The sequence below is a fragment of the Sus scrofa genome, chromosome 1, assembly GCF_054392235.1.
Source record: "Sus scrofa isolate SSC_HxYL_T2T_F1_AM1 chromosome 1, Sscrofa_HxYL_maternal_Yorkshire_Landrace_v2.0, whole genome shotgun sequence".
In the NCBI taxonomy this organism is placed as follows: Eukaryota; Metazoa; Chordata; class Mammalia; order Artiodactyla; family Suidae; genus Sus; species Sus scrofa.
This window is the reverse complement of record NC_139383.1, coordinates 60,262,147-60,334,235: the sequence shown is the minus strand read 5'-3', so window position 1 is coordinate 60,334,235 and position 72,089 is coordinate 60,262,147. Positions and strand designations below refer to the sequence as shown.

At 35.0% G+C, this 72,089-nt stretch overlaps 1 pseudogene; it reads right to left on the bottom strand.

Moving 5' to 3' along the window:
* Positions 1 to 42,789: 42,789 nt before the first annotated feature.
* LOC146406114 (pyrroline-5-carboxylate reductase 3 pseudogene) lies at positions 42,790 to 69,813 on the bottom strand (annotated as a pseudogene).
* Positions 69,814 to 72,089: the final 2,276 nt, after the last annotated feature.

Sequence of the window (72,089 nt, the reverse complement as noted above, 5' to 3'; positions counted from 1 at the left end):
CACTTGTCACCAACTGCCCTTCAGAATTGTAATCGGGAGGGAAGGTTGTAAAACCAACATGACTTTAGATGTCTTAGCCAGAGGATGACTGTGACACACTTTATAATAAAGTGTCATCTTCCAAGATACATAAAAATCAGTTGTATTTACTCTGTACCAAATGTTTTTTTTTTTTTTTCAGAACCAACTAAATGACAGTGTCATGCCTGTACTGCAGCATGCATAATTCAAATCATTTTTCACAAGTATTATTCTAGTCAGTCTGAGGTGGGTGGTCCCTCAGGGAACACTGCTCTCTCTTTGACCTTGGTCATGAATTACCTATCAAAGGTGAGACTTGATATTTTAGCAGAGATTATGCAAAGTTTTCCACAGATATGATCTGGAGAAATCGAAAACATACCTTTGCTTACTAAAAAAGCTTTCTGTAAATTGAATTTGGTATTAATCAAAAGGATCATCAGAGCTCCTAGAGATAAACAAGGGAATGCTGTGCTCTGGGGAATTTTAAATATATATATGAATCATACAGAAAGAATATCAGTGGCCTGTACAACTTGCAGAAAAGAAAATTGGAAAGGAGTATGGCTTACCTTAAAATCATTCTGCTCATTTTCTTGCCCTTCTCATTAGTCACACAAGAGAGTGTAAAATTAAAGTAAGTAATGTTAAATGACCAACAATGTTAAATGATGCAAATAGTATATTTCTAATAGAAAAGTCTACTGCATAAAACAAAGAATTTCATTGGTATTCTTCATGACATATATCAGTTTTTTAAAGTTATATTTGTATTCTTAAGAATTAATAGTACAAATTCCTATTGCTCCTAGGTGTTAAAGTGATAATGACATGTAAACACTTGGTACCAGAAACTCTACCATTAAGGGGTCCCAAGTTAACTGTAATTTTTGACAGATGTTTACCCAGTATGCACTACTGGCTCAAGATGTGTTTCTTAATATAAGAATATGTTAAGAATATGAATTTAAATACTAATTGTAAATCAAAAGAACAGCATTTTATTTTTGAATAAAAATATTATAACATTATATTGAAAATTCCAGGTAATATACAATGAATATAATTTCTCAATACTTTTAAGCCATGACAAGGTCACATGTAAATACAAGATTTAGAAATTATCGTAACTATACATACCTACCTGAAGATTGATAGATGTTTTTGTGCTAATGTTCACCTTAGTACTAGTTTCATTGTTAATGATCTTATTGGCTGGAAAATATCCATATGGGTTAATCAGTACAAGATTTATGCTTCTGTGGTTAACAAATTAGGTTTTGTTAATGTAACAAATGAAGTAGTATTTAAAAGTTCAGGTTTGTGCAGAAGGAGACACCATATGAAAAGTTGCTCAACTCTGTAGGTTATAAATGAAATGTAAATTAAATTAAGGCAGTGCTTTTATTTGTGAGACTTTTAGAATTGTGTGTGTGTATAAATATAGATGTGTGACAATACCAACTTTTGATGACAATTTGGGAAGAGATTATCTTCACAGTGCTGGTGGAAATGTAATTTAGAACAGTGGCTTTACAGAACAATCTGTAAGATTCATAGTTAAAAACCACTATTCACTCTCAACATATAGCAGTTTTAGTGTCAGTACATAACACTATCAATTTTTCCAATCTTGCCCAATTTGGTGAATGAAAAGTGATTTTATAGACTGAATGTTTGTCCCCCTCCCTAAAATTTGTATGTTGAGGGAGTTCCTGTCGTGGCTCAGTGGAAACAAATCTGACTAGCATCCATGAAGACACAGGTTCAATCCCTGGCCTTGCTCAGTGGGTTAAGGATCCAGCGTTGCCCTGAGCTGTGATGCAGGTCTCAGACGCAGCTTGGATCTGATGTTCTGTGGCTGTGGTGTAGGCCAGCAGCTACAGCTGCTATTCAACCCCTAGCCTGGGAACCTCCAGGTGCCATGGGTGTGGCCCTAAAAAGGCCAGAAAAGAAAAAAAAAAATTTATGTTGAAATTTTACCCCTAATATGATGGTATTAAGAGATAGTAAGGACTAGATGAAGTCATAAGGATAGAGCTTTTAAGTGTAAGTGCCTTTCCAAGAGTCATGAGAGAGCATACTTCCTTTTCTCTCTTCTGTCGTGTTATGGAACAAGTCAGCCATTTGCAGCCCAGAAAAGAACTCTCACTAGAACCTAACCAAACTGTTACCATGATCTCAGACTTCTGGCCTCCAGAATTTTAAGGAGTGATGTCTCAATTTTGCTTTATATTTCTTAGTTTTAAATAAATTCATAATCTTTACACATTTGTTGTAAATTCATATTTACTCTTCATTTTCTTTGCCCATTTTTATTCTGAGATTCACTTATAATTTCTTAATGATTTAAAAATTACCTTCTAGAAAACATTTAGAAATATCCTCTTTCAGATATACACATTTTTTTCGCAATCATTTTGTAAACTTGATTACATCATCTGTTTCATTCAGAATCTTTACTTCTAAAGAAAACTTTTATTATAGAAACATTTCAAACATGAGAAAATAATGTAGTGTACTGTGTTGTATTGCACAAATGGCGTAATATATTACTATGTTCCATAAAAACCTATCAACCTATGGCTAAATTTGTTTCATATACTCTCCTGTACAAGCCCTTTCAATATTATTTCAAACAAATTCAAAATATCACATCATTAATCATTGTCCCATAAGTGTATTTGGCTTCGATCTCTAAGTGATGGGGATTTTCCTTTTTTTTCTTTTTAGCCTAACTATAACACCATTATCACCCTTGAAAAAAAGTTAACAATAATTCCCTAACATCATTGATAGTCAGTCAGTGTTCACATTTTCTCAACTCTCATATATGTTTTACATTTGGTTTATTTCAGGATAAAATTTAGGTTCATATGTTAATATTCACTAATATATCTTTCAAAGGTTTCCATTCATCACTTTTTCTATTTTGCATATTTTGTTACATCAAAATAACTATTCCCCGTGTAGAGAATTCTTATAGACTGGATATAGCTGCTTACAACCCTTGGAATTGCTGGCTGTATTTTTCCATCATCTGTATTTTGTTTAAAGGGTAGTTTATCTGAGAGGATTGATCAGATTCAGACTGGATTTATAGATGTGTGCCTCCATCAGGAGACACATAACATTTTCCATTATTATTGTTTATAACTGATATTACTATTTTAACTTAATGTGTATAAATAATTATTATATCTTTCCCAAGACTTGTTATAACAACCAATTCATGTATGGAGTAATTAAAATATCCTATATATTTTCCCACTATGTATAGTTTTGCTCTTTTACATTATTCTGTGATTTTGCCTTTTTATTAACAGCTGTATTAAAGCATACTTTAATATTGGCACAAAATAACATACATAAAGTGTACAATTTTATGTTTTGATCTCTGTACAAGCCTGCGAAACCATGACCACAATCAAAATCATGAACATATCCATCATCCTCAGAAGTTTTTCCAAGCTCCTTTGTGATCTCCTAATTTCCGTTCCATCACTATACACTAACTAGCATCTTCCAAAATTTTACATAAATGGAAGCACAGAGTTTTACATTTAAATATTTACAGTATTTTCTCTGCTTTTGCCTGGTTTCTTCCAGTCAGCATAACTATTTTGAGATTTATCCATTGTCACATGCAGCATCATTTCTTCCTTTTTATATCTGAGAAGTATTGTATGGTGGCACTACTCTATTCAGGTTCAGGTGTTGTTGGGCATTTCAGTTGATTCCAGTTTCAGGCTCTTATAAATAAAGCTGCTTTTAAAATTACGTAAAGTCTTTGTATGAATATATGCTTTTATTTCTCTGTGGTAAATACCTTGCAGTGAAAGAGCTAGATCGGACAGAAGATGAATGCTTAATTTTTTAAGAAATACCAAATTCTTCCAAAGTGATTGTACCATTTTATCAGCAATGTATGAGAGTTTTGGTTCCTCCAGATTCTTGCCAATATTAGTTATGATCCATATTTATCTGATAAATGTGTGTTATAATAGATTTGATTTGCAACTTTTAAAATGTTGAGCATCTTTTCATTTGTGTGTATGTGTAAATGCTTGTATGTTCTCATATAAATAAATACTAGAGGCAACCTCAATTCTGAAAATGAGAATATATATATATATATATATATATATATATATGGTTTCATAAGGTTTCATAAGCCTAAGCAATTTTTTTTCTGAAGTCTTTGGTAATATTTTAAAGAGTATTTCATTTTAAAAATCATTATTATATAAAGTTCTTAGGTAGTATAGATCCCACCAATTTATTTGGGTGATTACTGCATTTTGTTGAGAGAGTTTCTGATATCCAGCCTAATTTTATCTTAATTTCTTTTGCAGAAAATTATGCTACCTCTGCTATCATAAATCACTCTGCTCCCTGCTGAGCACTTAATGCTTCCAATATAGGTAGAAAATTATATCTCTTCGTAGTTTTAGCAAAACTAGTGTGTAACACTTTTTCACTTAACTGGCAAGTCTAGTGCCTTAATCTCTGTCATGTGGAAATCTAGGTTTATGAATTACATACCATCTGCTTCTGTTTTTATGTCTATTTTTAAGTAAAATAATAAATGATATTTGATTCAGTTATAATTTCAAAATTTTTTTATTAAGTAATAAACATATATAAAGATTTCTATTCTATGTGATATTAAATTCACTGATTATATTACCTACTGGCATGAATGTTTTATTTTACCTTACTTTTTGATTCCAGGAGGAAATCAGGATAAATATCCAAATAATTCATTTAAAAAAATTTTTTATTGTTATTTCCCCAATACATTTTTTTTTCTACTGTACAGTATGGTGACCCAGTTACACATACATGTATACATTCTTTTTTCTCACATAATCATGCTCCATCATAGGTGACTAGACATAGTTCCCAGTGCTACACAGCAGGATCTCATTGCTAATCCATTCCAAAGGTAGCAGTTTGCATTTATTAACCCCAAGCTCCCAATCCATCCCACTCCTTCCTCCTCCCCCTTGGCAACCACAAATCTATACTCCAAGTCCATGATTTTCTTTGCATGAAGATTTTAATCTCTGGTTATGACTAATTGCTCTAAATTGTTAACCATAATTACATTACACTGTTGTTTTAATGTCAGCAAGAAAATTTTAAAGGTCTATGATAAAATAGTTGTATTAATTTTCTAATGTTGCTGTAACAAATAACTACAAATCCAGTGGCTCAAAAAAACACAAATATGTTATTTTATAGATTTGTAGGTTATTAATCCAAAACTTACTGGGCTAAAATCTTACTAGGATAAAATCATGTGTTAGCAAAGGTCTTTTCCTTTCTCTTTTCTTCTTTTTGTTTTGTTTTGTCTTTTTCTTTCTTGAAGCTTTAGGAACAGATCTATTTTCTTACCTTTTCTACCTTTTAGAGGCCATCATATCCCTTGATTCACAGTATGCTTCCTTCATCTTCAAAAACAGTTAACATTGACCCACTCTGACCCAGTTGCTCTCATCACATCTTTTTTTTTTTAATTTTTTATTACTCAAATGAATTTATCACTTCTATGGTTATATAATGATCACAACAATCTGATTTCACAGGATTTCCATCCCACAGCCCAGGCACATTCCCCCACCCCCCAAACTGTCTCCTCCGGAGACCATAAGTTTTTCAATGTCTGTGAGTCAGCATCTGTTCTGCAAAGAAGGTCAGTCTGTCCTTGTTTCAGATTCCACATGTCAGTGAAAGCATTTGATGTTGGTGTCTCATTGTATGGCTGACTTCACTTAGCATGATAGTTTCTAAGTCCATCCATGTTGCAAAAAATGCTGGTATTTCGTTCTTTTTAATGGCTGAGTAATATTCCATTGTGTATATGTACCACCTCTTCTTCATCTACTCCTCGGTCGATGGACATTTCGGTTGTTTCCATGTCTTGGCTATTGAAAATAGTGCTGCAATAAACATCGGAGTACATGTGTCTTTGCGAGTCATGGTTTTCTCTGGATAGCTGCCCAGGAGTGGGATTACTGGATCAAATGGTAGTTCTATGTTTAGTTTTCTGAGGAATCTCCATACTGCTTTCCATAGTGGTTGCACTAATTTTCAATCCCACCAACAGTGTACTAGGGTTCCTTTTTCTCCACACCCTCTCCAGCACTTACTGTTTGTAGACTTTTGGATGATGGCCATTCTGGCTGGTGTAAGGTGGTACCTCAGAATGGTTTTGATTTGCATTTCTCTAATAATGAGTGCTGTTGAACATCTTTTCATGTGTTTCTTGGCCATCTGTATGTCTTCTTTGGAGAACTGTCTGTTTAGATCTTCTGCCCGTTTTTTGATAGGCTTGTTTGTTTTTTTGTTATGGAGCTGCAGAAGGTGTTTATAAATTTTGGAGATTAATCCCTTGTCAGTCGATTCACTTGCGAAGATTTTCTCCCATTCTCTGGGTTGTCTTTTTGTGTTGTTTAGGGTTTCCTTTGCTGTGCAGAAACTTTTAAGTTTGAGTAGGTCCCATTTGTTTATTTTTGTTTTTGTTGTTAATACTCTGATAGGTGGATCTGAGAAGATGTTGCTGTCGTTTATGTCAGAGAGTGTTTGGCCTACGTTTTCCTCTAGGAGTTTGATAGTATCTGGTCTTATATCTAGGTCTTTAATCCATTTTGAGTTTCTTTTTGTGTATGGTGTTAGGGAGTGTTCTCATTTCATTCTTTTCCATGCAACAGTCCAGTTTTCCCAACACCACTTATTGAACAAGCTGTCCTTTCTCCATTGTATATTCTTGCCTCCTTTGTCATAGAGTAGTTGGCTGTAGGTGTGTGGGTTTAATTCTGGGCTTTCTATCCTGTTCCACTGATCTACATTTATGTCTTTGTGCCAGTACCATATTGTTTTGATGATTGTTGCTTTGTAGTATAGTCTGAAATCTGGGAGCCTGATTCCTCCAGCTCCATTTTTCTTTTTCAGGATGTCTGGCTATTCTGGGTCTTTTGTGCTTCCAAACAAACTTTAAAATATTTTGTTCGACTTCCGTGAAAAATGTCCTTGGTGATTTGATAGGGATTGCATTGAATCTGTAGATTGCCTTAGGTAGTATCGTCATTTTGATAATATTAACTCTTCCAATCCACGAGCATGGTATATCTTTCCATCTATTTGTGTCATCTTTGTTTTCTTTCATCAGTAGCTTGTAGTTTTCAGAGTACAGGTCTTTTGTTTCTTTAGGTAGGTTTACTCCTAGGTATTTTATTCTTTTGGATGCAATGGTAAACGGGATTGCTTCCCTAATTTCCTTTTCTGCTCTTTCATTGTTAGTATATAGAAATGCCGTCAATGTCTGTATATTGATTTTGTATCCTGCAACTTTGCCAAATTCATGAATGAGCTCTAACAGTTTTCTGGTAGAGTCTTTAGGATTCTCTAGGTATAGTATCATGTCATCTGCAAATAGTGATAGCTTTACTTCTTCCTTTCCAATTTGGATTTCTTTTACTTCTCTGATTGCTGTGGCTAGGACTTCCAGAACTATGTTGAAGAGTAGTGGCGAGAGCGGACGTCCTTGTCTTGTTCCTGATCTCAGCAGGAATTTTTTCAGCTTTTCACCATTGAGAATGATGTTTGCTGTGGGTTTGTCGTATATGGCCTTTATCATGTTGAGGTAGGTTCCTGTTATGCCCACTTTCTGAAGGGTTTTTATCAGAAATGGGTGTTGGATTTTGTCAAAGGCTTTTTCCGTGTCTATTGAGAGGATCCTATGGTTTTTATTCTTCAGTTTGTTAATGTGGTGTATCACACTGATGGATTTGCAGATATTGAAGAACCCTTGCATCCCTGGGATAAATCGCACTTGATCATGATGTACAATCCTTTTAATGTATTGTTGGATTTGGTTGGCTAGTATTTTGTTGAGGATTTTTGCATTGATGTTCATCAGCGAAATTGGCCTATAGTTTTCTTTTTTTGTGGAATCTTTTTCTGGCTTTGGTACCAGGGTGATGGTGGCCTCATAGAATGAGTTTGGGAGTATCCCTTCCTCTGCAATTTTTTGAAATAGTTTCAGAAGGATAGGTGTTAGCTCTTCTCTAAATGTTTGGTAGAATTCACCTGTGAAGCCATCTGGTCCTGGACTTTTGTTTGTTGGAAGTTTTTTAATCACAGTTTCAATTTCATTACTTGTGATGGGTCCATTCATCTTTTCTATTTCATCTTGGTTTAGTCTTGGAAGATTGTACTTTTCTAAGAATTTGTCCATTTCTCCTAGGTTTTCCATTTTATTGGCTATAGTTTCATGCGGTAGTCTCCTATGATCCTTTGTATTTCTGTGATGTTTTTGTAACTTCTCCTTTTTCATTTCTAATTTTATTGATTTGAGTCCTCTCTCTATTTTGCTTGATAAGTCTGGATATGGCTTTATCACTTTTGTTGATCTTTTCAAAGAACCAGCTTTTCATTTCATTCATCTTTTCTATGGTTTTCTTCATTTCTATTTCATTGATTTCTGCTCTGATCTTTGTGATTTCTTTCCTTCTACTAACTTTAGGTCTTGTCTGTTCTTCTCTCTCAAGCTGCTTTAGATGTAAAGTTAGCTTGTTTATTTGAGCTTTTTCTTGTTTCCTGAGGTGGACTTGTATTGCTATAAACTTTCCTCTTAGAATGGCTTTTGCTGCATCCCATAGATTTTGGAGTGTCATATCTGTTTTCATTTGCTGCCAGGTATTTTTTAATTTCCTCTTTAATTTCTTCAGTGATCCATTGGTTGTTTAGTAGCATGTTGATTAGTCTCCACGTGTTTGTGTTTTTTGCAGTTTTTTTCTTGTTGTTAATTTCCAGTCATATAGCATTGTGGTCGGAAAAGATGCTTGATATGATTTCAATTTTCTTAAAGTTACCAAGGTTGGATTTGTAGCCCAGGATGTGATCAATCTTAGAGAATGTTCCATGTGCACTTGAGAAGAATGTGTATTCTGTTGCTTTTGGATGAAATGTCCTATATATATCTATTAAGTCCATCTGGTTTAATGCTTCTTTCAGGGCCTATGTTTCCTTATTGATTTTCTGTCTGGTTGATCTCTCCATTGCTGTAAGTGGCGTGTTAAAGTCCCCCACTATGATTGTGTTATTGTCGATATCTCCTTTTAAGGTTGTTAGCAGTTGCCTTATATATTGTGGTGAACCTGTGTTGGGTGCGTAGATATTTAAAATTGCTATATCTTCTTCTTGGATTGATCCTTTGATCATTATGTAATGTCCTTCTTTGTCCCTTAAAATATTCTTCATTTTAAAGTCTATTTTGTGTGAGATGAGTATTGCTACTCCAGCTTTCTTTTGATCCCCGTTTGCATGAAATATTTTCTTCCATCCTCTCACTTTCAATTTGTATGTGTCCCTAGAAGTGAAGTGGGTCTCTTGAAGACAGCATATATATGGGTCTTGTTTTTGTATCCATTCAGCCAGTCTATGTCTTTTGGTTGGGGCGTTTAGTCCATTAACATTTAAGGTAATTATTGATATGTTCATTCTTATTGCCATTTTAGTAATTACTTTGGATTTATTTTTGCTTCTCTTTTTTCTTTCCTTCTTCTCTTGTTCTTTTCTGCCTAGAGAAGTTCCTTTAGTATTTGTTGTAAGGCTGGTTTAGTGTTGCTGAATTCTCTCAGCTTTTGCTTGTCTGTGAAGGTTTTGATTTCTCCTTCAAATCTGAATGAGAGCCTTGATGGGTAGAGTAATCTTGGTTGGAGGTTTTTTCCTTTCATCACGTGAAGTATATCATGCCACTCCCTTCTGGACTGCAGAGTTTCTGTTGAAAAGTCTGCCGATAACCTTATCGGGATTTCCTTGTATGTTTTTGTTTCTTTTCCCTAGCTGCTTTCAAGATTTTCTCTTTGTCTTTAATTTTGGTCAGTTTGATTAGTATGTGTCTCAGGGTTTTCCTCCTTGGGTTTATTTTATATGGTACTCGTGCTTCCTGGATTTGAGTGAGTGATTCCTTCTACATGTTACAGATGTTTTTGGCTATTATCTCTTGGAATATTTTTTCTGTCTTCTCTCTCTCTTCGCCTTCTGGCACCCCTATAATATGGATGTTGGTGCATTTAACGTTGTCCCAGAGTTCTGTGAGACTCTCTTCATTTGTTTTCAATCTTTTTTCTCTTTTCTGTTCTGTATCCGTAATTTCCACTAATCTGTCCTCCACCTCTCTTATTCATTCTTCTGCCTCCTGTATTCTGCTGTTAGCTGCTTCTAGTGAGTTTTTTATTTCAGTTATTGTATTTTGCATCTCTTCTTGTTTAAGTTTTATATCTTGTATCTCTTTGTCAGTGTTTCCCATAAGTTATCCATCTTTGCCTCCAGTTTATTTCCAATGTCTTGCATCATCTTCAGCATCAACAATCTAAAGTCTTTTTCCTGGAGGCTAAGAATCTCCTCATGGCTTAGCTGTTTTTCTGGGGTTTTTCCTTTCTCCCTCACCTGAGTTATAGTCCTCTGTCTTTTCATTTTTATAGGTTTTTGGTGTGGTGACCTTCTTACAGATAATAGAGTTGTAGCTTCTCTTACTTCTGGTGTCTGCCCCCCTGTGGCTGAAGTCAGTATGGGGGCTTGGTGTAGGCTTCCTGATGGGAGGGGCTGATGCCTGCCCCCTGGTAGGTGGAGCTGATTCTAATCCCTCTGGTTGGGTGGGGCTTAGTCTCTGGATGGTATTAAAGGCAGCTGTGTGCCTGAGGGGTCTTTAGGGAGCCTGTTTACTGAGGGGTGGGGCTGTGATCCCACCTGGGTTGTTGTTTGCCCTGGGGCTTCTCAGCAGCTGGCTGATGGGTGGGGCCAGGTTTTCCCAAAATGGCCACCTCCAGAGAAAGGCAGCTGCTGAATATTCCTGAGAACTTTGCCTTCAGTGTCCTTCCCTCACAACAAGCCACATTCACCCCTGTTTTCCCAGGATGTCCTCCAAGAACTGCAGTCAGGCTTGACCCAGATCCCCTTGGAGCCTTCGCTTTGCCTTGGGACTCAGTGCACGTGAAAGTCTGTGTGCGCCTTTTAAGAATGGGGTCTCTGTTTCCCCCAGTCCCATGGAGCTCCTGTGCACAAGCCCCACTGACCTTCAATGCCAGATGCTCCGGGGTTCTTTCTCCCAGTGCCAGATCCACACACGTGAGGGTTTGATGTGTGGCTCAGAACTCTCACTCATGTGGGTGAGTCTCTGTGAACCAGTTAGTTTCCAGTCTCTGGAGCTTCCCACCCAGGAGGTATGGGGTTGTTTATATCATGAAATTGCCCCTCCTACCTCTTGATGTGGTCTCCTCTTTTTCTTCTGGAGTAAGGTATCTTTTTTAAGGTTTCTGATCCATTTGGGTGAAGAGTGCTCAGTCTTTAGCTGTGAATTTTGTTGTTTTTAGGAGAGAAGTTGAGCTCCAGTCCTTCTATTCCACCATCTTAATCCTGTCTCCTCATCACATCTTTTTCTTTAACTCATCTTCTTCCTTAGTCTTCTGTATCTCAGGATTCAGTGATTATACCGGGCCCATCTGGGTAATCTAGAATAATATCTCTATTTTTAGGTTAGCTGATTAGCAACAGTAATTCCTTTTGCATCCTTAATTCCCCTTTGCCATATAATGTATTCATGATAAACCAAAGATTACAACATGATCATTTTAAAGGGTATTATTTTACCTACCTCAAGAACTAAATAGAAAATTCCATTGAAGAATTTAAGCGAATCATGAAACAGCCTCTCTGTAGCAACTCATGAGAGAGAACTTAACCCCGTGGGAATTTCTGTTATGTTTATTCCCCCCCCTCTTTTTTTTGGTCTTTTGTCTATTTAGGACTGCACCCACAGCATATGGAGGTTCCCAGGGTAAGGGCTGAATTGGAGCTATCACTGCTGGCCTAGCCACAGCCACATCAATGCAGGATCCGAGGCGTGTTTGCTACCTCAACTACAGCTCACGGCAATGCCGGAGCCTTAACCCACTGAACAAGGCCTGGGATCAAACCTGCATCCTCATGGATACTAGTCAGGTTCATTAACCACTGAGCCATGACAGGAACTCCTGTTATGTTTAGTTCCTTTTAAATTTATTATTTCTTTTAGATTTATTCCTTTAGTGCATGAACTCTCTAGCTTATTGGTTTATGATTCAACTATATCAGATCATTTCTAGGTATTAATAACCTTAGTCAAATTAAAATAGATTTCTTGGGATGAAGCTTAACTTCTCAAGTTATTCAAATGTGTGGCCAGGGTTGAGAATTTAAGAACTATATACCAAACAATATGGTGGTGCTTCTCTACTTATTCAGCTTTACCCATTGCATCTAAGGACACAAAATAGCAGACATGTACAAATGAACTGCATTATGATTCCCCAAATGTATGGAGTATAGCTAAAATTCTACTAGGGGCTACTACATCTACCTCTATACATGTTTCACGAAGGTGGAGAATTTTCTTCCAGATTTTGTTGCTGTTTTTTCTTTTTTAAAAAAAAATATTGGAGTATAGTTGACTTTCAATGTTGTATTAGTTTCAGGTGTACAGCAAAGTGAATCAGTTACACATATAAATATATCCATTATTTGTTTTTTTTTGTGTGTGTGTTTGTTTGTTTTTTGTCTTTTTGTCTTTCTAGGGCAGCACCCGTGCCATATGGAGGTTCCCAGGCTAGGGGTCTAATCACAGCTGCAGCTGCCTGTCTACACCACAGCCAGAGCAATGCCAGATCCGAGTCACATCTGTGACCTCCACCGCAGCTCACGGCAACGCTGGATCTTTAACCCACTGAGCAAGGCCAGGGATCAAACCCACAACCTCATGGTTCCTAGTCGGATTCGTTTCTGCTGAGCCACAATGGGAACTCCTATATATCCATTCTTTTTTTTTCCCATATAAATTATTACAAACTATTGAGTAGGTTTTCCTGTGCTATACAATAGATAGTTCATAGAATGATGCCTTCATGTTTTGATAATTTGTGGAGAGAAGAGTAAGCAGAATCACAGTTGAAGCATAAAAATCTGGAATGAAAAGAATTTGTGTTTTGTTTTAATCATTTAATGCCAGTTGGAATGTTAGCTCTACTCATTTACTTTCCTACTCAGGAGTCTTTGCTTCCTCCTTCAGAAAAAAAAAAAAAAATCTTCCAGTATATCTAGTATTTTCTTCTTTGTTTGACAAACAGTAAGGAATTAGACATGCAAATATGGCTCTATTGTAAAGGGAGATCTCTGGAAGCTTTCTGAAATCAAACATTCAGAATAGAGTATATACGGTTCAAGAGCAAAACAGGCAGCCTACAGAACTGCAGCCAAGATAGCTGGCAGTCCAAATTCTCAACTGAATGGAACACAGTGAGAGAAAATCTTGCCTGTGGTAGACAACAGGACAGTTGGCAAATAAAGGCAGACACACCACTATGTGACATGATGGGAAAAGTATGTTCACTTTGAAGACAGAGGTTCTTTCTTTTCTTCTGTTTCAAAATGTCTTATAACATTGAGTATTTTTATCCCCTACACATGAAGAGGACTAGGAATGGAAATTTATTTCTAAAATATCCACATTTTAACAACCTCAAAAATCTAATATTTGTATATTTCTTACAATTTTTTTTTCAGTAATTTAGGTTTGCTTTCTAGCCCGAGGAATGTATTAAGTCACTTATAAAAATGTTTTTTTTTTCTTTTAAACTTTTGTGTAGTTCTGTTAATGCTTGTACCTGTCTTCTATTCATCTTCATTTTGAAATTGTTATTAAGCCTTCTGAGAATAAGTTAGGTTTTAATATGTTTACTTTTCCAACAACTTATTTGCATGTAAAGAATGTAAGAAAGAGTGTCTCCCATGAGGTTTATGACAGCTGTACGCAAGAGCAGAAAGGTAGTTGTTCTTGTACTCACTAACAGAATCAATGGAGATATATATATTTGTTTTGCACATATCTTTTGTTGGTGTTGAGAAACCTAGAGAGATGAGGAAAAATTTGAGAAAGGTAATGTGAACCCAGATACACAGACACAATAGAACAAAACAAAAGCCCAACCAAACCACCAAAGGTTATATACATATTCTTCTCTATAACTATCTGTGTCTATGTTTATATCTTTATCTATGTATGTAGCTATGTATCTATGTAGATAGGTATAAAGACTGATAATTTCCTAGCTGATTATTTCTTGTTCTTTATGGGCAACCATACTCATTTTCAGGTTATACAATAAAAAATTAAAAACGAATGTGCAGTACTTATTATTTATGACCCCTTTCTTGACGTTAGATCCCATCTCATGGTATCTTAGCTTATGTGTTGTGAACTACCTTCATTCTTTCATTTTATATCTGCATTTCCTGACTTTGGCTCTCAGAAAAGAACTAAGTCATCCCATTCTCCTGACCCCTTTTCTTGTTTCAGTGAGAATAGCTCAAGGAGTGAAGTGAGGAAGGCAAGTCTCCATTTCACTTCAACTGTTACTAATTTCACATCCCTAAAATTGGTAGTATTGTGCAAAGAAGATGCAGATTCAGTTAGAATGCCTGCGGCTATGGGTCAGGTAGGGTTATTATATTAATATTAATACAGATTGGGGAAGTAGATAGAAAGCTTGGAGCTGAATGTCAAAGAAAATCTATCTGAGCATAATTCTAATCATCACTTTTTACTCATTGCAAGGAGAACATGGTTTCTTTAGGATTACTGGCATAGTCAGTAATGGAATTCTGAATGTCACATATATCTCCATAATGCTAGCTTTGTGTAATCTCTTTAATGGAGATATGGATGGATGGATAGAGGATATATACATAGATAGATATTAGCTATGGCCAGATCAACTGAAAGTCAGGGCTTTTATAATGCAAGCATAATTTTATATATTTTTTAGATTTTAAAAATGTTAATTGGGTTACAAAAGTTTCTCTATCCTATTCCACATATAATTTTATACTGTCAGTGATAAAAAAATTGTTTAATCTCATTGCTCTCTTCATCAAATATTATGAAACTTTGAAGAAATTCAGATTCATCTGTAGTTTAATTCTCCAATTGTTAGCAGTTTTAAGATTGATTAGAATTCACACAAGATGAATATTCAAGCTTTGGTTATTATGAACAGACATGTTGGGGAAACATCCTTTCCTCTGTCTGATGCATGAGTATCTTCTGTCCCTTTTTCCTGTCCTCAGCGTCTCCTGGAATGCCACAGATACTGAGCACGAGAGGAAATGGGTCTGCCTTCTTAGGCATCCTTGTAACACCCAGGTGCCCTTGCCTAGAGAAGATTCTCTCACTTCCCTCTAATGCCTTGGGTCATGTCACTATCGATAAGGAGAAAAAAGCCTGTAAAACCTCAGAAATACAATGCTTACAGTTTGCTAGGAAAAAAAAAAAAAAAAAAAAAGACCTAACCTCAAGTATTCTACTCTTCTGATCTAATCATCAGCACCTAACCATGTCTACAATTATGCTATTTTAACCTATAGCTTCAGATAGGGATGGATTCTGAGTGAGATAAATACAGAAAAGAAAATGAGAAATAATTTTCTTAAATAATAATGACATACTATCTATATTTGATGAAATTTTCTGAGGTTTTTGTTTCTCAGTTTAAACCTGTCTATAGCCTGTATGTGAAAAATTGACTATAATGCAAAAGTAGTAAATATCTTTCACATGTATGTTTTCTTTAGAACTATATTTTGATATAAATTTTAAGCTACTCTTTTGTTGGATTCTGAAATTTACTAGCATAGAAGATGCCACTTCTAGAACTATTTATGTATGAGTGGCTTGGGAGGAGACATGAAACAAAGTCAGCTTGGTCAATAGGAAAAAATCACTTTTATATCTTCAATAAACTCATTTGTCTAGAAAATGTTCACTGTTTGTGGCCCAACTTGCCAGAAACATTACAGCAATGTCTGAGAATTTGAAATATCATGTTTTCAGATTTAATAAGGAGCCAATGTCATTTCCTTTCCCTAATACTTATGTAAAGTGTTTTTCTCAATTTTGTACTATTTTTGGTTCTCATATTATACATATAATCTTCCAATATGTCTTAGAATGTTCAAAAATGCTTTAAGCCCTAATATTTTTCTTTCATCTTAGTTATTTCTGAATAGTCCTTTTAAATGTTTCTGGGATCATCACCCTTAAGAAAAACAGTGTTATCAATAAGCAACAAGTATACTCTAATAGCATGGGAATACTGTGTCACAAAAATATATATCGAAAAGAAATTTTTATGAATGCTTGGAAGGTACTGTGGTTGAGAAAAGACAGTACTACAAAGAGCTGAAGGCAAATTGCTTAACAATATATGTACTTAAAAGTTGGTTTATTCCAAATTTGGTGAAGTACTGCCCAGATATCCTTACCAGAAAATTTTTTACTAATTCTTGTCATCTGAACTTAAACAAATATTCCATTAATGAATATCACTATTGACAAGCAGAGTATGTATAAACACCAACAATACAACTTACTGAAGGTAGAGAGTAATTTTATCTTTATAGCTGAAGGCTCTTATATTTATATATCACTTTATGAATCATAGTAGCATTCTATGCAGAGCTAGAATTCCAAGCAAAAAGTTTATTCTAATATGATTATTCCAGAGTATTTACTATATTGTGCTTTAGAATTTTTATGATCTGATTTAATACAAAAGGGAATGCAGTTGTTACCTTGTGATTTTCAAGCTTGCAGACAAATTCAAAATTAATATGAATATTTAATTTCTGGGTATTTAAAAAAAATCTCATCAGAAATAGTTAACCAATGATTGCTTATTTAGTTTTTTATTTCTGTGAGGGACATCTTTGAACAGCCCATAGCTTGAGATTTATAAATGTGAATACGTCTCAACATTATTGCTATTTCTCCACAAAATATATTTTAATGGTAAATTTATGCTGCAGAATGTCAACAGCCTCATCATATGCTTTTGATAACACTTAAAGTGAAAGAAAGACGCCCTATTTGTTTTGGTCAAGGAAAAATGCATTAATTCATGTCATATGAATTTATAGGACATTCAACATGCCAGGCGACATGCTAAGAGCTATGGTGATGATTTATTTCACCCCCAAACTTGAAATCAAATAGAGATCTTAAGATTTATATGTAAATAATTATAAAGCAGAGTAATATATTAAAAATGATGTATTCCTTGTACTGAAATAAGTTCAGAAGCAGCCGAAAGAAAACAATCTGTGTAGCCTTCAGATGGGGGAGGTACTTTGGCTGGACTTTGAAAGATGGGTGGAATTTACACTCAGAGTATCATGTAGGGGAGTGTAGTGTTTAAGAAATTAAAAACCAAAAAACAAAAATGACTGTAAACAAAGACATGCGGTTAAAAAAGCAAAAGCCATGCATGTCTGAGGTTGGCATTTAGCTTGTTTAGAGTGGGAAGTTGTCAGAAAAAAAATAGGTTAAAAATTAGAATAGCCATGTTCATCCTTGAATGTCAAATATAGCAACCATACTCTTCTTCTCTGTTGTTTTGTTTTGTTTTGACTGCACCTTCAGCATATGGAATTTCCCAGGTCAGTGAACGAATCTGAGCCACTGTGACCTATTATGCAGCTGTGGCAATGCCAAATCCTTAACCCACTGGGCAGGGGATCGATCCAGCAGCCAGAGATGCTGCAGAGACAATGCCAGATTCTTAACCCACTCCACCACAGTGGGAACTCTGAGCTCCACCCTTCCTGAAAGCCATAGTGAGTCACAAAAGATTTTGAGGGGGGGATTAAAATAATCAACGATGCTTTAGGACAGTCAAATGGGTGGCATTGTGTAGTATTAATCAGATGAAATGGAGCCTTTAGTCAGAGACCAGTCAGAGTGATACTGTAATAGCCTAGATATTAAGGATTAACAGACAAAGATAAGATAGAAGTAAGAAAGAACAGAATAAGGAATTCCCATGGTGGCCCAGCAGAAACAAATTTGACTAGGATCCATGAGGATGCAGGTTCTATCCCTGGCCTCGCTCAGTGGGTTAAGGATCTGGCGTTGCTGTGAGCTGTGGTGTAGGTTGCAGACGTGGCTCAGATCTGGCGTGGCTGTGGCTGTGGTGTAGGCCAGCTGCAATTCAACCCCTAGCCTGGGAATCTTCATATGCTGAGGAACCTCCATATTGCCCCCATAAGTGCAGCTGCCACTCTTTTTTTGTGTTTTGTCTGAAGAAGGGGTTGGGAAAGGGCATATAGATGATTCATAAATCTGTAATCTAGTAGCATAATTAAATTAGAAAGCACTTTATACTTCATTGAGTTAGAATCTCTGATTTTCCCTTTCAATTAACTAAAAAGGAAGAAATTGAATGGCATCCCAGGGTTGCACAACTTATGCTAAAGGTAGATTTGAACACAATTTTATTTTTTAGCACAATGTTTTGATTCTGATTTTAGGGTTCATTCCATTACACTAAAACATCTCCCAATGGCAAGAGTAGGTTAAAAGCAAAATGATTCAGATGGAACTATGGAGACAGGTGGAAATATTGAACCAGAACGTAGAAGACATCAGGGATGAAAATAAAGATTTTGTGATGACTCGTAGCAGGTGAAACTGACAATGTAAAGATTAATGTCAACTCTAATAGAATAAGCATGGCTGTATATGAATAATAGCTAATGTTTATGGAACAACTTATATGTGTCAGTTCCTATCTTAGAACATTTATGTGCATTATCTCTCTACTCAGGACACTGCAAGTTATCAGCATACCCATTCTAAGGAAAAACAAATGTAGATTTTGGATCAGTAAAGAGCCTGGGCTCTGAATTTGACTGGAATTGTAATCAGACTTGTGAAGATATTTTTACTTATAATGTAATATATGAATACATTTTTGAAAATGTTAAGTAATAAAGAGGTATATTGAGAAAAAAAATTTACCCTCACTTACATATAAAACATATGCAAATATATAGACACATATATAACCTCCTCTTCTTCTCAATATATATCCTAGAGGCAATAACATTTGCGACTTTGGTATGTATTTTTTCTGGGCTTTAACATGCATTTACATGATGGAAAGGAAGGAATCACACCCGTAGATTGTTTTGATATGAGCAGGATCAGAGTGTGTGATAGGGAGGCAATATTTCTGTTGAAATGTATTATGTTTAAAATCCCTCTTAGAAATCTGTGTTGAAATTTCAGTAAAGTTTTTGGATATACACTTCTGGCTTTCAGGGTAGAGATGGAGGACCAGTGATATTTATATTATTAACATTTGGATGATATATAAAGTCATGGACTCAGATGAGATTAATCAGGGAAAGAATGTAGAGACAGACAAGAGTTGGGTACATGCAAAGCTCCAGTGAATTCTAATATTGAAAGATCAAGCGGTCAAGTAGAACCTACCAAAAAGGACTGAGAGGGACTACCACTCAGAAAATAGGGCAATCAGGAGATGCTGGTTAACAGAAACCAAGGAAAAAAAAGTGTTCCAAAAGAAGACAGTATTGAGCTGTTTTTGAAAGCTCTTGAGACACTGACAGAAGAGGAGACTGAGAATTAGAGACTTGATTTGGCAACAGTCAATAGTGGCCTTGGACAAATTATTTAAGCTGTGTCTCATTGTTTTAATATAGCACAGAAGTAATTACATTCTATGTTATGGATACAATACACTGTTGACATCTTTGTACCTCACAGGGTTCCCATGGGTTAATTCGTGTGAAGCACTTAAAATAGTCCCTGGCACCCAGCACTTACTAAGTGTTGGTGAAGAGAAGGGGCAGGGAGAGGCCAGGAGTTGTGACAATGGATATCTCATTAGGAAAGAGGAATAAAGGTCCTCCAACATTCCCAGCTTTGTCTTCTTTATCAACTTGGACTTCACCCCTAAGCTGAGGACAATGACAGGAATGAGTCCTCCTCTTGAAAAGGAGAAAATCAACAAAGTGTGGGGAGAGCCTTTCTCCCACCTTCACAAAGTGTTTGCAAAATACCCACTATTTATTGTTTAATAATATTGAGGCCATATAGATTCGAGCCTTAGAAGCTCTGCTGTGGATCAAAATATAGTGTTAATTAAATTATTCAAAGCTGAAAATCCATTCCCTATTATATGTCTCATCATAAATTGTATCCAGTCGTGTTATCTGATAGAGCCTCTCGGAGATACTAAAATGAAATTAAATGACAACATTAAGATACTCCAAATGCATAAAGACTCTTCAATAATAAAATGCTAACAAAGTAGATTGCTTCAAATTCAGATGTAATGTCCTCAAATTAATTCCAGGAAGAAAATAAAGTTCAGAAATTAAATTATTTCAAGTTAAAATCCAAAAACATTAAAATCAAAGGAATGGAAGTCTAAAATCATATACTCTTATTCTTATGAGTTAAAGTTCAAAGAAATTAGAGTGAAAAATTCTTTACCTCCATTTCTTATTCTTCTATTTTTAATCAAAGTGACTTGGGGTTCCTGGGTTGTTATTCTTTACAGATATGTTCAGGATTCTTCCAGGGCTCTTGGATTTGAGTTGATTCAGTATCAAGTCATCAGTGAATGTGGTACATCCAAGACCACAGGAAAGGAAAGTAAGTGATATAGTTTGATGTCATGAACTTTGAAAATTTGCAGTTTTTGAAGAAAGCTGCTGAAAAATGATTTGAAAGAAGCAAAAGACAGCTACTTTCTACTGCAGGTCCTGAGAGTCTCTGCTTGGGAAGTGAGGAGTAAAATATTACTCTAGGAGACTTCAGGGGAAATAGTTTCATTGGAAAACAGCCAGGTTTATGCCATGGCAACACTGTAAAATAAACAGAGAAGAGTTTAAGGATTAACTGTAAACTTCAAAGAGCTCAGGACAATAATTTTGGAGATGAAGTGTGGAAGATGGGAAAAAAAGGTTCAGGGACAGGTGAAAACAGGTGACTGGGGAAGCAGAATGGAGGCAAAATGGGATTAGATAGAGCATGATTTTGAGGAAGATCAATAATTACTTAAACTCTAAGCTTCATCCGCTTTGGTGAACATAGGTCTTATTTTCCCAGGACACTCTCATTTTACGCTTATTTTCAACGTTTCTCATGCTTTTTTAGCATCTGTCTAGAACTTTTCATTTTTTAATTTATTAATAGTTTTATACAAGTATATCAAAATTGGTATGGTATTTAGATTTTCAGTTTCTGCTATGGCCACTTCTATTAGTATGAGAAATACATTTGCAAATAGTAGAGCGCTTCCTTTAATACATGATTAAATCTTAAGGAAAATCATCATTAACCTATTTCTCTCCAATAATTTCCGAATATAGTTTCTCTAACATTTCCCTTCAAGGACGATATTGCAATGTGTTCACTGATAAAATAAGTGACCCTTGAACACAAGTGGCTTAAAAAGGTCAACTCTAATGTCAGTTGAAGATGGGAGAAGCATTAGACACTGTTATCCCTGCCAGACACTTGCTATACTGACCAACAGTGCTTTGACCTACTGCCTTGCTGGAGAGGTGCATGAAGCCTGCAGGCAGGTCAGATGTCAAACAATCACTGGTTGAAGGTATGTGTGAAATAGAGGCTAAGCAGATTCCTGTCAAGTGCATATTGCTATCACTGTGTACATAATACTCAGAATACAAAAGTTTTACAAAATAGCAGCAACACTACTTTGAAAGTTAAAAGTTAGTAGTTATTTTAGGGGCATGCCCAAAATGATAATCAACAATGTTCAGCTGCAGAAAGTGTGATATATCTCACTCTGTGAACCATGACTTTTCATTCAGATCAAATTACTTCATCCAAAGTAATTTTGTCCATTTTCAATTCCAAGCTTGCTTGTAAAAAGTGAGACAATCACTACGAATGTGTTTTCTTTAGCAGCAGAAGAAATTCAGTTAAATATACCAGCAATTTTGTGACATCAAATGTTCCAAACAGAGAAAGCAGTTACATTAATTCTGATAATTTGATTTTTAAACTCAAGTCAGAGAATTATAGTGAAGTTGAAAGTGAATGTTGAAATATTTTTTCTAATATTCCTTTCTATGAAATGACATTATGGGGGAAACCATTTTATTGTTATATATATATTTTTCCAATTTAGTAATTAAAATTCTTTGTATGGAAACATCTAGAAAGACCACAGGCACATTTTCATTTAAGAATATTTTTGCCTTTCATCTGTATGTAAGAAGAAAAAATGGTAAAGAAAACATACAGAGGTTGCTCAATTCCCCCATCTCATTTGCAGCTTGAAATTAAATACTAAACGCAGATGAAGATTAAATACCTTGAGTGGAGGGTCAGGTTCTCTACGAGGCTTCTCTTTATGGTCAAGGATCTCCTTTCCTAATAACTGCCTTTTCTTTTTACTCATGTCAGAGTTTTCTTTAGGTGTGGGAAATGTGAGACAACATTAAACATATTTATTATGGGTACAGAGGGCATGAACCTGTCTAGAAGGAAGAGGTTGAGAAGGGTCCTCACCAATGTACATTCCTATTATTGCAATGTACTATATTATCCTCACTATTAAAATATTTTTTCGGTCTCAAATCAAGAATATATCTGTAAAGAACAGATACTTTATTCAGATTGGATAAAATTTTATGTCAAAATATATGGCATAAAATATGCCATTTATACTTACCATAAATTGATACAGAATATCATGTTATTCTAAATTAATTGATAGATGTAAGTTATCTGCATTTTCAGTATCAAATCCTGACTTGCTCATCCCTGTGCAGTATAGATAAATTGGTCCAGAACTATAAGTCCATCAAATTGGTTGAGTTTCATTTGTCTCCTTGGCAGCTACATGACTAGACACTGAAAACAATGATTTCCTCTACAGTGATATTCTTCTTCCCAATTCCTTACTACTGTGTTCAGCAAAACTCACTTTGCAAGACAATTGTAACTTAGTTGAACTTAAAAGAGTTCCTGATAGCATGGTAGAATCCATTTATACTATTGTCAATGAGAATAAATGTGTAAGCCTTGGGATTTACAGAATGTGCATGAACAACAAAATGAGTTTTAATATCATCCAGAGGAAGCCTTTTTAGTGTCCTAAATCTAAGGAGCATATTGAATATTTTGTACAAAAAAATCAATTGTATTCAATATGTCACCTTAATTATGTTCATGCTTAGGTGTTTAGAGTTCAGGGAACTAGTCCAAAACAAAGTATAGCAGCAGATTTCAAACAATTATGTTACACTTATTGAGCGATCAGCTAGTGTGAGGTATAAAAGAACATAACCAAATTAGACACAGCCTGGAAAACACAAGGTAATACTCTTGGGGAAAACTAATCTAAAGGAAAGAGCTCAACTGGGGCTTGAAGCTGGGAGATACATAATGATATAGATGAGGCAGTGAAAATAATAGCAAATTTGATACAAACGTGATACATGGTGACAATAAAGGCAGTGCAATTTGGAGCTACAAAAGGCAGACATATCCTACCAAGATTTAAAGATAATAGCTTTCTGGACACAGCATCCGGAGTGTTGACCTGCATTAAGTCTCAGCCTACAACTGGAGATAAATAGCTAATAAGTGCGTGGCTCCAAAAAGGTGGAACAATACTTACTTAGGGCTTGATCTAGCAACCGGCAGAGTGGCTGTTATGATGGGCTTTAATTAGATGGCACAAAATAAATATGTGATTTTTTTGGCTTTCAAACGTGCGATTGTCCTTCATTAACTCTATTTTACTTATTTATGGTCGGATCTGATCATAGCCCTCACTGATAACCTTTGAACTATTTTTAAAACCCAGATATTTATTTCTTCTGTATGCCTAAGAGAGAATTGAATACTTCTATGTAGTAAGTTAAACACTCTTTAGCAAGTTAAATTTTGCTGGATATTTCGCTTATTTATATATTTTTTAAATCTAGGATTCTAACTTCAGGTGAATTTATAGTAAGGACCTAATTTAACAATAGCAAAAATTATATCTGGAAGATGTTTGTTGCAGTATTATCTGAAATTGCAAAGTAAATTGGAAACGATTTGAATAACAAACAATATAAAGAAAAGCTTAGTAAATTTTATGGTATGACAGATGACAACAGATTGAAAATCTTAAGGTATACATTCATTTAAAGTGGAAAAAATAAATTATACTAAAGTGTTGTGTGTATTTGTAAATGCCTACTTTATATTTTTTATATTAATAGATTGCTTTTTTGAAATATACCTTTTTATTCCATTATACAAGTAAAATACGCATATTTTAGAATTGGAAAATATAAAAATATATGAAAAATAATACATGAAATCAATTCCTTACTCAGAGGAAACAATGTGTACCTTCATATATAATAAATATGTTCTCATATAAAGTATAATTTTAATCATTTTGCGTACTGCTTTGTAACCAGCTTATTATGTAATATTTTAATTTTAAGATTTTACAAGTCAGAAAATGCTGTGTGTGAATGCATGCATTTAAATGGCTTTGAGCACTTCATAAAATTTCATATCATTATATATATTTAATCCCTAAATACTTTGTTAACAATGTCTAGATATATAAATATTGCTGTGTGAAATAATCTTTCACATAAGGTTATTTTCATATCTCTGATTAGTTCTATAGGAGAAAGTCCTGGAAACTGTGTTATTTGATAAAAGGGTGTTCATTTTTGAAGCTTATTCTAGATATTATCCAATTGTTTCCAGGAAATCCACAGCAATTTCTATTCCATTGAGTGAATTATAAAATATTCCCTGCCTCCTTGCTGATTATAGATATTGTCCTTAAAAAAAAAAGATCAATTTGGTAGCTAGAAAAATGTCTCCCATTGAAAGATTTTCCTTTTTTAAAATTTAAATGTCAAATCATACATTTATAACTCCATGGGTTTTATAAAGTGAATACACCTGTATAACGACTATAAAGATCAAGAATTACAACATTACTAGCATCCCAATGTCCCTTCCTGCCATTTCCTGGTCACTCTCCTGAAAAATAATAGCTATTTTGACTTCTAACTCCATTAGTTTCTATTGCTGTTGAACCTAAAGTCATATGAAATGAAATAATACAGTGTATTTTCTTTTGTGTTTGGCTTCTTTCATGCAACATAATATTTATGAAATACTTTCATGTTGTTACGGGTAGCCTCAGAGAAATGCGTTGCATGAAAAAAAATGCAATTTATTTATCTACTATTAATGAGCATTTGTGTTGTTTCTAGACTTTGTCTATAAAGAATTGTGGTGCTGTGAATATTCTCATATATATGTCATTTGGTAAACATAGGTATACATTTCTGCTAGGATATATTTTTAGAGTAGAATTGCTGGGTGATTCTGTATTCAGATAAACTAAGTAATGTCTAATGGTTTTCCAAAGTTCTACATGAAGTGTATAAGAATTCCACATACTCTGTATCCTTGTCAGCACTTAGTATTTTCTGTTGCTTTCATTATAGACACTCTGGTGTGTGTGTGTGTGTGTGTGTGTGTGTGTGTGTGTGTGTTGGTGTGTGTGTGTGTGAGAGTGATATGGTATCTCATTGTGGTTTTAACTTGGATATTCTATAACTAAGGAAGGTGAGCTGCTTTTCAGTATATGTGTTGGACATTTGGATATTCTTTTGTGTGAAGCATCTGTTCAAACACATTTCTCTACTGGATTGAATGCCTTCTTAAACTGATTTACTTTTTTTTTTTGCATACTCTTGAAGTGAATCTTGTGTCTGTTATATCCCTTGCAAATTTCTGTCCCTTTTTATGGCTTCCTTTTACATTCATTTTTTTTTGTCCTTCTTAAGAAATATTAACTTCTACTACATGAAGATATTCTTTGTTTTCTTCAAAAAACCTTGATTGTTATTTTGTCCACATTAGATGTAATGAATATGTGATTTATTTTTGTGAAATGTGTCAGGCAACTTAAGGTTTATTTATTTTTTATTTATAGGAGGATATGGTGGTGATTAAACTTTTAAAGTTGATCCAGCATCATTTGTAGAAAGTTTCATCCTTTTCCTGTTGCATCACAGCTTCACATGATAAAAAAAACAAACAAAAGAGACCCAGATGATTGTTTATGTGAACCTTTACCTTTTTATCTCTTTTAATTTTTTATTTTTAAATATGATTTTTTTCCATCATAGATGGTTTACAGTGTTCTGTCAATTTTCTACTGTACAGCAATGTGACACAGTCACACATACATATATACATTCTGTTTCTCACATTATCATGCTCCTTCATAAGTGACTAGAAATAGTTCCCAGTGCCAAACAGAAAAATCTCATTGCTTCCCCATTACATAATTTGCATCTATTAACCCCAAATTCCCAGTCCATCCCACTCCCTCCTCCTCCCCTCCTCCTCCCCATTGGCAAGCACAAGTCTATTCTCCAAGTCTAAGATTTCTTTTCTATGGAAAGGTTCATTTAGATTAGATTCCTGATATAAGATTCCAGATATAAATGATATCATATGGTATTTGTCTTTCTCTTTCTGACTTACTTCACTCAGTATGAGAGTCTCTAGTTCCATCCATGTTGCTGCAAATTGCATTATTCTGTTCTTTTTTATGGCTGAGTAGTATTCCATTATGTATATAGATCATATCTTCTTAATCCATTCGCCTGTCAATGGACATTTAGGTTGCTTCCATGTCTTGGCTATTGTGAATAGTGCCATGATGAACATATGGGTGCATATGTCTTTTTCAAGGAAAGTTTTGTCCAGATATATGCCCAAGAGTGGGATTGCTGGGTCATACAGTAGTTCTATATTTAGTTTTCTAAGGTACCACCATACTGTTTTCCATAGTGGTTGTACCAGCTTACATTCCCACCAACAGTGTGGGAGGGTTCCCTTTTCTCCATACCTGCCCCGGCATTTGTTATTTGTGGACTTATTAATGATGGCCATTCTGACTGGTGTGAAGTGGTATCTCATGGTAGTTTTGATTTGCATTTCTCTAATAATCAGGGATGTTGAGCATTTTTTCATGTGCTTGTTGGCCATCTGTATATCTTCTTTGGAGAACAGTCTATTCAAGTCTTTTTCAAGTCTATTCAATTGGGTTGTTGGCTTTTTTGCTGTTGAATTGTATAAGTTATTTGTATATTTTAGAGATTAGGCCCTTGTCAGTTGCATCATTTGACACTATTTTCTCCCATTCTGTCAGTTGTATTTTTGTTTACTTTATGGTTTCCTTTGCTGTGCAAAAGATTGTCAGTTTGATTAGGTCCCATAGGTTTATTTTTGCTCTTATTTCTGTTGCTTAGGGAGACTGACCTGAGAAAACATTTGTAAGGTTGATGTCAGAGAATGTTTTGCTTATGTTATCTTCCAGGAGTTTGATGGTGTCTTGTCTTATATTTAAGTCTTTAAGCCATTTTGAGTTTATTTTTGTGCATTGCATGAGAATGTGTTCCAGTGTCATTGATTTATATGTGGCTGTCTGGTCTCCCCAGCACCATTGCCTTAAAAGATTTTCTTCTTCTCATTTTATATTCTTGCCTCCTTTGTTGAAGATTAATTTACCATAGGTGTTTGGGTTTATTTCTGGGTTCTCTATTCTGTTCCATTGGTCTGTATGTCTGTTTTGATATCAGTGCCACACTGTCTTGATGACTATGGCTTTGCAATTTTGCCTGAAGTCTGGGAGAGTTATACCTCCTACTTAATTGTTCCTCAGGGTTGCTTTGGCAGTTCTGGGTCTTTTGTGGTTCCATATAAATTTTTGGATTGTTCTAGTTCAGTGAAAATGTCATGAGTAATTAGATGGGGATGCATTGACTCTGTAGATTGCTTTGGGTAGTTTGGCAATTTTTACAATATTAATTTTTCCAACCCAGGACCTTTATCTCTTTTATTAGCCTATTTTTCTCTCCTTGCACTAGTATTACACTATAGTAGTGAATATATCCTGAAGGTTAGTCTTAATAACTGGGAGCAGAAATTTTCAAGTTTTGTTCTTTTTCTTTAAAATTATCTTAGTAATTATTGCCTCAATTCCATATGAGTTTTAGAATCAACTTGTTAATTTATGGTTTTCATTGTCTTATGTTGAGAAGTCAGTTGTTACTTCTATAGTTGCTAATTTGTATTTAATATATTTCCTCAAGTGCCTCCCCACCGCCTGAAGACCTTCATTTTGATTTTGGTTTTCAACAGTTTTGAAATAACTAACTTATTTTTTAAAGATTTTCATTTATTCAAGTACTAGAAGACAAGTATTTTATAACTTCTGTGATCATTTGTATACCCTTTATGTAAATTGTCTCTTGGGACATTGAATTTATTTTATATATAGGAATATTTTATAGTAATTAAAATTTATCATAGGAGTTCCCACTGTGGCTCAGCAGGTTAAAAACCCAACATAGTGTCTGTGGGGATGCAGTTTCATTCCCTGGCCTTGCTCAGGGGTTAAGGATCCAGCATCACTGCAAGCTGCAGTGTAGGATAGATATGGTTCAGATCTGGCTTTGCTGTGGCTGTGGGTTAGGCTTGCAGCTGTGGCTCTGATTTGACCCCTAGCCTGGGACCTTCCATATACTGTAGGTGTATCTATAAAAAGAAAAAAACATATTATGGATAAAACAGTTTATTGGAAGTTTTCCATTTGTGTTTTATTTGTGCTTAAGCTTTGCCTAAGAAAAAATATTTACTTGTAAAATAATTTATGCTTCATATAAAACTACTCAACTGTATGGGAAAATGTAAAGGAAAGAACCAAAAAATCCACAAACCCACCATCCAGAGGTAATTACCATTAACATTATATGAACATTATTCCACGCATCCCTTTGTATATAAAAACTGAGAGAACAAAATATAGAAAGAAGTCCTGGGGCTGGATAGTGTTCTCTATTAGTTCTTATTGCAAAAGAAAACCATGGATTCCACATTCATGACTGAGCATCTGTGTAGGGCTTTTGAATTTTCAAATTAATTTCAGAGCTGCCATTCCTTTTAAAATTTACCATGATATTCAGAGTGTGTGGGGCACTCATTATTGTCACAAAAACAGAAATGATGAAACTGAGACATGGAGGAGTTGGTGGCTGGCCTATGCATGCAGCATGGCAGGGACTGATCTGGGATAAGTCAAGTGTTTTATTTTTGAGTCATATTCCTACATGGAATATGTCCTTAGCATGTGAAGAGCAGCAGAATATGCCACCCTACATTGTTTTAACTTACTTATTATTTTGAGCTGCAGGCAGTTGAAAAACAGCAAATACAGGGAGAGGATTTTTCTGAACTCCCCGTATTTGCCTAAAGGCTGATTCTCCAAGTGGAACTGAGTTATCGTAATTCCTCTCCTGGGGAGTTTTTTCAACAGAGTCTGATCACAGGAGAGGAAACAGAAGTTGAAACCGTACCCAGACCAACTTTGTCACAAACTATCCTACCTCCGTCTATTCTGAGGACCTATTTATCTTTCCTTAAAATCATGAACTCTCTCCTAAAAGGCCTCCCCAACTGCTTTTCCTATTAAGCAAGTATTTAATCCTAAATTCTAAACCACCTCAAGAAGTTACTCATTTTCCCCTATCTCCCATATATACATAAGAAATGTATGTTAATAAACTTCTGTTTGTATTTCTCTTGTTCATCTGTCTTTTATTATGGTGGTCTCAGCTAAGAAGTCAGAAGAGTGGAGGGAACATGATTTTTCTCCTGTATATTGCCTAGCCTACCCGGTTCACTAATTGAGGTATCAGCATTCAAGCTCCTGGTGATTACTTTTGCAAAGTTAAAATAAAAATTAGACATCTGCATATTTAATCATTTCACTTGTATATATATTTTGTTTCATTTATTAGGCTTAGAGGGGGAGAACAAGGGAGAAAATGACATTGAAAAGATCTTTGTAATTATTTTCCATATATAGTTTTCTGACCCTGGAAAATCATTCCTGCATGTGGAATAAAAGTGACATGTTTCAAGTAACAGTCATTGTCATGTGATAGGGCTGAAGTAATCTTATTTTGTGGTCTATTGGTATAATTTACCTGTATGTCAGTGTTGTTTTAAAAAACTTCTCTGTTTTCCGAACAATAACTACAATTTTAGGAAGGATTATATTAAAGAAAAAATTTTCATATTTAAAGCATCTTATAATACGATAATATGAAAGGTAATATAAAAACTTTCTCCTATAAAATATTTCTCTTCCATGGTGCTTATATGTCTCATTATTTATTCATATATACATAAGATGCTTTCGTACTTACCTATATAATGAACACTTTTATTTATCTACCTTTTCCAATCCTAAAATCATCTAAGACATGTTGATGCCCATCAGAGGTCATAGAAGGTTGTTTTCTCCTCACATCATGCTTCAAAAAACAAAAGGAGAGCACATTCTCGACACACACATATCTCCTTAATATCCATGTGTGAGAAGGGAAGTGTACATTGTAAAAGGAAAGAGTAGTTTCTAGCTGCTGACATTAACAAAAGTGAGTTTTCTTTATTCCAAAGGAGTCACAATGCATTTCATCAAATGTCACTGATTTCAGAAATATTTTTGCTATTTCTTTTTAAATCTGGAGATTTCCTAGTGGATATGAGAATTTTTAAGTGCCCAAAGAAATAATGAGTATAATAGAAAATTAAGCTAAAACTTGAAAACATAAGGAACTGAAATCATTCTGATTCATGTCTATATTAAGAAACTCTGGGATTATTTTTGTTGAGTTTTGGCTTTTACCCCTTCATACTTATTTAAGAAACTCTTGAGTGTAAAGCATCTGTAAATATAAATTGGGATGTTCCAGTGTTGTTTCTTGACACACATTTTAAATCAGTGTGCCATGCATTAAAACACAAGGAAAATATGGACTTTTCTTCCCTGAGGTAAGCAGATGGTGCCAGAAACATGAACAGTATTTCAGAAATAAATTGTTGTTGAAAGTATCAAATTTTATATTGTAAAATATACAATTTTGAATTTAAGCGATTTCAGCTGTAGCGCTTTACATTTTCTTCTTACATTAATTAAAGTTTTTGTCAAATTCCTTTATGGTAAAATGAAGCCTTTTTAAGAGATTACGTTCCTATTAAAATTGACAGCTTTATAGGTTGGAGCAACCCTGAAATTTAGGAGACAAAAAGATAACCCTTTAAAATAGTCCTTCTCCTTTATAAAAATAATCTTCCTCTTTAGTGACTGCCCGAGAGCTTGCAGCAGAACAGAAATAATATTGCTGGTTGAGTGCTAGTTGAACATAAATAATATTCATTTGAGTGTATCCCTGAAGGAAAAACACAATTCTGAGTAGAATTATCAGGAACACATTTGAGATCTAGTGGAACAGAGCAGTGGCTATTGGGAAGTTAATAATAATAATAATACATTTCCTCCACCCCTCCACCCATAATGCAAAACAAAATGTGCAAATATGGAGATATAGCAAGGCAATACAGGATGAGCTTCATCCAACCAAGATATAGTTGAGGTGACTTGAGAGAAAGAGCTAAATGTTTATTTGAGAATCTAAGACTAAAATAAATGTGGGTATAAGGATGGAAGAGTGACATATCATCTGTTAATCTAACAGAAATATTGCAAGTAAAATAGAAAGAGAAGAATAGGAAAATATAGAAAGCATTATCTATATTTAATCATCTCGAGATCAAAGATGGGAATGAAAAGAAGTAGTTTAAAGTTGAGAAAACAAGTAGAAGACAAAGTAAGGAAAAGAGGTCTACAAGCACTGTGTAATGACATTATATGAAGGTGAAATCAAAATATTAACTTTAAAACCAGAAGAAATTCAAAGAAGACTAAAGGTATTTATCAAAAAAAAAAAAAAAGCCCATAGTGAGAGAACTAAAGTAACTAAAGTAAATATTATATGAAAGAATGAATAAAAACTTGAGACCAAGTATATGTATCATATTAAATAAATATAACTAGCGTAACACACCTACTAAGAGAATTTCATGTTGGGTCAAAAAGCAACACCTAGCTGTTTGCTTTATACCATAAATACATCTAAGAGTGAATTCAAATCCTAAAAATGAGGAGATAAGTCAAGGCCACCTAACAATGAAATGAAATGAAAGCAGGGCTGTTGATCTTCATATTTGACATGGCAGAATTCAGCACTGAGAGCAAAGAATAAATCAGACAAAAGATTATTTTTAATGTGGAAAAAAGCTTCATTTCAAAATGAAGATGTAAGACTCATGCATCTATGCATCAAATAACATAGTGGCCACCTTAATAATAATGAAATCACATGAAAAACAAGGAAAAATGGAAACAAACTAAACAAGAACTTTGAAATACCTTTTTCAGTTTAAGGGAAAACAAATGTATAAAATTAATGAGGCACCAGAAGATCTAAACAGACAGTTCTCCAAAGAAGACATACAGATGGCCAAGAAACACATGAAAAGATGTTCAACAGCACTCATTATTAGAGAAATGCAAATCAAAACCATTCTGAGGTACCACCTTACACCAGCCAGAATGGCCATCATCCAAAAGTCTACAAACAATAAATGCTGGAGAGGGTGTGGAGAAAAAGGGATACTAGTATACTGTTGGTGGGATTGAAAATTAGTGCAACCACTATGGAAAACAGCATGGAGATTCCTCAGAAAACTAAACATAGAACTACCATTTGATCCAGTAATCCCACTCCTGGGAAGCTATCCAGAGAAAACCATGACTCGCAAAGACACATGTACTCCGATGTTTATTGCAGCACTATTTGCAATAGCCAAGACATGGAAACAACCTAAATGTCCATCAACAGAGGAGTGGATCAAGAAGAGGTGGTACATATACACAATGGAATATTACTCAGCCATTGAAAGGAACAAAATAATGGCATTTTTTGCAACATGGATGGACCTAGAAATTATCATGCTAAGTGAAGTCAGCCGTACAATGAGACACCAACATCAAATGCTTTCACTGACATGTGGAATCTGAAAAAAGCACACAATGAAGTTTTTTGCAGAACAGACACTGACTCACAGACTTTGAAAAACTTATGGTTTCCAAAGGAGACAATTTGGGAGGGGGTGGGATGCGCTGGGGTTGTGGGATGGAAATCCTATAAAATTGGATTGTGATGATCATTGTACAATTATAAATGTAATAAAGTCATTGAGTAATAAAAAAATTAGAAAAAAATGAAAGTAATGAGGCATATAGAAGACCTAAATACTGAATAAGAAAGTTTTATATAACATACACACAAACACACACACACACACACACACACACACACACACACACATATATACACACACACACTACTATTGGGGAACAGCAAGTTGTGTTTGTGTCTGTATTTTTTTTGTGTGTGTGTATGTATATATACTTCTTTTCAAGTGCTCATGATATATTTGTGAAAATCAGTCCCATTTAATGTTCTATGTACCTATGTCTATGTTATGGCAAAAAGAATACTTCAGTTATGTCTATGACATAGAAATACAAACAACACTCTGATGGCAATACAATTAAAGCTAGACATTAATAACAGTAAATAAAAAAGATACTTTCATCTGACAATTAAAAAATAATGTCTATTAAACATTGCTTGGGTCAAGGGAAATACAATCCAAACTTACAGAGTTTCTAGAAAATAATTTTCATGCCTCATTTATATAATTCATAGGCCAGCTAGAGCAATGCTCATAAGAAAATGTATGTTTAAGTAATTATATTAATAAAGATAAAAGGCAGAATTAAACAGATTGAACATATAATTCAAAAAGTTAGGAAAAAACAGTAAGCAGGAGTCAGGATTTAAAATCTATGATCAAAGAGATTGAAAATGTAGAAACAACAAATTACAGAAATTAAAAAGCTGTTTTTATATACACACTACTATATATAAAATAGATAACTAATAAGGATCTTCTCTGTAGAACAGAGAAATCTACTCAATATTCTGTAATAACCTATATGGAAAAGAATGGGTATATGTATATGTATAACTAATCAATTTTCTGTACACCTGAAGTCACCTATACTCCAATAAAATTTTTAAAAAGGTGAATTTTTGAAAAAATAAACAGAATAAGAGAAACCACTAATCAATAAGAAATAAGAGAAAAAATACAAAAAAAATGAGAAATGAGATAATGACATTTGAAATAGAGCAACTGAAAAATATCACAAAAGTCTACTTTTTAGTTTTATGAAAATAAATTTAAAATTTCAAAGGAAATGAATGACACCAAGATGGTGATGAAAGGGGAGGATAGATTGGAACTGGGTAAAGAACACAGATACGAGAGTTCTCTGAGTAACTTTTATATACTCTCTGCTTTTAACCTAGAGGAATGTTTCATGTGAGAAAACATGAAAGTCTTAGCATCTATCATGATAAACAATTATAACTGACTCTAAATCACTGAATAATTAAGGTTCTGCTAGTCTTTGGGAGAGATTCCAAAAAGAGAATTGGGAGAGAGATAACAACAAAACACCTAAGCTGGAAGCCAGATACTCATTCCTTGACTTTTTAATTAGGTGAGCTGTTATTTTCAATTTTTGTGTTGAACAAATTTGAATTTTCTTTTTTTAAATGCAGCTTAGAGTTTAGCCTGATATGAGGGTTTACCTTGATAAACACAGAATTGTATCTACATCTGTTATCTGCATTACAGGTTTACACACAGAAAAAAATGGTTTATCATGATAATACATTATCATGGTAAACTAAATGTTTGAAATAGGGATATTGAATTTATCCTACACATGTGTATAAAGACATATACAAACAGTTCTGGGACATTGTACCTTTGCTCCCAATTTTTCACAAGTACTATGCAGTTCCATGCAATATCAACCTATGCCTGCTCTGATATTCCATAGTTGACATATAAAACCAGCTAATAGTGACATTTTCAGACATGTGGTCAATACCAGTAGATTTTTAGAAGATAGATTTCCCCAAAGTATACCTTGTGATTTTCATGTCATATCAAAAACTAACTCTAGATCCAATTGCTATTTCTATAGATGCGCCCCAACAGCTAACACCAAGTAGTTAGTCCAGGGATCCTGCTAGGGAAATAGATTTTGAAGATTCAGCAATTAAAGTTGTAAAGTATGTGGTTGTCTGATCAGGGAGGAACCAGCTGTGTGCCTCAGAGCAGTTAACACTAATCGCTCGGGGTAGAGGTAAGAACAAAAACACCTGTGATGGAAATGCTCAGAAACTTGCCACTTGCAACAGTAAACTTACTCTTCAAGATAGAGTTAAATAGTGAGTAGTAAACAAAATTTCCCTTTGTTTCCTTCTTATGTCTTAAATCAATTAATTTATTTAGGCAATGGAACTGTTTTTGCTCCATTTACCTCTCAATGAACACTTTGCATGCAATACTCCAGGCAATTCCAGCCCTGAATTCCTCTTGAGAGTATGATTCAGGATGAGAAATGCTGCACTGTCAGCATGTTCAGTAATATAGAAAAATAAATACCAGAATCATACAGAATCATTGGATCAATATACAATATGACCTAGAATTGCAGGAGATTCCAAACTTTAATATGAAGCTGCTTTTCATAAATACAAAATAAAATAATGAGTACAACTCAAAGTTACCATTGATAGCTGCCCCTCCTCCTCAATTACAAGGTAGTGAAGTCATTAGGGGCATTATGTAGTGGACATTGTACCCATTATAGGAAGGGCAATTGACAGAGAAAAGGAAGGAAGGAAAGACAGAAGGGAGAAAGAAAGGGAGGGAGGGAGGGAGGAAAGAAGGGAGGAAGGAAGAAAGGAAGGAAGAGAGGAAGAAAGAAGGAGGGTAGATGGGCCAGCAAGACAAAGGAAGAAAAGGATGGAAAGAAAATAATTTTGAAGTTCTTGAATTATTCTCCCTCCCTTCCTTCCTCTTCCCCCCTTCTTTTTGATCCTTTCTTTCTTTCTTTCTTTCTTTCTTTCTTTCTTTCTTTCTTTCTCTTTCTCTCTCTCTCTCTCTCTCTTTCTTTCTTTCGCTCTGGTTTATTTTGCTAAAGTTCATTTCTTCAACTTTGGAGTTTATTCTTTCTTTAGTTTAAGAATAAGTGAAGTGGTTGAACAAGCTCATTTTAGAAAAACATTTAGAAGAAGGTTATTTTAATTTTAAAATTAAATAAATCATTTAGAAAATAAAAGGTCAAATTAGAAAATGTTCTTTTGTGGCAATAAAACTTTACTGGGTTGTTTTGTTTCTATAATACAGGATTTGCATAGTATCATCTGCTGAAAGTTTTAGAGTAAAATGATCACTTATGGAATTTAGGACCATAGTGAAAATTCCCTATCAAATGATTTTTATTATTCACATGTGGCTGAAGTACATTTATAATTCCCAGAAATCATAATCCCAGAAATTTCTGAATAGCCAAGTAATATTCAAAGATAAGTACTCTATGCTTTTTGGAAATAGTTTTTTAAAATTTGTGATTCTGTGACTATCAAAAGTCAGCAATGCCAGCAAGACTTCCTTTTTCAAAAGAACAAGATTCCCTGGGTTATTCTTAAAGATTAAATGGTATAAATGTGAACATATAGCTACAAAAATCATCCAGTTTTATTTCTCATGTAACTGCAACTAGTTTGAAGATAAGACATAAATTAGTGACATACAGCTCCTTTGCAATTGACTGGTTGAAAGATGATAGTTGTATTTGTGATTTAATCTATAAAGAATATGGTAGGTTGCATTTTGCAAAGACCTAAAAGATTATTTACTATTCAGATAACACCCTCAGTAATGCATTTTTGCAAAGTTTCCCAGTAAATTGATAAATTGTTCATGTCAGATTTACAACGTTGTTAATGTCAAGTATTTGAGTATTTGATGTAGAATTCTCTACCGTCTTTTGACTGTCTAAGAGAATTCTATTCTAAACTATTACACTCCAAATAAGTGACATTCTCTGGCATGGTAAAGAGCAACAGAATATTAATCTGATTAAACATTTATAAGCACACGACTGTTTTCTTACTCCATAGAGTCGTTTTCCGTGAGCAACCAAGCTGTAACAACTACTTTGTGCAGAAAAATTCTATGATGTTCCTAATAGAGTATATTCCTACACTTGAAAATGTCATTATTACCCATCCATCAACCCCAGTGAAGTTATGAAACTTCATTTCACTAGAGGCCCTGACATTACATTGCTCACTGTTTGTTCTGCTTGTCAGCACTTTATGTCACTAATGGACAGGCAGTCAAATCCAAAATCTCAATTTTTTCTTAATGGAGATTTTTTTTCCCATTCAATCATCTGTTCATGTGGTTCATAATATGCCTGAGGGTACACAGCCAAATCTAGGTAATAAGGTCGGTTGAGCTTGACCGAAGAATGGTATTGGCTGATGCACCTAAATTCTGTGCCCTGATAGTGCATTGTTGTTATACTTATGCTGTGCAGTTAATAGAAAAAGTTAGAAATTTTATAATGTATTTTAATTTCTGTTAATTTACAATAAGCAGTTATAAAAGTGAAATTATGAATTCATTTCGTGTAAGAAATTTGGGTACAATTGAAGGAGAGGCATTTTATGATTGCAAGTAAATGGATATCTAGAAGGATAGATATCTAAAACTCTTGCTATAATGACAAGTGATACATAATAAAAATCTTAAGCAATTTTTTTTTTTTTTTTTGGCTTTTGTCTTTTTGTTGTTGTTGTTGTTGTTGCTATTTCTTGGGCCGCTCCCGCGGCATATGGAGGTTCCCAGGCTAGGGGTTGAATCGGAGCTGTAGCCGCCGGCCTACGCCAGAGCCACAGCAACGCGGGATCCCAGCCGCGTCTGCAACCTACACCACAGCTCACGGCAACGCCATCGTTAACCCACTGGGCAAGGGCAGGGACCGAACCCGCAACCTCATCGTTCCTAGTAGGATTCGTGAACCACTGCGCCACGACGGGAACTCCTTAAGCAATTTTTTTAATCTTGTACTATTTCATGGCAGAATAACATTTGTGTTATAATTTAAGAAATCAAGAGTAAGTATGATGCATGCATGTAGTACATACATACACACACATTCTCATGAGATGACCCTGCAGAGTATCTGACTGTTATTTTGATTTTGCACAACTAAAATTCCATGTCCTTTCAAATTTTCATTTAAGACTAAGTCTCAAGTGTTTTCTTCTGCATTCTCAGTTAAGAGATAAAGTATGTGATTTGAATTTGAAAGGCATAGCAGGAAATCGGTATTAAAATGATGCATTAACCATCAGTAGCAAGGAGGGTTAGCTCTGGGGGCTGAGGATTATGGTTAATTAATTTTTACTTTATGCTTTTGTGTATTCCAAGTTGTCTGCTATGGACATGTATTACTTGTAAAATTATAAAGAAAACAATAAATGTCATGAAAAAGAAAATAAAATGATGTATTTATTAACTCACTGTGACGTAAATAGTTTACAGTTTCAAATAACTACATTTTAAGGGGAAATATTCAGTTTCTACAGGACATGGTAAGATATGGATAAGATACCTCATAATAATCAAGGATAATTTAACTTCAGATTGTATTTTAATATTTACAGTTTCATATGGAGCTAAATGAAAGACAAATAGAAGAAACGTTTCTGTGTGTGTAAAACTATAGCTTGGCATTATAGCCTTGTCTTATCCAGCATGTTCAGCCTCTGTCTGGATAGAGTCATCCAATGACTTTTTAAGAAACATGAATCTAGATTACCTCCTTTTTAAGGCATCTTTTCTTTTTGCATGTGCTTTTTTGGAAAGAAGAAAATGATGATGAGGGTGGGGATAGTGGAGATGGTGGTGGCAGGTGGTAATGATAATGTTATTGACCACTTTACGTATCTGAGTTCTAAGTATATTAATTCACTTAATCCTTGCCTGAACTTTATGAAATAGGATGTATTACTATTCACCGTGTTTATAAATGAAGATATTAAAGTGTATAGAAATTAACTTATTTTCCTTTTAAAGAATCACAATGGGAAGAATCTTCCCTAAACATACTTTAAGCATATCTTATGCACCTTAGCCATTTCTGCTTCCTTCATTTACCTACATCATCAATCTGAACCTTTCTCTTTTCTTTTCAAGGTCCTCCATAGTTTGGCTTCATCCTGTATATTCAAATTTTTCTGACACAACTTTCTAGCATGTACCCTCTGCAGACAGTATCTTTTCATTTTGCTTGTTTACTAATTAATTAAATGCATGGGATATATAATTATTTAGTTTCATGACACATGCACACATACACATGTACACAAAATGGAAAAAAATGCTGTGATGTTAGAGAAAGCCTATTTGGAAAAATAATGTGAGGTGTGTTTTTCGGGATTCACTGGGGGAGATGAGCTCTCTTCTTACTGTACACACAGTCCTTTCACACAATGTGAACCTGGCCTCCTCTGCCATAGACTCCACACATATGCACAGGCATTTACACTAATACTCATATAGGATGGCTTGGTTAGTAGAAGTTCCAAAGTGAGCCAGTGTTTAAAACAAGGAGTGCTCATCTATAAAAGCCCGTGCCTTGAACTGCACCAGGAGGACCTAGCTGAAGGAGATATTTCAGTATAAGACACTGCATCAGACCCTCTCTTTCATGGTAAGTTTTCTTGGGGAGTGGAGGAGAATTCTTGTTATGATTTGCCATCTCCCCTTAGAAATATTCTCAAGTATTGAAGCTCAAAGGGAAGTGGTCTTGACCATACTCAGAGGTACCCAAGATAAATGTGTGCAAAAAGATATGGAGTAAAAGGGACCTGTCTTCTTTTATCCACTTTACATAGTTGATCTTATGCTTTTTCCAAGGCAAGGAGCAACTTGATATGTCCTTTTCTCAAAAATATACCTGTTCACATTGTTTTAAATCTACAGAACTGGAAAAAGACAATAAAGAAGATATTTCTGGAATAAATTCTTCTTTAATGTAATTTAAATGTAATATTTCTATTGCAACAAAGAGAAAAATTTCAAATTTTAAGCGTCTAGAAAGGTGGAGAAATAGATTTATAGGTAATTGATAGAGATTGAATATCATTAAATGGCTAGATTGGAAAAACAAGTTATATTTCATTTTGGGACACTCACCTCTGTTTACCTGGTTCAAGAGACCCACCTGACAGTGACTACACGAAGAAGAGGCAGTGGTGTTTGTAAATATCCCATTGTTTATCATACTCAGAGTGATGACTTTATAGAAACTTAAAATATGAAATTAAAACATTTAATGTAAAAAATAAGGGAGAAAAAGAAATGAGGTTAGCTTACACAATCTGGTGAATTTGGGAGAATGAAAGGAAATGGGAGGGGGTCTCCTTTAGAGAGTTTTCTTTCTTTTTTTTTTTTTTTTTTTTTCTCTTTTTAACCATTTCTTAGGCCGCTCCCGGGGCACATGGAGGTTCCCAGGCTAGGGGTCTAATCGGAGCTGTAGCCGCCGGCCTACGCCAAAGTCACAGCAACGCGGGATCCGAGCCACGTCTGCAACCTACACCACAGCTCACGGCAACGCCGGATCGTTAACCCACTGGGCAAAGCCAGGGATCGAACCCGCAACCTCATGGTTCCTAGTCGGATTCGTGAACCACTGCGCCACGACGGGAACTCCTAGAGAGTTTTCTTGGGGATGCTGTTGGTGTTATAGCAAAACTCTCTGACTTTGCCGTTTCTCAAAATGTTTCCTTTTTGTTATCAAATTCTGTAGTGTTGTCTCTGGATTAAATCTGTATATCCCAGCTGAAGGAGATGTTTTAGCACAAGATACTATTTATATATATTTAAATCACATAGCGCCCTAGTATTCAAGCCAGAGTGTTTCACAGTGGCCACGCTGAGGTGTTTCAGCAAAAGGATCACTCTATTACCTATGCTTAATCTTAAATCTCACCATGGGAAGGAATGATTTAACCAGGGATTAAGCCAAAGAAAAAGTTGTTGACAAACGGAAAGAAAGTGAGTGCCTATACCAATAAAGGATATAAATACCATTTTTTTTCCAAGGCATCTTGCAAGAACAGACTACCACTCTTAGCTCATCTTCCCTAATTTTTTTGCATGAGTGATGGGCAATGCTGGGAGAAATGACTAGAAATATTATTCTACTTAAAATGAGAACTGAGTCGAAGCTAATTTTCAAGCTTCCCCTGAAAACTCTGCTTGGGTCATCTGGTGAAAAAATAGGACACAGCACCTTCTAATGACTCAACTAAATAACAACTCTCATTTGATTCATGGTTCATGGGCTAAATTTACCACTCTGATTCTTTTGCAGGAAATCAGAGAGAGAGATAGTATTTCTGAATCAGATGGGCCAGAAATTGTATGATAATTAAGGGCCTTGCACTGTGTGACTGAACTAGACTGACAATCTGTTAAGGCAGTTGGCTGCATGTAAGGAGTGACATTTTTGCAATTTACCTTCATATGCTGGTATTTAGTCACTTTTTTTTTCTTAATTCATCAAAAATGAGTGTGGTTGGAGCTTAAAAATAAAAGCGTAAAATGAGGATATTGATAATGAGAGTGATATAGGGGTGTGTGGTGAGTTGAATACTGACCCTCAGAAACATGTCCTCATGTCCTAACTCCTGGAACCTACAAATATTAACTTATTTGGACAAAGGTCTTAGAGGAGATGTAATTAAGGGTCTGGAAATGTGATAAACCACCATATGGAAAGGCCCTAGATCCAACGACAAATGTCTGTGTAAGAGACATACAGAGAAAAAGCCATGTAAGGATGGAGGCAGGCTGCAGTGGTGCAGCCATAAGCCATGGGATGCCTAGAGACCCTAGAAGTAGAAAGAGCTGGAGAGGATTTTCCCCTAGGGTCTTCAGAAGGAAAGAGACCCCCATAATACCTTGATTTCAGACATCTGGCATTAAGAATGATGAGACAATAAACTACTGTTTTAAGGCATCCAGTTTGTGGTCATTTGTTACACCAGCCCTAGGAAACTAATACAGGGTGATAAGATGGCGCCAGATTCTCATTTCTGACGCTCCAAAAGGGTTTATAGGGGGAAGCTTCAAGGCATATGTGTGTACATATACAATTAACCATCTGATGACTGTGCTGACTGTGAAACACAATATTGTTTAAATGCATGAACTCTATCCAAAATCCGTTCACAGTGACTGAGGGCTGTTTAACATCTAGCCAAGTGCACATGCAGACAGACTGGTATTTTTGCACCTTTATTTTAAAGTGTGTCTCGTTTTAGGTTTATACCGAGAATCTTTTATTTTTAAGAAACTTTGTGGGATGTCTTTATTTCCAGGTGTAGAAATGGACTCACGCTGGCCCTAATAACAGGTGGAAGCCATGTGAGATGGTTGATTCAAGCCTCACAGCTGGTGGGTGGAAGGAAGGAGCTCCAGCACTAGAGCCTACAGGGGGTGGAGAGGTCCCCATGAGCCTTGGGCTGCAGGCAGCATGCCCTTCCCCCAAAGGCCTCACGTCCTTGCTTAGGACCCCAGGTTGCTGGCTTTCCTGGCCTACTGGTTCCTTCATATACATGCTAAAGAACCAAATCCTGCAATCAGAAACCAGGCCATGGGAACCTCCAGGACTCCTGACCCAGAGACGAGTCATCAGGACCAGCTCCACCTGCCACTTTCCAGGAGCTTAGGGTCTGAGGAAGGAGCCAGCACCCAGCTGTGTTTTCTGCTGGCCGGAAACAGCCTTCCACCCATCCTCCCAGACCTCAAGAAGCTCCTTCACCAGTCAGCAGGCTGGCAAAAACCCGAGTACTATGGAAGGGGTCAGGGAAGGAGAAGAGGAGGGGCAGCACTTGGGGCTGTGGCTTGCGCCCTGCGCCTGCGCTCTACTGCCTGCTGATCTCCCTGGCCCAGCAGGTGGCAGCCTCCAGGCCGCAACCCGTACCCCACCCTGCTCCTGCGCTTGGAGCCAGTAAATGGTGGTTTCCCACGGCTTGCGGACGCCGGTCCCCAGCTGAGCTGGGTGCCTCACCTTCCAGAGACTCATCTTGGCTCTTTCCAGCAGGGCCTGGGCAGCAATGCTGTGGCACCTTCAGTCCAGGCCTCCAAGAAGGTGCACGGGAAGGCCATGCTGCAGCTGCCCCTGAGGCTGGTATAGACCTCAACCTGGGCCTCGGGCTCCTCCTCCCTCCTGTCCGCAGGCCTTCAGCAGGGTCCTCGTGAGCCCGCCCGGTGCCGTCACCATGGCCCCTCATGGACCACGCGGGGCAGGTTGGGCGAGACATGTGGCACTGGCGCGTTGGGTCGGTGACAGCAGCTCTTCCAGGGTGCTCACCGACACCCCGGCAACCATGGACACCGAGATATGTTCCGGTGGAGCCACCTCTGCCAGGATGGCCAGCAGGATGTGGGGCTTGGTGGTAAAGACCGGCAGCACCCCCGGGTTGGAGCGGGTGGTCTGGCAGCATGGAGCCGGGAAGTGGCAAAAGTTCCCGTCAGTTGGCTCGTGGGCCCCACGTGCAGAACTGCTGCTTCTACTTGCTCGGACGCGCCCCGCGAGTGCAGCACCTCCGCCCCCGCCCACCACCCCAACACTCCGTGGGCCACACCTGGAGTGTCCGATCTGAAAGGTAAGTTCTAGTCAATTATCTTCTCAAATTTCATCTCTTCTGTATTCTTTCCTACATCTTCACTTTCTATATCCCCTCTCAGAAGGATCTGAAACTGAATATTTGATTTTTATGTCATGTATTTGTTTATTCGCAGTGTCTTTCCCAAACCTCTAATAGATTTATATTCATGACTGTTCTCATTTCGTGTGCCTTCCTTAACATCTGTGATATTCGTAATGATTATTTTAATGTCTTTTGATGATTTTCTAGTAACCTTTTAGTGATGGTCAGTTTTTCCTTTTTGTAGGTTTTGAGATCTATGTAATTTTGTTTCTGTAAATATTTTTGATGGTGTGTTTATCTTCCATGAAATGATTCCCTGAGATTTTCCTGGGTAACTTTTGCTTTCTGGCTTATACTTCTAATCTTGGCTTGCAATTATGGTTTTTCTTTTTCATTGTTTTAGGCATGCCTCTTAATTTCCTATGTAGTGTTTTTGACATTGTTATGCATTTATTAGTTTTGATATATATTTGCTACTACTTCTACAGCTCCTATGGGAAGGCAGAAATTGTATTATGTATTCAGTCCATTATCTTGAAATTTTTATCTTTTTATTTTTATTTTTTTGCTTCTTAGGATTGCACCTGTGGCATATGGAGGTTCCTTGACTAGGAGGCTAATCTGAGCTACAGCTGCCGGGCTACACCACAGCCACAGCAACGCAGGTGAGTGGTATCTGAGACCTACACCACAGCTCTCAGCACCCCGGGATCCCTAACCCAATGGAGCCAAGTATGGAATCCACATCCTCATGGATTCTAGTCAGGCTCCTTACTACTGAGCCACAACGGAAACTTCTGCCTGTTTTCAATAAAATTAATAAATATGTTTATTTTTTGCTTTATTATAATACTTAGAAATTACTTAAGTTTATTACTATCCAATTTCTAGTTAGTCAAATATGTTTTAATGTATTTAACTAAAAATAAATGCTTTGATGATTTTGCTCGTACAGTTTACTAAACCCCAAGGTTTGATCACATTTTGGCTTATAGTGTCTTCCAATATTTATATGGGGGCTCTGGATCAGAGAGGCCAGGGAGACTGCCATCTCCTGTTTTAGGATCTGCCCATTGCCAATGTGAATAAATACAAACTAGGAAGGTGATACCATCAGAAAATGAATTAAAAAACAAATTATGTAAAAAGTAGAAAGAATGCCTTTGTACATATGATGTAATTGTGAATCACAGTTGTGTTTTTATTTATACTAATAGCAATCTCATTTCTTGGCTATGAGATGAAGAATGCCAAATATGACCATTGTAAATGACTCAGAGGTTCATGAGAGAATATTTATGCAGACTTATACACTACTCTAGAATTACCATCCTTTTCCTAAAACATTCATTATCCTGCAGAGACATTGGAACTAGGCTGAGCTTATAAATTACACTGGCGTAAAGGGAAAATGGGCTCTGAGAAATAGTGTAGCATTACTCTAAGAATCTCAGCTAGAAAACCTTCAGAGGATGGAATCACAAATAGGACATGAATGTTTTTTATTCTGATAGTCTGTAGCTTCCTGATAAGTAAAAGGCTTTGCTTCTGATAAATCTGAGCAGTATCCTATAAAAATAAAAATAGGCACACCAAAAAGTTTATGGCCGGAATAAAGTGGTCCTGCCAAATTAATGGTGGAAAAAAGAAGGTGGCGTACAGTAAGGGAGGCAAAGTAGATGGGCCTTTGTTTTCTCTCAGTTCCTTCCCTCAGTGGTCACTGCTGAAAGCCCCAGTCAAAAAAAAAGTTAAGAAAAAATCACCACTTGCTCAGTAAACAAACAAGGAAGTAAGCCAACTGGTGCTGAATAGGACAGATCGGATGCATTGCTCACACTGAAACAAAATTGGCGGAGCCAGGAATGTGGGTGTTATTTTTACAGTTGCAAGGGCACAACTGTTTAGTAATTTCATTCTCACTTCATCTACTGGATGACACTTCGCCTTTTTTTCTTGTTTAATAGAATGTTTTGGGGAAAAAAATGGATGATTTCTGTTCTAGTGAAGGCTGCCCACGTTGAGTGTTGGCTGCATAGTAGAAAGATCTCAAAAGGCTTTGCACATCCCAGATGTGCTTTTCACTTGCTGCAGAAACTGGGATAACCAGTTGGATCTTTCTAAGGCTCAATTTGCCTATTTAGAAAACCAGGCAATAGAAATACTTAGCCTATGATGTGAGGATTATGAACTGAGCTTGGTTCCATTCCTGGGATGTGCCTTAAACCTCTCCTAGTTTACATGTAGTAAACATTGCATGCTTAACTTTTCTAATAAGTGTATTTGAACATCCTGTTGTTACTTAACGCTAGTCTCTGTGCCTGATGCACAATGCTAAATTGTACTAAAGCTTCAGAGTTTGGAGCAGAAAAAAGGTATATTGCAAGGCCTTGCAAGGAGATGGGTGGTTTGTGCCTTAAAAAGCTGGAAATCTGCCATAAAAGCCAGAACTCTTCCAAGGCTTTCAGCAAAGCCCTTTTACAAGCTAGGTGAGGGAGGGGCGTGGTTAGTTGTTGCAAACTTTTTTGGTGTTGAATTCTTTGTTCTTGCAGCTGTCCACATAGGTTAGAGTGTGGTCAGGTTTATGATGTTCCCCTCAACCTCCAAGGCAAATGTTACTAGTTTAGGTCATGTCACAGTCAGATCACAGTGTTTCTGTATATCTCAAGCTATAGGTAACATTCTTTTACAAAAGGTACAGAGCTGGCATGACTAAGCACAGGGAGAAGAGCACAAAGGTTAAAATAAGATTAAAGTAAAAGAAAGAGATCTAATATGGAGTCAGATTTGTTCTGCCCTATTACCCTATGACCTGCTTTCAAGACAAGTAACTTAGTATTCATTTTCATGGTATGAATTTAATACTCTGCTTATTTCCCTATTCATCCCTATTCCAAAAATAGACTCATTTGAGTACTTTTAAATGGACTTTTTCCTGTTTGATCAATTAGCTGTAATGCTCTGCTGTGTTCAGAATTGAGACATTATGCTGCCTTTGATATAGGAGACCTTTTAAAGATTTTTAAAGACTTTGAAAAATAAATATTTAAGGAAGTAAGCATTGTTTGGAGTTGAAACCCCAAGTTCTGACTCTTATTAGAGCCCCACAATTAGATTTTTTTTCCCTATCATTATCTTAAATGAAAACACCTATTTCAGCAAAATGAATTTTGGTCAATATTCAAACTAGTGTGTTTGGTAAACTTTAGTCTTAATATGTTGTGACCTATAAAATTAATGACATAATTCACTAAAAATAAACCTTACATTTAATTTTGCTTTTACTTTTCACAAAACCATGCTATTTCTTCTTAATATTTTGTGTTTTTCTTAGTTACTACAAATTTGTTTGATGATAGTTTCATATTACTACTAAGTATTGGGATTAAATTGACCATTTTATAGTTAATAAGTTCACCCCTGCTTTTCTCTATCCTGATGAATATCGTTAACTTGTCATCTTCTTTTTATCCAGATATATCTTTAGTTCACCAAAAGAGAGAGCAAATAGCTCTTAAGGATATTGCCCACTTTTTTCTTACAGAGAGATATAAACAAAGAGGATGTCAAATTTTTCAGTTATGTTTGGTATTTTTTCAGGTATATAGAAACAATTTAACATGCACATTTAATGTATCATTTAATTATAAAAGTATGTGCAATTATTAGGGTGATTTCTTTGCTCTAATAGAAATACAATTTTTAAATGAATTCACTTAAAAGGTTTAAATAGCTTCAGTTAAAATTTTGGTATAAAGTTTTACTGAAGTTTAATGCTCTTTTATTAGAGAAAAGAACAAACTATATTTTATACGTTACTCAATTAAACCAATGAAGTATTTCCATTGTTCATCTATTTAAATTGAAAAACTATCAAGTATGAATAATTATTCCATTTTTCTCCTCTATCAGCCTTTTAGGTATCATTTTTATTCTTCTTTTAATGGTTACCCTAGAGATTACAATATGCATCCTTGACTTATTACAGTCTACCTTAAATTAGTTCTTTAACTACTTTCACAAAATGCAAGCACCTTAGAAGAACTTAAGGATGCTTTATCCTTTCCCATTTTGCTTCATATGTAATATAAACCCCTCGAGACATTATTATTATTGTTTTAAACATCAATATGCATTTATTTTACCTGCATCATTACCCTTCTTTGTGCTTTTAATTCTTTTCAGTGACTCTTAGCTTCTATTTCGTGTCATTTTTCTTCAACTTGAAGAACCAGCTCTGATATTTATTTTAAGTCTGCTGGTAATAAATTATGCAAATTGTGGTTCTGAACGTGTCTTTATATTTCCTTAATTTTGAAGGATATTTACTAGGTATAGACTTTTAGGTGAGAAGAAGGGCCTTTTTATTCTTTAAACATTTTCAATATGCCGTTTCTTGTATTTTGGTTGAAAGTCAAGGTCATTTTATTCCAGTTCCTTTGAAGATAAAGTTACTGTGTTCTTTTTGTGGTTGTTGTTAATCACTGGCTTGTCTTCATTTCATCATCTCATTTGTTTTTCCCAGAAGTTTAATATGAATTGGCAAGATACAGTTATCTTTGCATATTTCATGCCTAGAGTTAACAGAGTTTCTTAAACCAGTGAGTTGATGCATCTTATTAATGTAGGGAAACTTGTAGTTACTGTCTTTTCAATTATTGATTCTTCCCATTCTTGCCTCCTCTTTCCATGAGACTGTAATTTCACTGTGTTTCATGTGTTTCTTTTGTCAGTACCATTCTCTTTTCTCTTTGTGTATATTTTTGGCTTGTTTCCTTTTCAATGATATTTCTTTTACTGTGTTGAGTTAAACACATCCAATTAATTATTAATTTCAGACATTTCATTTTTTAATTTCTAGAATGTATATTTGCTTCTTTTTTTATAGAATTAAAGTTTACCATTGGTATTTTTATCTTTTCATCTACTTGATGTTTTCTTATTTACTTTCTCACAGATGATTTAAGCCTCTGTCAATTCCAATATTTATTTCTACTGTCTCTTTTATTTCATTTTAGTCATTCTATGTCATTTTATTTCATTTAGTTATGTATTTCTGATATTTAGCATGTCTCTCAAATTTCTGTTGGGTGTTGGACATTGTGGATAAAGTCTAAAGGGGTTTTTGATGAAGGTTAATTTTTGTTTTGGCTGGCAGGAGAATACTGATCTAATGTCTTGATCTTGTTAAGGCTTGGTGTTAGGCTTTGTTAGAGCTGATCTATTTCAGTTTTTTCCTTACTCCTAAGAGATGCCCCTTATTCTGGACTCTGTTTCATAGTGCTCTGGACTCTGTTTCATAGTGTGTAACCTTTATTCCAAACTCTTATACCTTTAAGACTGCAGCTGAAGTCTGGGGGTGTTTACCAAAGTCATTCTACCTTGTTTAAGTTCAAATTCCAGAATGTTTGCTCAACATGAAAAAAAAAAAAAATCAGTGCTTAAATCACTGCTCAGCTCACTAATCTCACAGATGTTTTTTATTAGGTTCCTGGAATAATGCCCCATGAGGACAGTTTCTAATCTCACTAATGACTTGGGGAACATTTTATGCAGATTTGTGGTCTACTTCTCTATTGCTCTCTTTTTTAGGGGTACATTGCCTATTAAGCCCCAGACACTTTGCCAGACTTGAACACTGTGTTGTTTCTACTGAGACTGATGCTTTTACCTGGGCTTTGCTTTATTGATCTAATTTGAAAAATGCTCTCAGAAAAAAGCTGTGGGGTATATAGGAATTCCTGTTGTGTCTCAGTGGTAGTGAGCCTGACTAGTATCCATGAGATCATGGGTTTGGTCCCTGTCCTCTCTGAGTGTTTAAGGATCTGGCATTACTGTGAGCTGTGGTGTAGGTCACAGGTGTGGCTTGGATCTGGTGTTGCTGTGCCTGTGGTGTGCAGCTGCAGCTCTGATTGGACCCCTAGCGTGGGAACTTCCATATGCTGTGGGTGTGGCCCTAAAAAGACAAAATAAAGAAAAATAAATATTAAAAAAATGCTGTGGGGAATGTAGAGCTCAAACATGTGCTTCTGTTCTCAAAAAAAGTGTAACTTCTCTGCTTTTTCTTGAATAGTACTGCAGGGGTGTTAGTCTAATTCAAGCCATGTTCTAATAGTAAATGGAACAAAAAGTTACTCAAGTGTGGATAATTGATACACTAATAATTATTTTCAATACGTTTTATACCTTTTCCTATTTATTTTGATTTTATGTTCAGAAACAGTTTGCTCTTGTAGAGCTTGTGAGATATACTTTTTCTTTTTTCTCACAAACTTTAGTATGTAGAGCAATTTATGCTTCATTTCAGGTTTTAAAGGTAATGTATTTAAATTTGCTTAGGCTTATAGACTAATATAAAGTTGATGGAATCATGGCAAAAATGAGCTTCCAATTGTTAATTGCTTCTAATTGTTAATCCTCTTGAATTGGAACAAAAAAAGTACAGTTCTGCCTTAGAATTCCTAAAAAAAAAAAAAATACTAATAATGCTTACCATAATTAAGAGTCTCCACCTAGGCCATGAAAAACACCTGATGATGAATAAATTCACCATTGAGATGGATTGTTTTTCCCTCATGATTTGTAAATAACATTGTACATTGTATATGCTTTACAAAATTATTTGTACAATATTTGTTTATTGAAGAGATTTTAAGTACACAGAGAGCACCCACACTCAGGATTGTAGGTGGTGTTTTGTTTTATCTCACATGTATTTTATGTGTTATTGGAATTGTTAGCATAGTGAGTGTTGTTGGTCATTGAAATGCTAGCTGATTTTTAATAAAGAGACATTTTGGCTCATAAACCTAAAAGTCTTTGCACAAATGCTCCCTTCACATTCTCCTATCTCATACTTTTATCCAAATAATAAAGCAATGGTGTGAAATAGAAAAATGACTTAAATTATAATCCAATTACATGTATAATATGTATAATTACCTATAAAGTATGTCTATATGTTTTTCTTTCTATTTATATAGGTGTGTGTATACTCACATATATGTGGATACAAACATATACAAATATTTATACCTCCATCAATATATAACTTCAATATGACCTTGTTCACTTGTTTGGAAATTCAAAATGTATTTCTACTTTCTGGCTACATTTATCCTTCTATATCAATTAATATTTGTGTAAGTTCCAATATCCCCGTTTTTGGCATATTTCTTCTCTTCTACATGGAACCAATACTTCGGGGAAAATACCAAGTAGTCAGCATGTTATTTAGAGTAGTTAATCCTACAGTCCTGGTTACTACCCCTTACTATTTTAGTCAGAACTAAAGTGAGACATCTCAAGCCTGAATAATATTCACACCAGTACCTGTGGTTAGTTGCTCTAAACAGATCCACTGTGTGGGTGTGCTACTAAGGCTGGAGTGAGTTCATTAACTTTCTTTTTTATTTTGATATCCGTAATTGTTATTCTTAGGATGCAAAATAGAACCAGGGGAAAGTATATGCAGACACATGTATTAATAAATTTAATAAAGGAAGATGTCACCTGTTATATACATATAACTCATACTTTTTATCTAAGTGGCAAACTATATGTGATACATATATAATGGTTGGCTTCTTTATTCTTTCACAAGAAAATCAAACGACATAAAAAGAATTTTACAGCCCAACCAATGTGGATTTATCCCAGATATGCAAGGTGGGTTCAACATTCAAAAACATATATACACATACACACACACACACAAACACACGCACACGCACATGCACACAGATTTATATTTAAGAAAAATTACAAAACTTTGATGAATGAAATCAAAGAACTAAATAAAAGCATTGGTAGTTTATGCTCACAGATAGGATGACAATATTACCAAGATACCTTTTTTCCTAACATGATCTACAGATTTAATATGATTACAATAAAAATCCCAGAAAATTGTTTTGTGGATATTGACAAACCAATTCTAAAGTTCATATGGAGAGGCAGAAGACCCCAAAATAGCCAACAGACTACTGAAGGACAAGAACAAAGTTAGAAGACTGATACTATCTGATTTCAAGCTTATTGTAAAGCAACAATAATCAAGAATTTACAGATATATAGAGGAAACAAAATAGAGCCCAGAAATGGACCCACATAATACAGTCAAATAATGTTTGAAAGAATTGTAAATTTAACACAGTAAAGATAATCTTTTCAACAAATGATGCTGAAACTACTAGACACACACACGCAAATGAATCTAGAAACACATTGAACCCTTTGCAAAATAACTCAGATGGATCATACATCTACTTAAATATCAGAAGGTACCATAACAGAGAACCCAGGTGACATTATGGTGATATTTTAGATATAATACCAAAAGCATGATCCATAAAAGAATTGGTAACTTGGACTTAATTAAAATTAAAAACTTCTGCTCTTGGAGTTCCTGTTGTGGCTCAGCAAGTTAAGAACCCGACTAGTATCCATGAGGATGCGGATTCTGTTCCTGGCCTCATTTAGTGGGTTAAGGATCTGGCCTTGCCACAGGCTGTGGGTAAGTCGCAGATGTGGCTCGGATATGGTGTTGCTGTGGCTGTGGCTGTGGCTGGCAGCTGCAGCAGCTTCGATTCAACCCACAGCCTGGGAACTTCCATGTGCCGGAGGTGTAGCCATAAAAAAACAAAAACCAAAAAAACAACCCCCCCCCAAAAAAAACCAAACCTCTGCTCTGTAAAAGGACAATGTCAAAAAAAAATAAAAATAAATAAATAAATGAGGCATGCCACAGACTGGAAGAAAATATTTTAAAAAGACACATCTGATAAAGGACTCTTATTCAAAATATACAAAGAATCTTAAAACTGATTAAGAGAACAACCCAATTAATAAGTGGGCCAAAGATCTTAGCATACCTGTATATAGATGGCATTTGAGCATGTGGAAATATGTTTCATATCATATGTCATCAGTAAATTGCAAATTAAAACAAGGGGATACCACTACTCACCTATTAAAATTGTCAAAATCAGCACACTGACCACACTAGATGTTGGCAAGCATGTAGAGCAACAGGAATTCTGTTTCATTGCTGATAGGAATGCAAAATGGCACAGCCACTTTGGAAGACAATTTGGCAGTTTCTTACAAATCTAAGCATATTCTTAACATATGATCCAGTAATCATACTCATTGGAATTTACCCAAAGGAGTTGAAAACATTTCTACATAAAAACCTGCACACAGATATTTATAGCAGCTTTATTCATAATTGCCAATAGCTGGAAGCATCCAAGATGTCCTCCAAGTAGGTGAATGAAAAAATAAACTTTGGTACAATCAGATAATGTAATATTATTCAGTGCTAAAAATAAATGAGCCATGAAAAGACTTGGAGGAAACTTAAATGCATATTACAAGTGAAAGAAGCCAATCTAAAAGGACTACATACTGTGTGGTTCCAGCAAATTGAGATTATAGAAAAGGCAAAACTGTGGAGACCAAAAAAGACTAGTGGTTAACAGGGGTTAGGGAGAAGGGAAGGTTGGGTAGGCAGAACACAAAGGATATTTAGGGCAGTAAAGTAATCTGTATGTTACAATGTTAGGTACATGTCATTACACGTTTCTTAAAACTCAGAATGTGCAACACCAAGAGTGAATCTTAATATCACCTATGAACTTTGGGTGATAATTATGTGTCAGTGTAGATGTATTGTAACAAAGGTACCCCCATAGTGTGAGATGTTAATAGTGAGAAGGTTGGTTGTATATGGGGACTGAGGGTTTATACAAAATCTGTACTTTCTGTTCAAATACTCTGAAAAATAAAATTAATTTTTAAAAAATATTCTTTATATTTAAAATGGTATGGAGTTTAACAGAATTATACTTTGTAATCAAATTCTAGAGCCTGTCACTTAAAAAATAACGAAAAACCCCACAAAAGCAACATTAAACAAATCAATAAAGGAATCATTTTTAAATAAAGGAAAATGCTACCATTTTACTCCTCCGTCTTATAAGAAAATTTAAATACAGAAAATAAATCATGCGATGAACTTTCTTAATGGATACATCATGTATTACCTTTATATAGATGCCCTATGGAATAACTGAACATGGGAAAATTATTTTTGTCTTTTAAATGCTGGTGATTTTGTAGTAAATAAAACTGAGGCTTTTTAAAGTCTTAATACAGTTGGCCTTCCTTATCCATGTGTTCAACCAACTAAGGATCAAAAAGTTTAAAAAAGATCCAGAAATTTCCAGAGATCAAAACTTGTATTTGCTGTACACCAGCAAATATTTACATTTTACTTCAACATTGCATTTACATTGATTGCGTACTACAGGTAATCTAGAGGTGATTTAAAGTATGTGGGAGGTTTTGCACAGATTATAGGTAAATACTGTGTCATTTCTGGGAGAGATTTGGGCATCCATGGCTTTAGGTATGTGCTGGGGTGGGGGTGTTAGAATATATCCCTCGTGGATGCCATACTAAAAAATATGAGTCTAGTTTTGTTTGTAATCTTAGTAGAAGATCAAAAAAGAGATTATGATTGATCTAACCCTCAGCTTTTAGATTTGAATTTATATTTTTTACTCAAAATATGGGAATTTTTTAATCCATCTATATTAAAGTGACTATGCAAAAATGAGTAAAAATTGATCAATAAATATTTTGGCCCCAAGTCATGCCTGAAAAAAATCTGAGTTTCTTAAGGATTGTAAGACTCATAAATGATATCTATTATTTGGAACATTTTAAGTTCAATCTGATGCTAAAATATGGTGAAAATGAAATAATTTTGCCACATTTAAATTCAATTAAAATTTACTCAATATTCATTAAAACTTTGCTCATTTAAAATTTACCTCAAAATTTATATTCATGAGCACTTAGTAATTTGTTTTTGAGGCATTTGTGTAGACCTGCTCGGTATAATACTTACTCGTTTTCATGAATAGACCAAAAACTGTGGGCATGCTAAACTTAAATTTTTTTAAATGAATATTGCTTTTCTCATGAAAATAATGAAAACCAGATATATTTAGTGATATAACTGGTAGTTAAATGTAAAATACAAGAAAACAAAAGAAAAATCCTGATGCTTAATTTGTTTTAAGCATAATTACTTTTGTTCAAACAAATGATGAACAAAAGCAGAGGAATTGATGCATTGCCAAATTCTGCTTTTCCCCAAGATGAAAATAATTTTTTACAAAAAGAAATTACATATTCCAGGCTGCTCAACTCTAGCTGTGATAATATCAGTTACCCATATGGAGTATGCTGAAAGAAATGTGTTTTCTCTTTGTTGTTGTTGTTTCTAATTTGAAAGATAAAAGTTCACTCATAACATAGGAAGGCATATGTCTCTTTGGAAAAGCCCTGGCTATGACTTTTCAATGCCAAAACAATTGAACGAAAATGAATGATATAGTCAATTAACTAGTAGCTTCATCTGTTTGAACTCAAACTACCTATCTAATTGGTTGACTCAACTCATTGCTTTTATTTCTGCTGTATGAATAAAGCTTTTGGAAAAAAAAATAACTGGATGCCATAATGAAGATATTTCAACAACCCCCGGCATAACTAAATTAAAAAAAGAAGGCATATTGGTTTTCTTATATAGCTAGCCAAACTCCCCAGAAGTCACGGTTTTTTTAAACTATGCATAAGTTTCTCTAAGATGGAGACTTAGTGAACTCATTCCAAATTCTTTCATGATGTATTAACCATCAAAAACTTAGACACAGAAGCTAAGAGAGAAAACACAAATGGGAATCTGGAGGTGAAATACAAAGTTCTCATTAAACTTTATACTAATATTTAGGTTTCTTAGTATGGTTGAAGGGCAGTCGTTACTTGTAGGATATGAGAGGTGACAATTGATGAATTAGTGTGTGAGCCATGTACACATGTCAAGGTCCTCTCAAATTGAAAAATTTTAAAGTGGCTTTAAAGCATAAAATTAGAAAAAAAAAGAGTAGTTTTTCATTGATGAGATTACTTATAAGAAGCTACAGAAAATGTATTTGTAGAGTTTTAAACAATACCAAGATTCAGCAAACTGGGAATCTTCCCTTGAGAGAATATGAGTAAACTGTAAGGTAATGTTAACAGTGACTCTCTGGAACCAGACTACCCGGGTTCAAATCCTTGTTCTGTTATTTTCTGAATGTGAAACTTTGGGAAACTCTTATTATCTCTGTGAGCTTCCTCAGTCTAGCTATGAAGAGAGTTATAATAGAAATACCTAACATATAGGATTTGTGAGAAGCTTAAATAAGATATTGACACAGTGATACTAATACAATGCCAGGCAAATGGAAAGCACTTAGAAAATATCATTTAAGAATTGCTGTATTACACTGAGGCTATATTCCAGTAATTTCCAGTATATCTCAGTGCAGTCTTTGACCATTGATGTCTGAATCACATTCTGTTTTATGATGTTTTGTGGTGAGCAGAATTTTTTGCATTCCAAATATAAATTCAGATGAATCTTAAGTACAGTAAATGGCATTGCATTTTTGTTTTTTCATTCCTTTATTTGAGTGCTTATTGAATGACTGCTATGAGCCCCTTATTTATTAATGATAAATTGCAAAGTAAGTAATAGTTCACCAAGAAGATCACTCAGAAAACAGAAACACTCAAAATTCAACTGTACATTGGAAACTCTGAAACCATGTTCACACACACATATATACACACAAACACACACTCTTTAATAATGGAAATCATGGCACATAGAAGGTTTTCATCACATATAATAACTATTTTACATAATTTTAAATAAAGGCTATATAGGCCAATAAAGATGTACTTTAATTAAAGACCTATTACTATGAATAATATTTAAAGAATCCCCAAATTATGAAAGTTCATATATGAACTATATGTACAATTTGGTTTACAGTGAAGTTATAGGTAAATAATTGTGTACTAGGTGAATAGACTAAGGCATTTGAAGGACTTTTGTCTATATTGATAACTGAACTTATATAAAATTTGTCTTTATTACCTTCTCACTAGTCTGGGAGATTTCATTATCCCCAAATTACTCAGTCTCTCAGTTAAAAGCATTCTGTACACTTTGATACCACCATGTTTTATGCAGTGAAATGTGCCATTATCTCAATTATTTAAAGTATGTGTGTGATTTTGGTACTTAGCAAATTTTTCTATTTTCACGTGCAGTGGCCCTTCTAGTAGGAACTATATAATTTCCAACCCGTTGACTTTGGACTTAGATGTCTACCTTGCTTTGGCCAGTGAAATGTGAATGTTGTGTGCTAAGCAAAAGCTTTAAGAGTCATTGCCTGACTCCTTTGTTACTCATTTTCTTCTAGTACATGAAGAAGTCCCACACAGTGTGTGCTACTTCATCCTGTGTCCCAGAATGAAGAAGCACAAAGGAGAAGAGCAGAACTGTAATTCACATGTAATACGAATTTTGCAAGCCATTGGCATTTTGATATTACCACAGCATAGACAAGAAAAAGGTGACCAATACACAAACATTATATGACAATGTTCATTTTGTAGCACCTTTGCCAATGGACATTAATATATCAAAAACAAAAAAATTTGCTTGGCTTATTATCTTTCCGCTGATAAACCTCTAGTTTTATTTCCAATTTAGCTTTTTAACTCACTCTGAGATTCTGTTATTTTTAATTTGGATGTAGTTTATGGAATTTCATTTTTATTGATATATTTGGATTTTTATGCATCAGGCTGCTTTTCTTTGTTTTTCTTTTATCATTTATTATGTGGCATTAGTTCTCAGTCTTTCCTTCTTTTATTTTATTTTTCTAGTGCTTTGGGGAAGTATACATCCTTACTTATTTCATTCAACTATTGTCTTCCTTAGTAAAGTTTGAAAAGCAATCATACTTACATCTGTATTTTTAAAAGTATCAACCTCAAAACATAAACACTATCTGCTTATTTTCTTCTAGCAAATCAAGAATATAGTTGTGCTTTGGGTTAGAACAGATTTTCTGAATTTCAAATGTTTGTAGCCCAAATCTGGAAAAGTATACTCTGAATAATTCCCATTATATTAGTATATTAATTCAGTAAATGTAATTAATTGTGGCAAATGACATTCTGTTTTTATCTATATTTAAATAATAAACTACCTTCAATTGCACATTAAATTATTTCAATCCTTATTATTGATCCTCTGTACTGTGATTCACCTGCCTTTAATTCCAACTAAAAAACACTTTTGCTTCAGGAAACCTCTCTGGTTAAAGTCTACTTTTTTCAGCTCTTGTATGTCTACAATTATCTTTCTTTGCATTTCTACAAAAGTGACAATTAATGTTTTTATATCATTCTTGGATGGCAAAACTTTTTCATTTTTTAATGAAAGAAAGTCAGTCTCATTTTGTACATTTCTGAATGACTTGATTACAACATTTCCCTCTGGTGTGTCTAAGTTCCTATCTCATTTAATTTCATTTGATTACATACAGTGAAGAATATACATCTGATCACTCAATTTTCTTTCATTTCAGGAGAGATTCCTCCTGTAACATTCTTGATGATCATTTCTGTTCTGTTTGTTCTTGTTAAGTGTAGCAATTATACTAATGTTGATTGATCTCTGTACTTTTTCCTCTACATCTTTGATTTTTTTCCAGCTTTTTTCCCATCTCTTACATCCTGGCACATTCTCCCAGCTCTTCTCATCATGTATCTAAATTTATGCATGCCAGTTCTGATTTAAGAATCCCTAATGCAGTTGACAATGCAGTTATTGAGCTTTTTTGTTTTTATGTCTTATACTTCTATTTTATGTCTTATACTCCTATAAGACTACTTTTATGTCTTATACTTCATTTTTCTTGCCTACTTCTCCTTTAGCTCCAGTTTTCTCTAAGTTTGGTTGGTTGGTTTCCATAGCTTGGCTATTGTGAGTAGTGCTGCAGTGAACCTGGGAGTGCAGATACTGCTTCGAGATCCTAATTTCAGTTATTACAGGTACATACCCAGAAGTGGGATTGCTGGATCATATGGTAGTTCTGTTTTTAATTGTTGGAGAAAATTCTTTGCTATTTTCCATAGTAGCTGTACCAATTTATGTTCCTGCTAATGGTGTAAAAAGACTCTCTTTTCTCTACATCCTCTGCCACACTTATTTTTTGAATTTTTGATGATAACCATTCTAACCAGTGTGAGGTGATTTCTCATTGCGGTTTTGATTTGTATTCCCCTCTTTAATGTTGAGCCTCTTTTATATAATACTTTTTTTGGCTATGTGATGTTGAGCCTCTTTTATATAATAAGTTGAGCCCTTTTATATAATACTTTTTTTGCTATGTGATGTCTTCTTTAGAGAAATGTCTGTTTAAGACTTTTGCCCAATTTTTAGATTGGGTTGTTTGTTCTGCCTATTGAGTTGAAGGAGTTCCTTATTAGTTTTGGAAATTAGCCTAATTTCAGACATATGTTTTGCAACTACTTCCTCCCATTTTATAGGTTGCCTTTTCATTATGTTGATATTTTCTCTTCCTGTGCAAAAGCTTTTTAGTTTGAGTCACTCTTGTCTACTTTTGCTTTTATTGTCTATACTTTGGGTGTCATAGCCATGAAATCATTGTCAACACCAATGTCATGAAATGTTCCCTTATGTTTTCTTGTAGGAGTTTTACAGTTTCAGGGTTTACATTTGTGTCTTTAATCCACTTTGAGTTGTTTTTTCAGTTTGATCTAAGGTAAGGGTTCAGATTTAATTTTTGCATGTGGATATCCAGGTTTGCCAGGACCATAGTGCCTGTAATTAACGATATGGAGTTGTGTACTTCAAAGTGTGTTAAGAGGGTAAATTTCATAGTAAGTGTTCTCATCACACAGATACAATAAGAGACACAGGAAACTCTGGGACGTGTTAGATAATGTCTGTTACCTTGATTGTGATAATGGTATCACAGGTGTTTTCATATGTCCAAACTCATCCAACTCTACACAAGAAATATGCGTAGTTGTTTGTATATAAGTTATTACCTCAGTAAAGTTGTTGAATAAAAAGTTTGACATCCAAAGTCAGACTTTATTTTGAAATCTTGGCTTTATCACCTCCAGTTATGTTAATACTGGACTTCTTGCTTAATTGCGATTATTTGCTCATATGTAAAATAAGTAAAGCACTAATCATTAAATTAGGTATCATAGTCCATGTGTTGGAACAAAGCCCCAGCAGATAGTAGGTGCAATATAATGTTAACTCTTGTGATGCTAATGCTGACACTGATGATAAGGATGTTCTTTCGGACCCGCCTCCGCTTTGCTTATATTCCTGCATTCTGACTCTCAGTGGCCTTACATTGCTGGTGGATTTTCTGATGTTGACTTTTTTTTTTTTTTTTTCCCTATTAACTCATTCTTTAACATTGAAAATCTAGCTCCCAATCTGGAGTAACCTCCAAACCCACTTCATGAGAAAGCTAGAGTGGCATAATAGAAAGCAAACAGAACAGAACTTGATCCCACTAAACTGACTAAAAAATCCATAGGAAGTGAGGGCCAGAAGAAGATAGATAGGAAATATTCTACTTGCAGCAATGTTACTACTATAGAATGCAAAAGACCACTGAAAAATACAGGGCGTACAAGTCTGAGCATTCAAATGTCAGAATTACTACCCTAAACAAATAGGTAGCAGGTATAGCTATTGATAGCAACATTGATTTTGAAGATTCCATTAGACTCTTACAGTTAGATTGATGGTTCTCAGAGTAGGTGGAACACGTGAACTTTTATCATATTTAATTAGTGCATTCTCTGTATATGAGATAAAGTCCTCCACAAAATGTTCTTTGTCCTAAACCTAAGGTTTCAACTTTGAATCTATTTTCTATTTCCCAAACTATTTTCATCTGTCTTGTTGAATTACCATTATAGTTCCTCTTGCATTAAGACTGGTTTTTGATGCCTGCATGATCCCCGGTTCTTAAAAAGATTAGAGTCTTTATATCTTCCTGGAGCTGCTTTAATCAGAACCCAAACTTCATGTAGATTTTGGTATATGATTCCTTTTCACTCATGACCAGAACCCAAGGGCAGAACCATTCTGTCTCCTGAACAAAGCATCATCAGGGAGATCATAGTGGAGGGCAGAGGATATACTTCACTCCTCTAGACTGGAAATGTGAACATTTTAAATCAAGTTTATTTCTGCTCAGATTGTTATCTATCTCCAAATGTCTAAAGGGTTATTATATACAATAATCATCAAAGAGAACAAATATTAGATAATGGGAAAAATTACTTGGAGGTTTAATATAGAGGTTACTTTTATTTCATATGATTTATACATTTCCAAAAAAAAAAGTATCTTGATTCTGGAAGTATCACAGCAGTGATAGTATGATTATCTGTCAAAAAAAGAGTTTTAGCAAAGATCCTGAGCTGATTGGGCAGATTATCCAGATCAGTGGTCATCAAACTGTACTTTGGGGACTTCAGAGTTCTGCCTCGGGATGAGGCCAAGCATACATCTTCCTTTTAAACCAGAGCTGCTACACTGTGCATTTGTTTCATGTTTTGGGGTTCCATATATGATGCTATTTGGAAAGAGAGTTCTGCTGGTATAGTAAACTTTTAACTCATTCAGCTCAATGACTTTTAAATGCTCTTTCATCCCAGCAATTCTATGATATGATTTTGAGTGTCTGTGATTCAATGCACAATGTGAAAATATAAAGTTACAAAACAATTAAAGAGGTAGGTTTATTCTTCTCCATTTATTATTTATTAGCTCCTTATTTCAATGGTATAATATAATACAAATAGTTAACAGAGTTTTGAGGTAATGTGGCAAATGTACTACCTATACCCATATATATATATATATAACATTGTTAATCTGTCTTCTGACATATATATGTCAGAAGATAAATTAAGAAGATTAGTAAGAAGTTACCAAATCCAGAGTACAAAATTATTCCCTAAATATATATTTATATACAGTATATCTTGTAGGCACTCAGTATATTACTTAAGATATCTTTTATGAATATTTATATCCATTATGATTCAATTTTAAAATAATGCACTAGTTTTCAAAGGAACCATCATCATATTTGTGGTAAATACATTTTCCTTATAATCTGAAATGCTTGTAAATGATGCATTATACATTATGTAACAGCAAGATTTGGTCTCTCTTTACAAAGTTTGAAGTAATAAAAACTAGATTTTTTTTTTCCTGGTATACTTGAGGAATAGACATTTCCATATGAAAAGCCATGATTGTGAATTTCAATATGAGTAAAATTCCCAGTTCCATAAGATGGAAACATCCAATTACTTAAGTATATTTGTCATAAGGAAAAAATAAAACAAGAATTTAACTCAGTATTTATTGAGTGCAGATGATATAGAGGAAGTATGGATGCTGGTTTCCATTTTCTTATTTTCTGCTGAAAACCCAAAACATTCTCAGTGCATTTCAGCTTCTGTGTATTACAGAATTTATAACATTCTGTTACTGTAGATATCTATGAGAATCCTGGAGAAATAAAGAGCCTGCATTTTTGCATCATGGTCTTTCACTAACATTGTCTCATCAGAGTTGGTATTGTTTTTGAATATTTAGAAGGACTGGAGATTTGATTAAGGAAGTAGCCATATGTCCATAAACTAAAATTCTATCCTGTGTCTACATATGATTAAACTATTGCTGTAGCAATGAGAGACTAGGTCCAAAGAAGGAATCTCAATATCCTATTTCAATGTAATTTCTGAAGACTTGATGTTGAAATTCCCACACTGTTATATAAGTTTAAAGTGGATTTTCTTTCACTAGAGTTCCATAACTTTCAGTAAATATAGTTGTGTACTAGTATTAATTAGTACTTTACATACATGTTTTCTGTTTTATTTTTTTAAATTCCTATTTATATAAAACCTTTGGAAATTTTGGGTCCAGCCATATGGCATACTAAATATAAGACCAAAAAGAATATCTGCTTGATAACCATTTAGTTTGTTGCAGGTTATTTATTTATTTATTTGTCTCTTTAGAGCTGCACCCATAGCTTATGGAGGTCCAGGCTAGGGGTTGAATCAGAACTGCAGCTGCTGGCCTGCACCACAGCTATAGCAACGCCAGATCCGAGCTGCATCGGTGACCTATACTGCAGCTCACAGCAATGCTGATCCTTAACCCACTGAGCGAGGCTGGGGGTCAAACCCACATCCTCATGGATGCTGGTTGGGTTTGTTACCACTGAACCACAATAGGAATTCTATTGCAGCTTATTTTGCACCATCTTTCTGATAGGCAGTAAACTTGGCAAGACGAGATTTTCATATTGATCCATGTTTGTCCTTCTTAAGCAAACTTGACCATTATGAAAACTATTCATATTATTATGTATAATTGACCAAATAGTACAATTAATAATTTTATCCATTTCAATAACTGAATTAAATAAATATCCAGCTGATCCTGTTATCACTGTGAACTTGTTAGATTTGCATCTGTTATATAAACTCATGCATGCATGTATACAATTAGTTTTTGTTATTAATTTATTATTACATATTAGGAAAATGCTTTATTTAGACAACGTCCCCAGAACATGTATTTATTGAGTACCTTCCATATGCAAGGTACCAGATCATTACCTGTCCCTAAATATCACACTTCAGTGAGTGCTTAAAATCTTTGGAGGCACTCAATGGCTCATAAGACAGTAATAGGTGCTCTAAGAGGCTTATGAAAAAAATTCCTGTGAATAGTAAAAGAAATATATACAACTTAGCAGGTTCAAGTAAGTTTCTATGAAAGAGATGACATTGGAAGTTGGAATTCCCATTGGAATTTTAAAGAATGAAAGAATTGGGAGAAGGGGAGAGAAATGATGAGGAAAGAGTTCAGGGAGGGAGCATACTAGGTAGAAGGTATAGAATGAAAAAAAAAAAAAGCTGTAGAAGCAACTCCCCCCAAAAAGTTATGAGGTCAATGCCAAATGCTTCACTGTATCATGCACAAAACTAAATCCAATAGTAGACAGGTAAGGGGATTTTCAATATATAATTTTTAAATAGGACTGCTTTCTACGATCATTTTTTTGTCCTTTAAAAGGAATATGTAAGTACAATGCTCCAGGACACGGTCTATTTTGAAAACACTTCAATCTAAATATGGTACCAAACACTGAATGCAATACCCTAAATATGCCCAAAATATACTAATAAATCCATTTTGATTTCATGTTTATATGAAACTTGAAAAATAAAACAGCTGTTTAAAAGATCTGTTTTCTAAAAATAAGGCTATAAGCAATAAAAGAGAATGCTTTCTGAAAGATAGCTATAAGCCATTTTAACACTGTTTCCAAATGCTCTAAATTCTTATGGGACAAAAAAGTACTTGTGGGCATAAGGACTGACTTAGTCAAAAAGTAATTACCGTTATTCTTGGTAGAGAAGGAAAAGGCATTAAGTGATGCCATAAGCATCTCATTTAAGTGGACTTCTATTTTATTTGTATTTGAAATTGCAATTTTTATTCAAATGTAGACGTGTGAATTATACAGTCAGATTGCCCTATGACTCACATGCTTTATTCCTATTCAACTTTTGCCTTCTCTAAAAGTACTTAAGATTATTAATCTTAAACTTTATGATAAAGGTCACCTTATCAACATATCTGAGCTTTCAGTTATTTGGTTCTAATCAAAATCTGTTCTGACACATAAAAGATATTCTCATTATGCCAAAAAAATCTGGACTGGCATATTAATTTGAAAGCTACCCAAGAATCTTACTTTCATGAGTAGTATTGCAGCATCATCTTTTAAGCCCTCATAATTGACTGTGTGTACCCTAAGTGGTTGGTAAACACTGCACAATTTTTCTCTTCTTTTTTTCTTTGCTGCTCTCCACACCAGGAGCCCATCAGGAGTTCATCAGTAGCCTGATCAACACAATGCATTCATTATTAAAAAAACATATTTCTGTAATAGAAAAGAAACCTAAAAGTCATGAAAATAATATTGTATACATTTATCTTGTAATTGCTCTCAAATCCTCATTAAAATAGTAACTTACCTATTTTTTCAAATTACTAATCTATGAGGATTAAAAAAAGAAATAAAAAAGATATAGAAATAATTTAAAAATTCCAAAGGGTAAAAAGAATGAAGGAGATGTTAAAGGAGAAAAAAAGGCCTAAAATGATGATAGCATATATTCTTTTCTTAGCATTCTCTAGTGACTCATCCTGATTTACTAAGTTTTTAAATTTTCTTTTAATGCTGAGATAATATTGTCACATTATCTATTTATAGCATCAGAATCATTAGTAGATCTTTATAAATGCACTAAAATAGCTACAGAATGATGATTTTTAAGCAGTTCATTTACTTCTGAATTTTGACATATTCTAAGACATTATAATACCATCCCCATGAATTTGGTAGATTATAGATTCAATAACCACTTTAAATGATACAATTGCTTTTCTGAACAATAATGAAGGTAAAAGGAAGGAGAAAATTTCCACATATAATGGCTTTGTGAGGCTAATTTCTAAAATTATACAAAAACGCAAATAAGTAAATGCTCTGTGACGGCTCTTGAAGGACCTAAACCAAACATAATCAGAATTAGTCAATGGCAGTCAAATTACAGCTGTTCTACACAATAGTAAACACATGTTTATGCATTTAAAAACATGCCAGACAGACTTTGATTCTAGCTTATGTTTTCTTTTAATGAAAAAGTAAGAGGTATGTTTCATCTTTGGAAAGAAATGTACAAAAATTAATAGTAGTTGGATACTATTCTCCCAGTATAACTATCCTAAGGTTAGATGGTGACTCTGAACATTGTTTCTCAACTCATTTTATAGCACAAAACATAAAAACAGTATGTACCTGGTCATTGTACTGAAGAAGGAGATCAAGAGAGAGTACAGTATAGAGAACTGCTGAGGTAGGGCTTTTTTTTTTTTTTTTTTTTTTTTTTTTTTTTTTTTTTTTTTTTTTCTGCTAGAAGATGTGAGGTACAATTTATTGAGAACTTCCTCTCTGCTAGACATGATGCAAGCATTTTATAATGTATGCTGGTACTTCATCTGCACAACACTGTTAGGCGGTTACTATTATTATCTCTGTTTTACAGATGATGAAATTTGAGTTCAGAGAGGTCAAATGATGCTCTAGGTATCAGAGTTAGTGGTGAAAAGAGCACAAAATTCATGTACATCATATGTTTGCTCAGAACGAACTGGCTTTGCTTGCTCAGGCCGACACTTCTTTAATAGAATCCCAGAGGGACAAGAGGGTAAATGTTGGCAAGAATTTCTGCCCAGACAATGATGTCAGCCCTTCCAGCAGCAGGCCAAAACTATTGCAGAGTATTTGGGATGGAGGGAGATGGAATCAGTTAATACTAGTAGGGGCCAGGAACATATATACCATTTTAGTGCTCATGGCAAGGATGATGGATGCCTAACTTCCAGCAAAAGTCAGAAGGCCCAGCCACCCACTTGTCACTCTAATCCAAACATGGTCTCGATCTATGCCAGAGATTCAAAAGTATGTCCAACATTCTGACAACCCCATAGGCTATACATATTGACAATATTAGACTGACTGACTGATTGCCGTGCAACCATCTTACCTTCTATCTTCTATGTATAAAATGTTTAAACATTTTCCCCAGAGTTCTGTTGGACATGATTTTCACTTGGCCATATCAGCAATTGGGTGCATAAGCTGCCAGTTGTCACTAGACATCTCTGCCTGTGAGAATATCAGCCACTGGGCAGGTATTATCTATTTAAAAGACTTGTATGCATTTCTGAGTTTATATTTTTTAATTGTTTAAAATGAGACTCAAAATTATTAAATATATATGTTTGGAACTCAAGTGTACCTTAAAATAATTATTAGCTTTATTTTCACTGTTGAATCTGGCAAGACCATGATGTTAATTGGAGTCTGTACCATCCAAAACCTTTATTTAGTCATGGAATTCTTCTTTCTCTTTGGAGTGTGTTTATTTAATTCCACGCCATTTTTCCGGGGAGGCAGTCAAAACACTGAGGGATTAAGGGATTTTTTTCAAACAAAATCATAATTTATCTCAGCTTCCCTTTTGAAGTCTGGACTTTGAACACATGCTATGCTTGAAGAAACTATTGGTAGTGAAGGAAGATGGCCATTGCCACATGGAACCAGGCTGGGATGGGACAGTGCCCTAGACGTAAACCCCAAAGTGACAGGTGTAACTAGCATTTTGCAGAGCACAGTATTGAGCTATATGTTCTCTCTATTTATTCTCTTTTCTACATACCTAAGCTTTAAATATTTCAGTTTTGTTTTGACAATGAAATAGGAAATGAAAGGGAAAACCACAATTCTATGCTTAGTTTGGAATGTGCTGACATGAAGCCAACAATAGTGGGATGTAATTGATCATCAAATAGTATCAAAAGAAGTCAGACCTCATGGGATGAGAATCAACATTCTGAGGTCCATTCACCCCCCTTGTGAAGAGAGTGTCTCTTAATATGGAATTATTTGAATTGTGTTTTATTATGAGAAACAGCTGTAGGGAGCCATAGTCAGACTATTTGTATGCCCAATAAAGCAGTGGAAAATGAACATGGATATTTATAAACTTAAGGAAGCAAGATTTTTTTATATGGAAATAGGCTTACCCTGGGTGCTAAAGCTGCCTTCTCTAGCCTAGAGATAGTAAGTCTAATAAATCTCCACATAGCTCTTGATTTGACAATCGAACTTAAAACATTCTCTTTTTTTTAATGCTTATATCTGCAGCACATGGAAGTTCCCTGGCCAGGGGTTGAATGCAAGCTGTAGCTGTGACCTATGCCCTGCAGCTGCGCAGTGCCATATCCTTTATCCCACTGTGCCAGGAGGGCATCAAGATTGAACCCTTACCTCCACAGCAACCCAAGTCGCTGCAGTTGGGTTCTTAACCCACTGTGCCACAGTGGGAACTCAAAAACATTCTTCATAAGAAATAATGGGACACCAGGCATGGGAACTATTGGTGTATTCCCAGTTTGGGATATACCACTTGAATCAGTAGACAGAAAACTTGTGTGAAACAATGGGTCTGAATCATCATTCTTGTTAATAGTGGAGCCAGAGACCAGCTTTTCTGGTCTATCTTAGCTGATCATCAGTTTCCTTTCAACTCATATTTGAGCAATCTGGATTCTGTCCAAGTTCAGTATTTTATTATCTCACCACTATTTTGGCACTAATCTCTTGGCTTCTGATCTGGCTATAAATCAATTTAGTTCAGTCTTAGTCAAAAGAAAGTTTTTTCACTTGGGTATTAAACACAGAGACAAAACTAAACAAACCTTAGTCTGGAGGAAGAGAGGCAATATTTTCTTTATAATGGATAAAGAAAATGAATAACATTAGCAATTCATACTCAGTCTTCTTATGAAGCTATCATTTATTACCTATACTTGAAGTGTCTGTGACTCAATCTGTATATACATCATTAATAACCTAAATTCAAGACTGCCATGCTACTGGCTTCTTTGCCACATTTTCCTATTTTCAGACCACCTGGAATGTTGCTTTCCTAATTACATCAGAGGCAGAGGAGTTCTACTTACAAAATTGTGTCATTTGCTTTTCCAACCAAACTGAATCTAGGTCTTGAGTTGAATAAATGAATATATTTTATCTTTTACTATAACCAAATACTGAAAATTTCAAAGATATTTTAATCTAAGATTTAAAGGTAAATGTGGAGAAAAATTGGACTTGATCTCAGGTGAACTCGCTGTAACTTACTTTAAGGCAATGTTTGAGAGCAGTCAGATAACATTTTATAAATTCCTACCTAAATCCTGTGGGATTTTTAATGCTTAGATTTAATACTGCATTGGTTGTCTTCTTAAAGTAAAATTTATTCAGCATTAGGTTTAGACCAAGAAACAAAATGTTTGTTTTACTGCTGTAACTAAATTTAGAATTTATAAAGGGCCTGCTAATAACTCAGTCTAACAACATATTTGGCAAAGTTGTTTTATTTATTAATTTCTACCTAACATGTTTAGCTTCAATTTTAATGTGTGTTCTTGATAAGTAGATTAAGAATACATAGTTCTCAACTTTGATTCTCAATAGCAGGTAAGCCATTTTGAGGTGAATTGCCTGTACAACCTGACAAGCTTTCCTTTGTTAATTAATTAAATCTGCTCATCAATCATATTGGAAAAAACTTTTGTTATTCTATTAAAGATAACTTTAAAAAATAATATATATTTTTGAAAATGAATAAAACCTCTTCCAACCATTTCTCCATTATAAGTCTGCTGCCTAGTTAGTGAAAGCCCAGACCCGGACCTTAATTGCTACTTAATTGTCTAGCACAGTCTTTACTTTTGGTTACCTATCCCATTATCATTGCTTTTACTTCTCCATATTGTAACCTTTGTAGCTTTGGCAAAGCAGTAGTGAAAAAATTAGTAAGAACTCTGGACTGAACTGTTTGATGCGACACTTCTTTTGAAAGGAGGAAACCTTAAGTTTGAAGTTCAGCATAGTTATTTTTTTTCCTTTAAAAAGTAATACTAAGCAAAGAAGCATAGATTTTAATCTAAACCTTCTTATATGAATTGGCAAGCATTGTATATAAATCATAGAGGCTTAAGGAATCAGCAGCATCAAAATATGCAGAAATGTATGCACTCTAACAAGAACACAAGGAGGAAAGGGGGACATCATTTCTGATCTGAACAATCCCAGCTCCGCAGGGAAAACGAGAGGAGCAGAGGAAAGGTGATAGTAACAGTTACTAACCTTTTATACCAGAAGGAGTTGGTGAAGAATTAATTGGTGTCTTGTCTTTTTTGTTGCTACAGACTCAGTAAAAAGTGATGTAAAGACTGTTTTCCCTCTGGCCCACAGGAAAGACAGGGCTTTTTGTTTTGAGTTATCAAATCCATGGCCTTCTGTAGAGGGGACCATGCCTGGATCTGAGGGATCAGGCAGGTTGTGGAGGACAGGATCTCACTCCCACGCAATGCAGACTCAGAAGGAGACAGGGCAAGGGAAGTAGTTGTACTCGGTAGTACCTTTGGAGCAGCAATGCCTGCGGCGTGGTGAAGAGCCAGCAGGGGGCGCTGCTCTGTTTGGGAGAAGAGGAATGAGAGCAGCACCGGCCATTGTGGGTGACCAGGGTAGGCTCTGGGGCACGCGGGGACAGGGTGGGTAGGAAAAGGAGAGCAATCTGATTTGATGTCATACTTCTTACTAAGCCTCAGAGGAGAAACTCAAAGGTTTAATGTGAATTTGAAAAACAAACAAAACAAAATATATTTCTTATACCAGGTGTCCTGGAGCAGTTCATCCCAGGGTTACACTGTTAGCACCTCGTTAAGCTGAGTCAGCTCTCATAACTAATCCAGAAAGCAGACCTACTTTTTTCTCAGTTCCCGTGTGCTCCCCAAAAGTTACCAGAATTTTTAGAATGTTTGTGAAGAACTCCAACTGCCTTAGGAATAGTTTTCAGACACCAGAGTTCCTACTGATATGTATGACTCTAAGTTATGTTTGACTGTCCAGAACAGGAAGAATCTGTTATCTTAAGAACTGAAACTTTAGGGGCAACATTTATATTCCGTAACTACCCCTGCCCTTCTGTTTAGTCTGTGAAGAATTGCTTTGTTGTTCCAGGAGCCCCTTAATCTTTTAATTGTGAAAAATTGGTAAAAAAATTATTTTATTTTTTTACTGTTTTATTTTATTTTCCCACTGTACAGCAAGGGGATCAAGTTATCCTTACATGTATACATTACATTTATATATATATTTTTCCCCACCCTTTGTTCTGTTGCAACATGAGTATCTAGACAAAGTTCTCAATGCTACTCAGCAGGATCTCCTTGTAAATCTATTCTAAGTTGTGTCTGATAATCCCAAGCTCCCGATCCCTCCCACTCCCTCCCTCTCCCATCAGGCAGCCCCAAGAAATGCAAAAGAAAAAAATTACTTTAAAATGGAGAGTATGTGTATTTTTCCAACAATAGAAATGATGGGTCCAGTGTAAAAATTGTAATAAACCAAATAATGGACTTAAACCAAGGACTGTTATACTTGTTAAGATGGCTGATAAAGATCCAGGACAAAAGAAGTCACAAAATGATAGCACAGTCTTCCTTCACACTAGTCAGATTCACCACAAAGCCCCCTCTGATAATGGCTTTGTTGATATACATAACCATATAATGCTGTCAGTGTGAATCCTCAGACCTGCATAAGGTTCCTTTTTTTATTGCACCAATTTGGATGTAGACCTATTAGAATATATTATCAACCAGTTTTATCTTGAAACCCTTCTGAGCTATAATGTAAGCTAGCAAATGGGCAGGATAGGAAGTGGACTTTTCACTACAGCAATGGAAATCAGCCAATGGTTCTTCCATAAAAGTGTAAGGAAATACAGGTGATTTTTTTCATTGTATTAATTCTGCTAACCCTTGAAAATCATACTCCTACTAAAAACATACTCCTCCTTTACTCTCTTTTCACATATTAAAACAACTAAACATATTTGTTATATGAACAAATTTTTACAAAAATATTTGTGTAAATTTAAATCTTAACTATAAAATAAGCACATTATAGCTATTAATTAGACAAAGAATCGAGAAGATAGAGGGCCTTTCTAAAGATGACCTAATAAAAAAATTCATTTTCAAACTTTTGGTAAAGCTATACTCTCAATTTTTCAGTACGTCTCATTCATCAAAATGAAATAATTTATAAAAAGGGCACTGCTTTTCCTTGTATATAGCATTCATCTACATAAAACCCTGACCTAACATCTGACTTTTAGCACTTGTTTATAGATTAATTAACTATACTCACTTGTTTATAAACTATACTTCACAAGTATGAAGTTGTGCACACTTGCTAAATTAGGAAATCACTTGTTCATTTTGCCCCCTTTGGAGTGGAGAACTATATCCTCAGCAAACAATTCAATTATGCTTCTGGGCTTCAGGTGAAAGTACAGGTCCACTTGTGATGGTTTCCAAGCTTTGGCCCCATGACAAAAAATAATCAAGATCTGGTATTCAACCTTTAACCACTCAAGCCATATTTTTGAGTTGAAATTGAACGTACAAATGTGAAATTATGTTGCCTTTTAAGCTTCAGGAGAAATATCATGTCGCTGCCTTTACAAACATAACATTGCTTGCTGGGTGGTGTTATGATGGGGTTCTATATGTGAAGTGACAAGCAAAGAAACATGACTCCACTGCACGTTATTATGTCCTATAAAATGTGATGCAATGACTGAAAGAAAAACAGTTATTTTCAATCTTCGGTCAAGTACCCACTGAGCAAAGTTAATACCCACCTTCTGTTTTTTCCTAAACAAGCTTGACAATCTTGCTTACTTATATACAATTAAGGCATATTTTAACTTTATATAAATCATAGTATGTATATATACATATATATTTATACACACACACACACATATATATTATTATGGTCAGAGAAAAAGAAAGC